The sequence below is a fragment of the Columba livia genome, chromosome 2, assembly GCF_036013475.1.
Source record: "Columba livia isolate bColLiv1 breed racing homer chromosome 2, bColLiv1.pat.W.v2, whole genome shotgun sequence".
Taxonomy (NCBI): Eukaryota; Metazoa; Chordata; class Aves; order Columbiformes; family Columbidae; genus Columba; species Columba livia.
In genome coordinates, this window is record NC_088603.1 from 112,376,333 (window position 1) to 112,427,451 (window position 51,119).

The 51,119-nt window shown below is 40.8% G+C and overlaps 2 protein-coding genes across 5 annotated transcripts; one reads left to right on the forward strand and one right to left on the reverse strand.

Moving 5' to 3' along the window:
• The first annotated feature begins 1,951 nt into the window (after positions 1-1,951).
• Positions 1,952-24,380, forward strand: THOC1 (THO complex subunit 1). 4 transcript variants are annotated; one of them, XM_065053279.1, is made up of 22 exons: positions 1,952-2,145; positions 3,093-3,166; positions 3,273-3,333; positions 4,061-4,127; positions 5,094-5,212; positions 6,478-6,526; positions 7,042-7,137; positions 7,425-7,507; positions 8,019-8,092; positions 8,691-8,799; positions 9,827-9,958; positions 11,307-11,407; positions 13,255-13,321; positions 13,507-13,557; positions 14,072-14,142; positions 14,988-15,011; positions 15,411-15,506; positions 16,405-16,470; positions 19,872-19,955; positions 20,181-20,328; positions 21,798-21,876; positions 23,932-24,380. In XM_065053279.1, exons 1-22 carry the CDS (start codon positions 2,047-2,049, stop codon positions 24,225-24,227), a joined length of 2,046 nt encoding a protein of 681 aa, XP_064909351.1. In that variant the 5' UTR covers positions 1,952-2,046; the 3' UTR covers positions 24,228-24,380. The 4 variants fall into 4 exon arrangements, with proteins under 4 accessions (XP_064909351.1, XP_064909354.1, XP_064909352.1 ...); XM_065053282.1 differs by lacking the exon at positions 21,798-21,876; XM_065053280.1 differs by lacking the exon at positions 14,988-15,011.
• A 2,639-nt stretch (positions 24,381-27,019) lies between these two features.
• USP14 (ubiquitin specific peptidase 14) lies at positions 27,020-48,804 on the reverse strand. Its single transcript, XM_065053284.1, has 16 exons — positions 48,550-48,804; positions 45,889-46,034; positions 45,231-45,263; positions 43,208-43,312; positions 39,972-40,075; positions 37,746-37,804; positions 35,711-35,841; positions 35,326-35,406; positions 34,423-34,502; positions 32,765-32,879; positions 31,409-31,474; positions 30,995-31,087; positions 29,941-30,069; positions 29,056-29,116; positions 27,859-27,966; positions 27,020-27,738 (listed from the first exon to the last, which is right to left on the reverse strand). The coding sequence occupies exons 1-16, from the start codon at positions 48,563-48,565 to the stop codon at positions 27,587-27,589; spliced, it is 1,479 nt and encodes a 492-aa protein (XP_064909356.1). The 5' UTR covers positions 48,566-48,804; the 3' UTR covers positions 27,020-27,586.
• Positions 48,805-51,119: the final 2,315 nt, after the last annotated feature.

Consider the following 51,119-nt stretch of genomic DNA (forward strand, 5'->3'; position numbering starts at 1 on the left):
AAAATTACCCTCAATTTTTAAAAAAAGAAGCAAAATAGAAATATTTCCAGCAAAATCACACTATTCATGGTGCTCCAGATTTTCTTACAGCAATTACGTATTTTGGCTTGCACTGTAGGAACTTCTTCAGGATAGAAATAATGGGGGATCTCAGTGGGGCCTTGTAACAATTCCACAGGGTGAGAGTCTGTGTCCTCAGGAGTCGTCTCCAGTGGAAGAGGACCTAAGGGCACTTCTCCCTTTGACGGTAAGAAACCAGTGGTCCAGGTGCTTGGGGAACTGCAGCCCAGAGCAATTAGAAACAGACAGGGGTGCTGAGAAAGAACGCCATGCATGGAGAGATGTTCCCCTCGCAGAGCTCACCGCGTTTCTGGCAGACCAGTGCTCCTTGCATGGTGAATTGCGACCAGCAGGTCTCTACATACGTGAGGATGAAGCCTTCCTTCATGAAAGTGAAACAAAGAAATAAACTTAACAGCAGAGTCAATTATACTGTTAAGCAGCATTCTTTATTTTATCAGCGCTGGGGAAACACTGGGGATCATCCTCCATAAGTGCTCCAAAGACTGGATGCTCTTGCATTGGTTATATTCACATAATTATTACATATGTATCACAATTTTTGAAAAAATTGATGTACATCTATACTAAAAAATAATTGATTATGTTAGGTATAATTGTTTAGTTTCTTACTTACAATACATCTATTAATGATTAGTTAAATATGAACTAAGCACTCTGCTTCTAAACCATGTATTACCTAATCTTCTGTCTCTTTCTTGTCATGCGGAAGGATCTAAAACTTGAAAAATACCCCCTTGTTTTGCAGGTGGTCAGAAAGCACTTATGTCAATTGGTTGAAGATGGGTACAACTTTTATTACTTATTCACGATATACATTAATTTGGCAGCTTCTCTTCAAATGAACATTGCTTTGTTTTCCAGTGGCCAAATAAATCCTCTCAATGCTGCAACACAGGTAGGGTGTGTTGAGGAATTTAGGTTTAAGGGCAGCCACACACCAGGGAACATGGTGGCAGTCTGGGCAGACTTCAACTGGCTTGTTCAATGCTGGTCACACATCTTGAGGGCCATTTATCACCAGGATGGGCTGGCGGGCTCAGCCAAGTAGCTGGTTTTTAATAACAGTGATTGCTTAAGGAGTTTCAGCACTGGTAAGAGAAAAGGTGGGGTGGGGTTTATTTGGTTTTGGGTGGGGTTTTTTTTCAGCAGAAAAGGAAGGCGAGCCAAATGTTTCTGCCTTGACAGCAAAATAGAAAAGCAGGATTGAGGAGCAGCAGAAGAAAGCAATAATTCCAGTCAGTTTTGAGGAGCCCTTGGAAGAGGCCAACAAGTAACACCTTTGTAAGGGTTTTACAGCTGGACACCACCCAGCAAGGGTTCCCCACTCAGTCACAAGCCTTGGGCATGGGAATGGAAGGCAAGGTATTACAAGCCTGGATATGGACTGTGAACAGGCAAGTCTGGGAACTGCCATTAGTTAGACATGTGGTCTTTAAAGGACAAAACTATAACATTTAAGTAAATTACAAACATTTTTGCAGGGCTGTTTCAGACATTTACCTATGAAACACTTGTTAAACAATTCCTCTTAAAAGTGACTCTGAAGACGGTGTCTGTAAGATATTGTTCAACCTGTGAGTCGTTAGTGCAGAGCTTTCTATTTACTGATGATATTAAAATCCCTCATTATTCCTCCTTTGATGATACTCCAGAGACGGTAGCAGACCGTGGCTCTGAGGTGGCTGTCACAAGAAACAACCGCATCCACCACTCCCTTTTAAACTCATGTTAACTTTTTAAAAGCCATTTTTCACTTTGACGACTCCTCACTCACAAACAGCTTCCCTCCTCCACCACCTCGCCCCAACGGCCACCTCCAGCTCTAACGGCCGCCGCGCGTGCGCCCAGCCGCGGGCGGGAGGCGCGAGAGAGACGCACCGGCCCCGCCCGCTGCGCGCCGCCTAAGGCAGGGCGGAGGGGGCGGGGCGTATCCAGGACGTGCGCGGCGCCGTTCAGAGGAGTATGGCGTCAGCGTCATCGTCGCGCGCCGCGGAGCGTCGTTCGGTGGGAGCGATGTCGCCGCCGCTCTTCAGCCTGCCCGAGGCGCGGCTGCGCTTCATGGTGAGCCTGGCCGGGCGCGGGGGCTTCCTCCTCCCTCGCTGCCGTTTAAGGAGGATGGACCGGGCGGGCGGGAGACCGCGTCGTGGCGCCGGTGCCGGGCTGTGCCCCAGCACGCCGTCCGCCTCCCTCCCCTCCCGCCTGAGCGGCCTGCGGTCCCTGCCGGGGCTCTGCTTTAACGGGTGCCCAGCGCAGCTGAGATAAATCCGTTTAAATTCGGGGACAAGGGCCGGTTCAGCCCGGACCGCCAAGGGGCGGGGGGGGGTGAGTCTGCTGCTTAGTTAACTAAAATTAGCCTAAAATAAAATGAGATTAAATTCTGGCGTTCCCTTCCCCCCTTCACTCCCGCAGCAAAACGTCCGTAGTTTGTTGTGCTTGTCTCTTTTGTGCCTTTGCCCAATGATGCTTTTTCTGCTGCCGGAGCAGGTAGGGCTGGATGTGCACACCGGCCTCTAGGTCTCACCATTTGCGGCCCAACTTGTTGTGCAACAGGGTGGTATTTGCGCAGAAGTGGTCGAGGCACGGACACTCGCTCCAATAGGTAGATTTAGTTACGTAATGTAGTAATTTTTAGACCACCTTGTTAACAGGAGTCATGTCTGGAACCGCCATAACCTGCCTGTGAGGCAGGTGAAGTTGTGCGTGTGGGGCTTGAGACCGCTGTAGATGCGGCATCTTGGTCGCAATAGTGTATTCCTCTGTGTTGCGTTTAGAAATACTGTTTTCGTTGCATTGTTAGCCAAGGTTTGGAATGTGGCACTCTACTATCTCACATGCCTGATTTGTGAGGCATTTGTTACTTGTCCTACTTGTTACAAAGTTCTGTTTGTAAAGTGATGTGTGGCAAAAAAATGCTTTAGTATTTCAGTCCACTGTCAGATAGAGGAAAGAGAAGATTCTCCTTGTTTTGTGTTGGGTTTGTAACTTTTCTTTCTTTACATTTTTGGTAGACATCTACCAGAGAGGCTCTGAATCACAAAAGTATCAAGCCATTGTTGAACGCATTTAACCAGATCCCTGGGAGGTAAGTAAGTGCTGCTTGATTTTAAAAGGTGCCTATTCAGGTATTGTATTAGTAATCTTCTCCCTAATAGTTGTTATTAACTGATATGGAATGTTTGCATTTGCAGTGAAAATGAAAAGAAATGTACCTTGGATCAAGCTTTTAGAGTTATTGTAGAAGAAGAAATAGTAAGTACTTTAAACTGCTACATCTTTTATCTTGATAAAGCTCAAATTTCTGTTTGCAAGTTAATGTATTAATTTAACAACCACTCACTTTAGTATAGGGAAATACTGCTTATTAAAAATATGCATTATGTAAAAGTTATCCAATTAAGTTTGAATATAGATGATTAAAGGAGATTGGTAGGTAGGACAGAATGGCAGTATTTTACAGGTAGCACACTATGGTGAGAGGTGTTGACTTGGCCTTTTCCAGCAGTACTTTGTAATGCTTATGAAAATCTGCAGTGTCTTAAAATTCTAGTTCATAAATATGCATTATTCTATAACTATGCTTTAAGAGTGGGATGGAGTGGGATATTTGTTACTAGCATGTAACAAAGCTGCCTGTCAGCTTAAAAGAATGATGAAAGGAATCAAAGAATGGTTTTGTTGGTATTACTTGAATGAAGGGTGAATGTAGCGTATTAATTTTCGGGGGTAAATAACTCTCTCTACACAGTAGGCATTGTAGGGTCTTTAATGGCTAGCAGTGGTCAGGAAATGTTGCTCACTGAATAAAAACTTTATTATATAGTTAATTGACAGGTCTGATTTAATAGATTGTTTGACACTTTGGGAAGTTGAATGTCAGCGTTTGTTTTAAATATGCATACTTGGGAACAAGAATTTTAGTTTTGTTAAATGTATTTAGGTCATAATAGAGAACTTTAATACTGTTCTTTTTGTTTAGATAAATAAAGCTCCATGTGAGAATCTCCTGGCAATTATTTCTCTTGCTATTAGTGGAGTCACAGAAGGTGAGCATCTTTCTCTCAGATCTGTTGGCAGTTTTAGGGGCCATTTAGAGGAATTTTTAAGTCTTGATTTTTGAAAGTCATCAGCATCAGTTAGGTTTGATAATATGTGGTCCTTACGATAGTGGTTATTAACTATGTTTCATGAAAGAAATGATGTATAATATTCAGTTACGTGCAACATTTGTGTTGAATATATATATATTTTTTAATACGGAAAGATATGTGGGTTTGGTTGCAACATAGCTAACATTTTCTATCCTTGTCCACCACTGCGAAGTGCTTAGGAGTCTCCCATCATAATTTCAGAGATGAGACCACTGAGGCAGAGAAGGTTAAATGACTTCTAGGTTTCTCTGTCAGTTGCTGGTAGAGCCAGAAATAACTTCTGAATATGTTTGCTCTTCTCCCAGTACTGGCCTGTCAGTACACAACTGTTTTTTAGATACTTAAATCTGTTACTATAACTGTCTTTTGTGTCAGAAATCATTGTGCTAATCTCCTGAAGATGCTCCCATGCTCTTCCCTTCGTTTATTTGTTCATATGATGCATCAAATACTTGTGTGTTTTAGTAAGTGTAGCTGAACTACACTCGTGTTTTATGAACAATAGGCTAATGAGACCTGTGGTCACGAGGATTGCAGACACTACCAAACTACAGAGCATAGGTACACAGACTTGGAGCACTGCTTTAGTAGACTTCAAGTTTTTTAGAAGTTATTCTTTATTATATTTTTATTATTTGTTTTACATTAGTGCAAAGGTCTTACAAAGCTCATCTGCATGTATGTACATATAGAAATAGCTTTCACTGAAGTTCACACTTTAGGCCAAGCTTTTTGTTAGGATTTGTAGGAGCTCAGGAGAACTTGTTTCTTCTTTTTTGGCATAATGTCCCTCAACTACCATGTACCTTTACCAGATTTGACTTCAAATTTGCTGAATAAGATACTCACTGTTCCTCACAGGCATCTGCACTGCATCAACCCCTTTTGTGCTTCTGGGAGATGTTCTAGATTGCCTGCCTTTGGATCAATGTGACAAAATTTTCACTTTTGTAGAGAAAAATGTTGCTACATGGAAATCGGTAGGTATTTTTCCAAAATGTGAAATAGTCGTACCAAAGCTTCTGTCTGTCTGAACCGTTTTTACAAACAGATTTTAACTGTCCTTCTGTCCGTGTTAAAATAGTAGCACTGAGCACATTTTCTTCTGAGGCTTAATAATGTCTGGGCAGCAGAGGTCAGAAAATTAATAGTAAAATAAATAATTATTTTGATCTATTTCTAACTCCTTTTTCTACAGTATGCACTAATTGTTGCATTTAGAAACCAGAAATTTAACTTGTGGTGCGCAATTTGTATGAATAGCATCTCTCTTGACCTGTTGTTCAGCTTCTCCCTCAGAGCTGCAGTTTCCTCCATCACCAGTTTGCAGGGAAAGAAGTCTTCTTGGTCACTTCCTTAGTGAGCTTTCTATTACAGGACTATAGTGATAGTGAATATGTTGCCCTAAAATGTTTCTGCTCTTGAGGAGCAACTGGTGTTTTGAGGCCTGTGTGAGCATTTTATGCTCTTGCTATGTCACAGTGCTGTAACAGGAGAAGAGCTGCTGCGACAGGCTCCTGAGCTTCCTGCACTGCGGGCACTGTTAATTAGAGGGACTTGAGGGTCGCAGGCAGAAGTCCCAACCTGCCTATATTTTATTCCAAGATCATAAGAAATCCTGTATCTCAGTATCCTTGTTTTGCTCTTTGGCAGTGCTGCTGGGACCACAAGTGTCAGCAGCTCTGTAGTTAACACCTGAACAGCATTCCAGTTTCTCTGTATTTCCCTAACTTGGATTTCCTAACCAGGACTGCCTCCCATAGGCATTCATTCAGGTTGCTCTGTTTCAGATAAGTCCCCCCGATATATTAATAAACTGTTCTTTATCGTTAATTCAAGTACCTATAGATTTCTTTCTCCTGCTGCCAAATTACTAGTACTGTGAATGCTCTAAAATATTTTGTGTATTGCTCTTTGTGTATGTGTATAAATAATGCATGGAATAATAAAGGCAATGAGTGTAAAAATGAGTGTATTCCAGAAAAAAAAAAGTGGATGCTGATCTTACAGTGTGTAGTCACATATGTTTTTTCTGTATGGAGGCTGGATTTAAACGTTGTGGCTTGTGCTTTCTTGGAATTTGTGGGACTGGTTTTTTTAGTTGCCTTTTTGTGAAACCTGCTTCTTATTTAAGGGAAAACTCAAATATAGACATAGCAGTAGGAAAGGCTTGGGATTAAATTAAATTGTACTCAAGAAGGTTTAGAGTTCTCCTAGTGATCTAAATACCTTTACTCCATTTCAGAATACATTTTACTCCGCAGGGAAAAATTACTTGCTACGAATGTGCAATGGTGAGTTGTAGTTTGTTGGGGGGGTGGTGAGGAATTAAGAACTCTATATCTCTGCAAATGAAAGTGGGTTTAATAATGTGGTTTACATTCAGATGTGTTCAATAAGTAATAAAGTTAAAAGGCTCATCACTCAGTAGATTTACATTAATCAGCAAGAGTCATGAATAAGTCATTTTGACCTTAGGGAAATCTCTTCCCCAGTGGAGGCCGTCATAACAGAACATCTGAGAAACATTTATTCCTCAGCAATGGCAAGGCCTATATCAGAAGCTGTATTTGAGTAGGATTCATTTGAACTTATTTTTTTATTGCTGTTGAATGTCTTAGCGGAATTGGTAGAACGCATTTGGAAAAAATATGGCTGATCTGAGGAAGTTACAGGCATTTAAATTTACAAATCTTAGCTTCCTGTAATTAACTATGTAGGTCATGTAATTAGCAAGTCTTAAATTCTACTGTGAGAGGAATTGAAAGTGAGATAAATACTAATATTCTGTACTTTTTACAATATTTAGACCTCCTAAGAAGATTATCTAAGTCACAAAACACAGTCTTCTGTGGAAGAATTCAGCTGTTCTTGGCTAGGTTGTTTCCACTTTCAGAAAAGTCAGGTGAGATTTTTTGAATTACACCACACTTAACATCTGATAAAGACTAAATATGCTGAATCTTTGAAGTTCATAAGGGTTGCAGACCAAGTTTGGTTGGAGAAAATAACTTTGCGTTTGTATCTTGGTTCTGATCCTTACCCTTGATATTGTGATTTTTATTTGTTGTAATTTCAAACACAAGATTTGAATGCTGTTTCTGAGAACATAATATCGGCATCTCTTAACTAATTGAACGAACAGAGTTACAAACTTCACAGCTTCTAATACTGACCCTTTATTTTTCACAGGACTTAACTTGCAGAGTCAGTTTAACCTGGAAAATGTCACTGTTTTCAATACCAATGAACATGAGAGCACTCTAGGACAGAAGGTGAAAATCCCTGTGTTGCTTTTCACTCATTCTGCGGGACACATGCAAGAGTTTTGGCACAGAAATGCACTACTGTGCATAATGTTTAGAATCATATGTTTATAATTTGGTTGTCCCTCTTCCAGATCAAGCTGCTGATTCTGGAAATAAGCACATTAACTGGTATATTAAACGGTGTGGACTTTGAGGGGGTAAAAAGAAAATGATTTTGCAAGGGATGAGTGCTGCCACTTAACTGTACAAAGTTTTCCCCACAGTGTATGTAGTATAGTGCTGTTCCTTCAGCTTTTTTTTCAAGACAAGTCAGGCTACCATTGCAAAGTGTAGTAAGGTGTTAAAACAGGAATAATTTGCACATATTACTGTGAATAGGACTTCAGAGATCTTTTAAATTACCAGCTTAAGCTTTCTGATCTAAAGCGTGATAAAATGTTTAAAATACAGAACATCGTGAAAACCATGTAAATTGTAGTGGCATTTGTATAAGTTTTTTATTATTTCTTCCTATTAGCACGCTGAGGAGAGAGAAGAAGGAATGGATGTAGAGGAAGGTGAAATGGGAGATGATGAAGCACCAACAAGTTGGTGAGCTCATAGCAATGCTAAAAGTTGAAACAGAATTTTGCAAAGTCAACATAAAGAGCTGTTTTGGAAATACCCTTTAGTGATGTACTCAGAATTCTGCTTACCTCCTGTCCTCTCAAGATTAGATGCAACCTGGCAGCGTTTCAGTGGAGATGCCTGGAGAGGGAAAAAGTCTCCTGACTATTTGAAAAAGTTGCTTATCCTGGCTGAGAACCACTGTTACTTTTCTTCAAAATTTTCACAATTTTCCCAACTATCTTGACAAAACTTGTTCCAATAAGATGTATTCAAGGATTCTGAGTACATGCTTTATATACTTTTACGAGATAAAGCTGTGTTTCCCCAGGATGTAAGAAAAAAGGATCTTGAGTTTTACATTATTGTTGCTTTTATGGTGAGAAAGTAATGGTAGATGGGATGGAAAACACTTTTAAGGACAAATTGTGAATTACAAATTTCTCTGGAAGGGCTTGTTATTGATTTATTATTTCACTTACAAAATTAATTTCTGGGATTGCACATTCCTGAGTAGACTTGAATTTAATAAATCACTTTCAATATGGATTTTCATAACTATTTATTCTTTTTTTCCCCCCAGTTCCATTCCAATAGATTATAACCTGTATAGAAAATTCTGGTCACTTCAGGATTATTTTAGAAATCCTGTGCAGTGCTATGAGAAGGTCTCATGGAAAACTTTTCTGAAGGTAATCTGAGTTCATGCTTTCAACCATTCAGCCTAAATAAAAATAGCCATTTTACAAGTAGAAAAGTGACTGCATATGAATAGAACAGTTCAATCGCTAATGCCATCAAAAAATAATAGTACATGAGAAAATGAATTTTGCTGTTTTCTGAAGTGAGTTGGACAGTAAACAGTTGAAGATGTGCAGTAAATCCCGTAACAAATCTTGTGTAAGTCACTAGCAGAAAGATTTCATGTGCTGAAACAATGTCAGCTGCACAAAAGCAGAACTTGTGTTTTGTTCTGTTTTGGTTTTTTTCCCCCCAAGAAGAAAAATAGTTTTACCTAGTCTTAGATCTTACTTTTGAATGGTCATATGGATCCTGGTGGGATCCTAAAGATGCTAGGTTTACAAAGAAACAAATGTCTTTATAGAAGCAATTACTTGGATGTCACCTTCAGCCAGCTGTTTCAATTTTGCTTAGTGTGAATGTTGAAGATTATTTTTTTGCTAAGCTACTGTTTCTTCTCCATTAGTATTTATTTAATAGCAAGAAGAGTGCTGTTTGTGTGGTTCAGAGAAGCTGAATAGGGCCAGTTTTAAGTCTTTTAGATTAAATTTTTTCTTCTTTGCAGCTTTAAGGCTCAACTGGTTTTTAAGAACAGCACTGCAAATTTAACTTTCACTTATGTACCTTTCTTGGTATATATTCTGAACAACTTATTTTAAGTTTGAATGTAGCACTCTAATCACTTATTTCATAACATTTGAAAAACAAAGCAGTTGAGCACTGTTTACAACCATTGTTTTTCTTAGCATATCTTAAATGCTCCAAATGATTAGGTGTTCTTAAATGATAAGTAACACTTCCACTGTCATTTGTGTTGTTTAGAGAGCCTTTATGTATTGGTGGCAAATAGGTCTTGTTTTGACTGGCTGATAGCAAGTTTACAAACCATTTTACTTGAGACTGAGTCTAGTGTAGTTCTGTAATTAACTACAGAGTTTTTGTAGTATTTTCATGTGGTGAATAACTCTTTTTTTATAGTACTCAGAAGAAGTTTTGGCTGTTTTCAAAAGTTATAAATTGGATGATACTCAGGCTTCCCGAAAAAAGCTGGAAGAATTGAAAACAGGAGGAGAACATGTGTATTTTGCAAAGTTCCTAACTAGTGAAAAGGTATGTGATTTCTTTTCTCAGAATCGCAGACTAGTTGAGGTTGGAAGGAGCCCTGCATAGCGCAACCTCTCTGCTCAAAGCTCTCAGCCGGTGCAGGTTGTCAGCACTGTGTCCACTTGGGTTTTGAATGGCTCCACAGATAGAGCCTCCTCAGCTTCTCTGGGTATCCCATTAAATTGTTTGGTCCCTTAATTAAGTGATAAAGATATATTTATTCTATTCTTTTTTTATTTCTTTCTTTGTGGATTCCCTATGTTAGTTGATGACTCAGGGATTTCTGTTTCTGGAATGAGAGTGTGCAATACAGCTGACGTTAATTTATTTCATTTGATTTGTATTGTTACATTTAGAAAGGGAAGGTAAAAGAGTAAATATTTAAAGATCTGTTGCTTTTTTATTGCCTTTAGAATTACATATTCAAAACTCAGTTGATTATATGCTAGCTGTATTTTCTGCCTCATAATGGTCATGTTTAAAATTACTTTGAAAAATATCTTAAGAGTTTTTAATCCTGTTAATATGAAGTCAAAAATACAACACTCTATTGAATTTAATCCTAAAATTGTTGTTTTCATTTTGGAATAATATATAACTTTAATTTTTAAATGCAGGCATTAGTATATGACAGAAAGCAAGTCTAAGCGCAGCGTGAGTTTTCTCTTTCTGGGATAGAAGAGTAGATAAATTCCTCACAAGCCTTTGACCTGTGTATTGACAATTCTAAAATAATGTAGTATAGAAGATATAGAACTGGTTGCTTAATTAACAAACAGTAGCCAAAGGCTGTTTTCTTTAAAGAATCTTCAGATCTTCCCTTTTAATGATCTACTATGCTGCGCAGTACATAGGGTAGAAACTGTGTAAGTGTTGATGAGAGCGGACGTTTCTGTGGTAGCTGAATCCTTAAGTTATGGCCAGTAGTTCATAAGAAAAGGGAGCAAGCTGTCCTTCAGTTACTGAAATATCTCAATATTTGTTTTTCCAAATTTGTGTTCACTTCCAAGTGAATGTTGTTAAATCCAGCAGTATAAAACTAGCTAAACAGAAATCTAGGGATACTTCTGCAAGCGGTTCCTTGTGCTCTTAATAAATTAATTTCATTAGAATTTTTGATAGTCTTTTCTAAATTGTGCTAGATGACGGTTTACCAGTCTTTGTATCTTATAAAGCCCTGTTTTGCAAGTATAGGTGATATTGAATAGAGGTTCTGTAATGACTTACCATCATCTTGCAAAAACAGTCTCCATGGAGTTTATCTGAAAACATTTCTTGGATTTTTTAATTTTTTTTTACTCACGCATGTGTAGTGTCTTTATATGTGTAATTCTTTTCTGTTGTTTTTGTTTAGCTGATGGATTTACAGCTGAGTGACAGTAACTTTCGCCGTCACATCTTGTTGCAGTACCTAATACTATTTCAGTATCTGAAGGGACAGGTGAAATTTAAAAGGTAATGGGGAAATGTTTTGTGTTTGTGGATGGGCAGCTAAGAACTTGGGGATGAACCAAAATATTTTAAAAGAGCTTATGTCTGCTTTTTCTGAGGTTCTTGTGAAACTTGCAGAGCCTTGGATTGGTAAATACAAGATGTTGCTGAAGTAATTTTATGGCAGGGAAGGGGAGGTCTCGTTCTTGCCTTTCTCTGTTTCTCTCTACGTGATTCTCTGCCCTCCCTTACAGTGGCTCTAGTGTTCATTAGACTTACTCAAACTTGTGCAGTTTACTAAACCAGCAAAAAACCAACCTACTCATCTCTGCAAAGTTGGTTTTCTGCCCAGCTGGTCAGTTGAGTGCCGTCTCAGAAGCAGAGGCCACTAAAGCTGCTTAAGGTGCATGCCAGTGAGGAAAGGAGTCTCTGCAGCAGCAAGTGGTCAGACCAATGCAAGCTACTTGTATGCAGCATCATTTTGAATCTGCATTGACTCCGCAGTGTGGCATTGGTTGCTGATTTGTTTTTTTTCCTGGTGTGCTACAGCATTATGTCCAAAATAGTAAGAAATTATAATAGTGATTATTGCTTTTGTAAATCCATGAGACAGAACAAACACCTGTGTTTTCCTACTCTGTATTCTATAATGTTATGCTGAAAGAAAAACCTGCCTCTCTTCCTCTGCCCTTTACCACATGTGCACATAATGCTTAACATTTAAAGCAGCTGTCTTTCATCTGCAGTATGCTGCTTTTTATAAACAGATCTTGGAAGAACTTTGCAGACTAAATAAGGATCATTATCCTCATTCTGTAGATTATTTATAAGGCAGGTGGCAGAGAAGGAATAGAATTCATGTCTTCTGAATTGCAGTTCATTCCTATAGAGGTGATTCAATCGCAATTCATTATAGTGTTCATTAAAAGCATTAAGTCATCAAGGATTGTTTGATATGTAAATGGTATAGTCTAAAACTTGGTGCAGTTGTTTTAAAATAATACTAATTATTTACTTCCTTAAAAATGAGCTTTTTAATAGCCTATTAACTAAGGGAAGCTCGTTCTGAAAGTCTTTCTCACATTATTGACTTAGCCATAGTCATGTTTATATTTGCTGTTTAAGATACCTAGTGCTTCGTAAAAAGCTGGTTTGTGTTGTATTGCTTTTGAATGCTGAAAATGGAATGTTATGATTATGCTTCAAATGGATTGTTTTTGAATCGGTGAAAAACAAAAATTAGACTCTCATCTGATTTATTTTTTTTTAACTGTGTTTTAAAAAAGTTCTGTTCTTTGCTGGGAAATGAAGTGAGCCATGTTGTATTTAATTCTGTGTCCTTTTCACTTCTACTTACTGATTGCATTCTAATTCTAGGTGTACCAAGCAACTTGTTTAGTGACTTGAGGTTATGTTGTATATAATGTTTTGAGGTATTCAAGTTCTGTGTTCTGTATACCGCTGGTAGACTGTTGCTTTTACTGTGGTTTGTCTAAAGTAGTGCTTGAGCTGGGGTTAGGAGAGTTGGGGTTTTTTTTAAGTAAATCTTTTCATTGTGCCCACTCACTGTGCTTTGGGTCCGACATCAAGGTGTGATGTTGAATCACGCAAATGGATTTCCTCTTGAAGGAAGATAAATCTGGAAGTGTGTTCCACAAGCACATCTAATTAACTCCACAAACTAGTAAGTGACAAGTCCATGGGACCAGACCAGAGTACTTTCTTCAGGTGCCTTCTAACACCCTTCAGAGAGAATGTAGTGTAAATGATATATCTTCAGCACTATTTTGACGTGTAGTAAACTGTTCAAATTAAAAAAAAATGAGCTTATTTAATGATACTTTGTTGTTGTTTTGTTTTTTCAATTCCAGTTCAAACTACGTTCTAACAGATGAACAGTCCCTTTGGATTGAAGATACTACAAAAGCAGTTTATCAGGTTGGTACAGTAGATGCTTCTATAAAAATTGCATGGAAGAATACTCATTGTGTAATATTGTATCAACAACCTTTGAAGCAGTGACCACCATTTTCTTTGTTGTTTTCTTTTTTCCCTATGTATTCTGGTAGAAATATAATGCAAAAGATTAACCTGTTTTTTTTTCCTCTCTCTCCCAATCTTAGCTTCTTTCAGAAAATCCTCCAGATGGGGAAAGATTCTCAAAAATGGTAGAGGTAAGTACTTTGGTGCCTGTCCAAAAGAAGTCTGTATAGGGCATAGAAAAAGCAGCATCAATTATCTCATACTGACTTTTAGTTGGTAGTCACGTTTTTCCTGTGTTTTCATTAACGTGCTTTTCTTACTTTGCTTTGGGTGAAATGGAAATGCGCATGTATGTTCAGGTATACATACAGGAGACATTGGTTATTGAAAACAAAGAAAGGAGTTCTGTGTCCAAAGACACGGGGATAAGACACAAGCGGATGCTTTACTTTTTTCCTTTACTTTGGCCACATCTGTCTTCCTGTTTAGAGAAGTAGAATTAAAGCCTTTCCCACAGTTATTGGAGATACATTATTTTTGAATAAACTAAACCAGCTGCCGAAGATTATACTGATGACCTTCAAAATGGTGTCAAGAAATACACAGAGTAACACAGGTTTAATTGTAGTAGCTCAACTAAAAACTTTGGGGTCAACTCTGAAAGGTATTATGACCCTAATAATGTACAATATTATGTTTCTGCAGCATATATTAAATACTGAAGAAAACTGGAACTCATGGAAAAATGAGGGGTGCCCAAGCTTTGTGAAAGAAAGGTAACTTAGGAACCAGAAACTTTTTGCTGCTTGTTTGAAATGATGGTTCAACTTTAGAATATGTACCCACAGTGTATATGAACAATAATGATTCACACAACTTTGAGATCTGTATAGTTGGATGTTCCTTCCATGTATGCAGAAAACTTTTAGATTTCTGCCAGAAGTCTTCAAGGCTTTGTTATGTCAGTGAAGAGGTGGTTATGAATGTGCAGCGTCTCAGGAGGGTGTTCCTCACTCTCATGGCAATGTTTTGTTCTCTTAATGCTAAGGATCCAGTGACTGAGGCAACTGGAGCAGACCCTAGCTTGAAGATATTAGTGCTCGACTTTTCCATATGCTGCTTTGGATTGCCTCTAATGAAGCCTTAGGTGTTGTGACTTCAGTGGGGCAGGTTACCTGGAGTGTTGTGTACCAGTTCCCCTCTTACATACCTTATTGGGTTTACCACTTAGTGGTGACCGTTTACCTGAAAGGAAAATATGATTAGGTTGCTTTTGCCATTGAAAGGTTTCCCTTGTAATTAGTTACTACCTAATGACAAAACTTAAGCTTTGACTCCATGTGTCTACTTGACTGTCTTGAGGTGTTGACTAAACGTTGTCCTACCACCCTTATTCATTCTACATACCAACTGGAGCTTATTAATGGGAAGGCACATCTGAGTCATTGTCTCTTTGCAGATCTCCTTTTGTGGAGAGATCAGGTGGAGCCACCTCTTCATGACTTGAGCAGTTTGCAGAAAAGGGAGGGGGCTGTGAGAAGAGAGAAGTTACTGTTAGGGGAGGGGGAAGAAGTAAAATTACGAAATTTGACTTTTGTAAATGTTCTGTCTCCTCCTTTAGATCTCAGCCAGAGTTTCAGCTTGGGTAGGTCTTACCCTAAATTTGGTGGTCTGGGATCTCCATTCTCTGATCCCATGAAATCAGGCGCACCCGGGTAAAGAGAACTTGCAATCATAAAGCAGATGAACCCCCCAGCAGGGTGGATCATGCTTAGTATGTGCTGCTGACATAAATGTGATTTTCTTCTTTTTCTGTTTCTGGATTCTGATGCACCTTTACATTGCTGAATGAGCTAATTTTGGTGTGGGGCAGATCCCTTTCCTTGTATTTACTTTATCTTCTCTCTCTTCTTCCCTTCTCCCTCTTTCCAGTCCTCCTGAGTACTTCCACTGTGATTTAACTAGGCACCATCTTGGGTGAAATGGCTTGTTTTTTTTCTCTAAGTGTTACTGGTTTGATACTGAAGAGGTTCTTTTTCTTTAGACCTCCTGATTCCAAGCCAATGAGGCCCATGAGAAAGAGGCCAGCTCCAGAGGACTTCCTAGGAAAAGGACCAAACAAAAAAATCCTAATGGGGAAGTACGTTGGTTTGATTTCATTAAAGAGTTTCTGGTGTTTGGTTGGTTAGTTGGTTTGGGGGTTTTTGTGGGGTTTTTTTGGCAGCTATTTTTTCTAGTCAGTTATTTTGAAAATTCCTCACTTTGGAACTGCAAGGAAAGAACAGGCAAGAGATGTTTCAGTTCATTTAAAACTTGCAGTAGGCTTCCTTTCCTTATAGTTACCTGTCTTAGATCCCTTTTAAATAGTCTGTAAGTGACAGGCTGAAAATCAGTGGTTTGTACTTCTTGTGTCAGTTTTTATACTTTTGTCTTATTTATGTTTTTGCTTAAAATGTATCTATGCCACAGGTTTTAAAATAACATTCACTAGTATTTTATCCCTGGAACAAAGAATTCTTCTTGATATGACCTGTCCAAAAAAAGTGTCATGTTTTGCTGGATATGAAGTGCTGCATTTTTCCACTGCCTTTTTTTAGGAGAAATTACAGTCTTTTCATTGTAACAGCTCACCCAACCTAGGTGTGGAAATGTTTACCTTGTACTGAGTGTTAGTAAAATGTCCCTTTTGAAAAAGAAAGTGATAAATTATTTCATTTGTCAAAACAAAATGGCCTGACCTTAGCTGGTGTGGAAAGTGAGAGTTTGTTACTGTTTCTGACCACAGATCAGCAAGAGATTATAGTAGAAATTCAGTAGATAATTTTCCTAATTTGCAACATCAGATGAGATTTCTGTGATTTCTGGTAATTCCTACTCTTTATGTATCACAAAGTTGGTATGGGATGCTTTATTGTGAAGGCTCTGGGTGAGAATATCTGTAATATTGTCTTGTGTGTCTTTCTCTGGTGAGTGACAGAACATGGAAGGATAGAATGATGAATGTGGAGTTTGATATATGTTCATGCTTCTCTTTTCAGTGAGGAACTGACCCGCCTTTGGAATTTATGTCCTGATAACATGGAAGCTTGTAAATCTGAGAGCAGGTATGTAAAAATGGTACATAATTGTCTAAAGTTAACTCTCAGCACTGTAATTACACACAAAATTACAATTATTGCAGAACCGGCATAGGGAAGGTATATGTGATGATCTTGCGTGGTGTGCCATCTTACTGTGTGTCTTGAGAGAAGTGGGTGGTATGAATCTTTCTCTTGAAGTCTCTTACTGTTTTCTTCAGTGGTGTTTATGCTGTCAGTAGTTTTCATGGCTTAGTGAAGTAAAATCTAAGCTAAAACCCAGATGGAAACTCCAGTTTTGTAGAGTGTGACTGTATAATTAAGTACCTTATATAATAAAGGAAGATTGCCAGGTCTGGCTCTAATGAAGTTAGCGTGTTATTTGGCTATGATTTTCAAGCGGACATGTGCTTTGAACGATACTAGATAAGATGAGAATGGCTAGCAGGCATTGTTTCAGTGCATACCAGATCTACTAGTGGTGCAGTTGTTGAAAGATGCAGTTATTAGTTATCCCTTCTGCTTGCACAATTGTAGGAAATGCTGAAAATGTACTTTGCTACATAACTTTCTGTTTGTTAAAAACAGCGTGATCCCCTTTTTGTGCAGACATAGAAGTTAGTATGAAAACATGGAAAAGGAACGGGACAGTTCCCAAAGAGAACTTTGTGGCTCTAAAGGCTGAACGCCTGGCTGTGCAGGTGTCCTGAGTGGAGGAAATGCTGTTCCAGGGGTTGAGAGCTGTGCAGAGGAAGAGCCTTCCTTTTTGGGAGGCTGGGATATGCAGGAATGCTTTCGACAGGATACGTGCCTGTGCTAGGCCAAGGGCTAAAAGAGGAGTTGTGTTTGGAACCAAAGCTTTTGATTGCCTGTGCATGATTGTATTGTACTGCAACTTCTTTAAATTGAAAAAAAAATAAATTGAAAAAAAACCAAAGCACTTAAAGGGAGATAAAGCAAGGAAATGCATGCCATGGCAAACAGGCAAGAGAAGATCCCAAGGGATCTGGATTCAGTCCCAAGTTTTATTATTGACTTTGTGATTGAGCATGGTCAAATGACTAGCGTTTTGCTTTGGTTTCTCAAGTCTTCCTTCAAATGTGGTAATACTTCCTTACCTGTCTTCTTTTTAGGTGGCTGTTCTCGGGATAAAAATCTGCCTTTTAAGTTTGTGCATAGTGCCACATATAGCAGGATTCAAATCAAAAGGGTTTTCAAGATTTTGGCTTTGATTCCAGTAGGCAGTGATAATACTACACTTAAACATGCACTGAGCACTGCTTTCCTGGGCAAAGCATGTTTTCCAAAACAGAACTAAAGTGACCAGTGTGCTTCCCCCCAGCCCTGGTTGATCACTGGGTTCCCTTGTAGAAGCAGATGTGTCTCTGTCAAACATTTGATAGGAGAAATACAGATCATTATGAGCTTGCTTTGCACCGCTGATAATCTTGGCTCACAGTAACCTGCTGCTCTTAGGTAATCTGTGTGTCTTGCTTCTAGTCTTCAAAGCACCAAACTGTCCTAAACATTGTGAATATTATTTGTGTTGTTCTTTTAGGCCAAGTTTCCTATGTTCTGGTTTGAATATCTCTCAGAAGCAACCGCTAGCTGTTCTAAGCACAGAAACATCAATTGCATTTTTAATATGTCCCCTATGAGTCACAAATATTGTCTTGAAAATCACAGAACAGCTGAGATTGGAAGGGACCAACTAGAGACCACTTAGTCCACCCCTTGCTCAAAGCAGGGTCAGCTAGAGCAAGTTGCCTATGGCCTTCTCCGGTGGGTTTTGGAAGTCTCTTCAAGAGCAGAAGCTCTGCAGCCTTCCTGGTCAACCTGTTCCAGTGTTTGATCACCCTCACAGAAAAGTTTTGGGCTTGCTTTTTGTTTGGGCTTTTTTTGTGTGTGTTTTTGTGGTTTTTTTCCTGTTTGTTTTTTTTCTGGTGCTTAAGCTGAATTTCCTGTATTTCCATTTGTGCAAGCTTCTGCTTGTACTTTCACTGAGTAGGACTGAGTCTGACTCTTTCTTCCTTACTGCCCCATCAGGTATTTACTGCCCTCTTCCCCCGGGGTAAACAGTCCCAGCAGCTTTGGCCACTCATTGGGTGGTAGATGTCCCTGTCCATGCGCAGCCTTTTGCATGGACCTGTCTCTCTTGTGCTGGGGAGCCCAGAACTGGAACCCAGCACTCCTGATGTATCTCTCCAGTGCTGAGCAGAAGAAGGAAAGGATCATCTCCCTTGACCTGTTGGCCTGTTCAAATGCAGCCCAGGATGCTGCTGGCCACCTTTGCCAGAAGGGTGTGTTGCTGGCCCATGGGCATGGTATTGCTCACCAAGACATTTTCTGCAAAGCTGCTCTCCAACTAGTGAGTCCCCAGCATGTGGTGGTGCCTGGGGCTGTTCTTCCCCAGGGGCAGGACTTGGCATTTCCTTTTGTTGAACTTCATGAGGTCCCTTGGGATGGCAGCACAACTCTGCTCTGTCAACCAGTCCTCACAGTTGTGCTATGTCTGTAGGCGTCGTGAGGGTGCACTCTGTCCCATCATCAGTAGGCTGGTAATGAAGGTGCTGAGCAGTACTAGGCCCAGTCCTGAGCCCTGGCATACCCTAGTGACAGGTCTCCAGCTGGACTTTGTGCAGCTGATCACATCTCTTTGAGCTGGGGGGCTCAGATGCTTTCTAGTCCACTTCAAATAAATCAATTCCTCCTGATGCCGGTAGACCTCCAGCAGAAGATACAGGGATCACTATGGGGGGGTGAAATGAAACATGTTTGAGCAAGTCAGGGAGCCACTAAGATGGGATCATTAAGTACAGCATTAAGCTGCCTAGTATTTCCCCCCTCTCTAAAATTAGTGATCATAAATCATTGAAATTGGGGAGTAATAGTAGTCTGACTGGTAGCAGATGAAACTGAAATGGGCTAATGGAGGGGTAAAGAGGCTGGGTTTTACTTGTCCTCTCCAGTTGCACAAAACTAACAACCAGTTTAGGCTCCTGAGCTCTTACGAGCTGTGTGAGTGGCAGCGTGTTTCTAAGGCAGCCAGTCGGTTATTACAGGTACTTTTACGGAAATCTCATTTCCTCATAGCCAGAATTCTTGCCTGGCATCCCACAGTCCTTTTTCACCAAAGGCTACTGACAGGTGTTGATGTTACTTTTTGGTATAGCAGAATGTTTAAATACATATAATAGGCAGTGCTAGCAACTACTGTTACGTTTCAGTGGTTATGCAGTGAGTAATTTTATAGCAACGTGTATCAAACAGATTCTTTGCTTATTTGCAGTTAAATTTGAGTAGGTTCTTTGTTTGGTTTGGTTTTTTTCTTCAGTGAATAAGCTTTGAGATGTGTATGAACAAATGGAAAACCAGTGATATTAGCATAGACTGTGAGGAGTATTAAGCTCCTTATTTTATTTTTTTAGGGAATATATGCCAACGTTGGAGGAATTTTTTGAAGAAGCTATTGAACAAGCAGACCCTGAAAACATGGTTGAAAATAAGTATAAGTATGTCAATCTTTGTGTCTCACTTTATTTTTATCTCTTTTATGTTTGGCTCATTAAAGAAAACAGACTGTTCTCTGCATTACTACTATCTGTGCAGGACTCCAGTAATGTACAAAAGTAGTATAAGTTTGGACGGGATTATATTAATTAGTAAATGCTGCGGGTCTTTTTCTGTGCTTTTATAGATGCCAGACTGTTGCCAACCAAGCTTGTATTTTATTATAGGGCCGTGAACAATTCTAACTATGGCTGGAGAGCACTGAGACTTCTAGCACGCAGAAGTCCCCACTTCTTCCAGCCAACAAACCAACAATTCAAGAGTTTACCTGAATATCTAGAAAACATGGTAATCAAATTAGCCAAGGAGCTACCTGTAAGTAATGTTATCCTATAATAATAAATGCTGAATTCATTTGAGTTCCCGCTTGTCTCTCTACCGTCCATTTGGTATGGGCCGGGGGGCGGGCGGGGGAAGTAGGGGCAAAAAAAAACACAGGGAAGAAGCTTGTGAAGTAAAAATTGGACGTAAAATGGGTCTGATCAATGACTGAACTGTGAATAGCATAGAATAACCAAGTAACTGCCTTGTATTCTGTGAACAAACATCTGTGGCAATCCCAGGTTTTCCTGCTGGGTTGGTAAGCAGAAACAGATTTGCACCCAGCTACTTGGGTTTGGTGGTGTTAGTGCAAACTGCTTTTATTGAAGGTGTGAGCCAGTGTCAGGGCTTGCGAATGTCAGTAGCTCTGGCTGCTGGGGTGGCAATAAACGGGGCAGAATGTGCAGCTGAAGATACTGCACTGTCACCAGAACTTTACAGCAAGATTTACCAGAGCTCTTCTATCAGCCCCCTGGCTTTTAAAATATGTGAAGAAAAATAGACCTTGTGGAGGTGTAAATTTAAGGCATTAATCCTTTGTACGTTCAACAGTAGAAATTTGAGGCCAAGCAGGGGGCTTTCAGATAACTTTATACACAAGGATAAGAGAGACTAACAGGTGGAGGAGGGAGTTTTTTCTAAACCTCTTGAGTTCACGCACAACCCAGCAATTTCTTACAGGTGTGACCCTGTGCATCTGTATTCGAGACCTTCCTTGTCTGTAATGGGAAACTACTGAGGGGTAAAGGTTGGATTGTAATATGTAGCTTTTTTGTTTATCCAGCCATTGGAGTTAACTAGGTGCTAATAGCAATTTTAGGAAAGATACTGGGAGGTGAGAAGCAGTTTAATATATTAAGGTATCGCTTTATGCAATATTCATGGTGGTACTGCTGTCAAGTACCAAATATTATGAGAAGGCAGAAATACATTAGACAAGGCTTGTGACTGAAAGGCCGGAGAAGAAGCAGCGTTTTGTTCCTCTTGGCTGATCAGTAACTGAATCAGAAAGTGAAAAGTTTGTATATTTCTGCCATCTTTAAGAAGTCTGAAAGTACAGGAAACTTTGAGGAATTCCTGAGTGAGGAATAAGTGAAGAAGAAGAATTTTAAAAGTACAGTCAGCAGTAGTGGTCTCATAGAAAGTTGTTTGTGTGGTGTTTGTTTTCTTTGAAGTAAGTAATAAAGTTAGGTATGGAATCCTTAGTTGTAGTTACCGTGAAAATGAAAGAATCCTGTGAAGTCGATGGATACTTTCATTAGGTTAATTAGTTAGAACTGTGTTTTATTAGAACACTTGTTACTGGTGGTTTGGATACAGGAGGCTGTGGGGGATTTTTAAGTCTCTTATGGGATCGTGTCAGGTTTTCCATTCTAGTACACATTCCAGGGACCATCACAGAGATGTAAAATTTCTCTTTAAACACAAAATTCATCCAGTGATGTTTAGTTCTCTCATTGTAGCCTCCTTCTGAAGAAATAAAAACAGGTGAAGATGAAGATGAGGAAGATAATGATGCTTTGTTAAAGGAAAACAATGAAAGTAAGATTTGCATATTCTCAGTCTTTTCAGTTTCTCTTTTGATGTGTATTGTAGAAGCTGCGTTTTAATGTAGTTTCTACTGAGGTCACCAGTCCTTGGGTTACCCTCGTGTTTCTGACTTGAACCCCATTTGTACCAAAAAGCACAGCATTTTCAGGACACAGGACACTGGTGGCAACCTGTCCATCTCGTGGCCTGCGCTGCCGAAAGTGTGCAGCCTGTTGAACTTGGGTTAGCACTTGGGTTAATCATAGAATCATAGAATGTCCTGAGCTGGAAGGGACCCACAAGGATCATTGAGTCCACCTTGTGTCCCTGCATAGAACAACCCCAAAATTTACATCATGTGTCTGAGGGCATTGTCCCATTGCTTCTTCTGCCTTTTCTGCTACGTGATGTATGTTTACAGTGTTAGTAGGCATTTAGAGCTAAAATGCCATCATTGCTGTGTAAGAACCTATGAGAGTTCCTCACCCACTTTCCTGTTCTTTCTGCCCTTTAATTGCCACAGGCAAGGTGTCTCTCTCGAGTTCCTGCTGGGGTGGGTAGTTAATGGACTTTCAGAAATGGATATGTTCCAACCCTGAGATCTTTCATCCTCTTCATTTAAAATGTATTCAGGGCAAAAGCTTCTCTGCGAGAAAAGCAACCTTCCTGGCAAATGTCATCTCTGGTTCCTCTCCATAAACCAGTCCTTCCATTTTTGTCTCTTGCCTGTAACCCTGGTATGTTGTGTTCCTGAGTGTCCTTCCCCATCTGCTGTGTCTGTGAATCTGCCTCCTTCCATCCTCCTTCGTCTCACACGTATCTCTGTGCGCTGGCTCTTGGATCCAGCATGGGCAGATGGGATGTGCAGGGTGTGGAGTTCACACACCAGACACCATGGGCAGTGTTCTTGGAAGATTTCTCTGTTAGTGCAAAGCCTTCCGTGGGCCTCTGTGAATCTCTTCTGTTGCCCTTTTCCGTTCCACACCTGACCTTTTCCACAGTCTCCCCGTAGTGATGTCTTTCTTCAGCTTAACGCTGCCTGGAACAGCCTTTGTGGTTTCACTGTGTTGAATTTACATCTTTCTTTAAATCTTGTTTATAAGCAAAGCTGGGAGAGCTGTGGTCCACTCTGCACTGTTGTGCTTAGAAGTAATGGAAGTGATCTGATGCTTCTGATTTGTCGTGCGTGATCTTCCGTTCTTTCCCCTCAATGTAGTGGGTTTAGTTCAGATGAGCACTGGAGAGAGTTTAAACTTCTGCTCCCTGCCACCTGGCTCTTCAGGTGGCATGAAGGTGAAATACTTGTTAAAAGTTAAGAACCTTGATATTTTTTATGCATAAGTAATTCAGTCTTTAGGGTTTATTTCTTTAAAATGGTGTGAAATATACCCAGGCGGTAAGCCGTGAGTTGTAGACCGTTATGAGCTGTAAATGTGCAAACCCACCTGTGTATTCACTGCAGCACTTGGTGTCTCAGCAGAGCAGAGTATTCTGTGGTTTTTATCTTTATGCCAGAATGGCAGAAAACTCCTTGAAGTACTGACTGTGTGTGGAAGTTGCTATCCTGCTCGTGCTCCTGCTGCTCATAGGAATGTGAGGCTTCAGTAACTCAGTAAAAGGGAAGCAAACTATTTTTTACCTGGATTAACTCTGTGTACAGTGACTAAAAGAAGTCTAAAAGACAAATGCTGAATATCACTCTGTATTTTAATATTGTAGTTGAATCATGTATTGAAAATTTCAGGCTACCTCTCAAAATTTTTGTTTTCATTTGGAGGAGGCAGTTCTCATGTGCTTTAGGCTTTAGCAATTCTCTCCCAGTTGAGCAGGAAATGCATAAAACCCAAGTTTTTTTTATCATGGTCAGTAAGAGACATTCCTCTTGCAACCCAAGTAATACATCTGTAAAAATTCATCTGTTCTCAGAGCTCTTGAGTAGGTTCTAGCCACTAAAGGAAAGGTGTCAATCTGTCTGTTAGTAAATAAGTAGGAGGGTTAAGATGGGGTGGATCAGGGAAGATCTGGAGACACTCCCTGAGTTTCACAGTGACTTTTTTTTCCCCTTAGGTCCAGAGGCACAACGGGACAAAGCCATGACGGGTGAACAAATCGAGTCCTTTGCTAGCAGGCTTGGGGAGCAGTGGAAGGCCTTGGCCCCCTACTTGGAAATGAAGGATTCTGACATACGGCAGATCGAGTCTGACAGTGAGGACATGAAGATGAGAGCGAAGCAGCTGCTGGTTGCCTGGCAGGATCAGGAGGGGGCACACGCTACCCCTGACAACCTGATTGCTGCGCTGAGCAAAGCCGGGTTAAGTGACCTCGCAGAAAGCCTGGCCAACGACACTGAAGGCAGCAGCTAGCTTGCTTCAGGTGCTGACTTGTCATGTGGTGGTGGTAGTTGTTGTCATTGTTAATTGTGTCTGTTTTGTTTGGGTTTGTTGTTAATTGTTACTAGGTAACAAATTTTTGATAGGTGTTTTATGTTCAATAAATGCTAAAGCTTTTTAATAATATTACTCAGTTGTCCAGTTTTCTGAGAAAAGGATTTGTCATCCTAATTCAGAAATAGGAAGCTTTACTTTGGATGTTGGAAACATAAAAGGGAGGATGGAGTCGAGGCAGCTTTCTGTGCAGACTGTAGTTTGGTATCTGCTGCAGGGCTTGGGTTGCTCCTGTTGGACAGGGCGGTCAGTAGTCTCTGTGTGTTCTTTTCAGAGCACGGGCAGGTGTGAAGGACATTAAATCATCAGTTGGGGTGGCAGGGAGCTGTGGACCATTAAAATGTACCTTTTTATGAGAAAATATGGCTGGGATGGAGGTGCAAGTCACAGCATTTGCTTTCAGTGAGGTGCCCTGGGAGGGGTGCTGTGCTCAGGCTGCTCTTCTGCTGAAGAAACAGTTCTCTGGACCTTGACAGTCAATAGTGGGGAGGGAGTTTCCATGCTCATTTTTGGTTATTAACCTTAGTCTCTGCACATGTTTGTCTACGTAGGAACTCCCCTGAGTCAACGAGGTAAAGGGTTTCTGTCCCAGTTCACTGTGAAGTGACAATTGGTTTCATTTTAAGGCAGGTAGGTGTTACATGAGGCTGGATATGTTTGCCCTCAAAAAAATGAGATTTTTGTGGTGGTGGTGTAGCTGGCTACAACTTACGTGGTCACTTATTGTAGAATTTGTGTCACACAGTGACACCTCTCTAATTGCTGTTTGGAAAACTGCGTATCACAGGACTTTTCTCTGCAGAGTATTGTTTCAGTTCTCACCTGTGAATTTCCAGGGTGGTTTGCTGCCAGCTGGGAGGTGAGTTGTGCATGCAGAGCTGCTGCTGAGAGCTTTGTGCCTGCTCCCTGCTTCGGATTTAGCTGTATTAGGAAGTTAATCATTGGGCACTTCAGCAAAAGTCGGTGTGGGCTGATACATGGGGCAGCTGTTGGAAATAAACCAGCCTGCGTCTCACCTCCTGCTGTGGGTACGATTTGATAGAAGGTACAAAATGTAACTATTTCAGTTGATTAAGGGACTTTAAGCATATTGTGAGCTAAGGTGTGTGGAGATGACCAAGAGCATCTCTGAGGAGAGGAGCCGTTGCTGCTCCTGGAAATGCGGCATCCTGGGGAGGAGTTTGAGCACTCACAGCATGAGATTAGCGTTTGCAGTTTCTGTCTGGAACACGGGGAAAGCACAACCCCGTTCCGCAGCTGAAGTAAAATGAACATGGCCTACCTGGTTGGTTATTGACAGCTGGATGCTGGGAAAGCTGGGATGGCCAAGGGAAGGAGACTGAAGGAAGCCATCTCCAGAGAGGTGCGTTCTTGGTGCTTTAGGTATCACCCACCATCTCAGTGCTTGTGTTCAAGGCTGTTGCCCTGGTTTAGCTTTGCTCCTTTCTGACCTGGTCACAGCAGTGTATGAAGGAGTGCAGATTTCTCCTGCGTCATCTGCCAAGTATGACTTCATCAAAATGGGACAGCACTGCTCTGGCCCTCAAACAGGCCTGAAATTAGACTCACCTGGGGAGGGATCCTGATCCCTACCCCTGATCCAAGCCCCCAGCCCTATGGCATAACTAAGGGTGTGACAGACCTGGAACAGCTCCACTGGAAATGGGGAACTGCTGCTTCTCTGAGGTTTTCAGTGAACCAGCTCTTAATAAGTGTATCTTGTCTCAGTAAGACACAGATGTGATAAATGCACACATCAAAATGAGTAAAAAGCTAAAGCAACAGAAAAATGGGGCACACCGCTTTCTGGGAAGGAAAAACAAGTTAATTTTTTTTTTTGTTTTAATAACTCTCAGGCTGTGACCAGTAATAAAAGATAATTTCCTAAGTGTAGAGTCATAATATCGTTCAGAGCAGAAGGCTCTTTTCAGCTACCAGCAGAGAAGAAACACTGATCATAAGGCCATACCTGAGGTGACAGTTCCACAAAACAGCAGCCAGGCACAGGTAATGTCTCTTTTTTTCCTCCTTAACCTATAAAAAGCCTTTAAAACCAGGAGCCTGTACTCCTTCTATGAGGTACAGGGCAACAGACCCAGTACTGCACTGGGGCTTCCTTCATAAGTGGAACTTGCCTTTAAGCATCATCCAGCTTTTATTAAAATACAGCCTTAGTCCTCTGGCTGCTCCCTGGGGGAGCTGTGTGGCACAGAAACCACCTGGGAAGGTCGTAGCTGACACCAGAGTCCCCAGTGGGGCTCACAGAGGGCTCCCTTCTGACTGTCAGAGCACAGTTAAATTCACCACATGGTCACCGTTAATGAAGACACAACTGAAGGTATTTCCTATCAGTATGGACAATATCAGTACAGCTCTCCCAGGAGGGACAGGGACACTTCAAGACTCAAATCCTCTACACAGAGGCTGAGCTCTGTGGATGGCCTAGGGCTTTTCTGGCTGTGACTGACACCGAAACAGTGTTACTGCAGCTGCTGCATTCCTGTGGGGAATGAACAGAAGCCAGAGGGTGAGTGAAGCCCAGTTTTGCAGCCACCACACTAGACCTACTTACTGCACAAAGAGTAACAAGACAGGAGATAAAGCCCTACAGCTTAAAAAAAAAAAAAAAGTGGCTTTATTATGTGACTGCTTCAAGACATTCAGCAGTGGCGGCCCAAGAAGTGGAAACAAACACATACTAACTACGCTACTGAGACATGAACTTTTTTTTAATGGAGACACATTGTTGATCACAATTTATTTTGAAGTCATGAGATGCCAGCAACAGAACAGACAGCAGGTCAGGCTGGACAAATACTTGATCGTAGCCAGGGTTGTTGGCTATGGGCAGCAGCACTGAGTTACGCAACAAGGCAACAGTTTCCCTTCTGCCTTCCCAACAAAACTGCCAGGTAAGGCAAAGGATGGACAGCTACTGAACTGTGGTATAAACCATGCAAGAGTAACAAATGTGAGAATAGGTGTGTAATAAATACTTGATGACATTGGGGATGGGGAAGGTTGGGAAGAGGCTCATTTTAAAAAAATTTATCTTCTGCAAGACTTTAAAGCTTTTTAAAATATTGTCACCACCACAGTGGGTAGTCCAGTCCTGTAGTGACTAATTGGACATGGATCAGTTTTGAAACAATATCCCTCTTCACATGAAAAGGTTTGAACAAATTATTTATCATCCATTTGCTAAAGCTCTGGGGTTAAAGAAGTGATCAGTAATCAACATTTATTTCACACCTAGGCAGAATGGCTAAAACTGAAGACTATTGTTCGGCTTCATCTTCAATTACTTCAATTCGGCGAGGCCCGTAGAGTAGAACATAAGCTATATGCCAGTCTCCACCCCCAGATAACCTCAGAATGTCTTCAGGTGTAACAATGCTGACTTTGTCATCATCAAATTTAATCCATTCATCTGCAAGAAAAAACAAGAGGATAATTTGTAATTTAAGTACGTAAAATTAAGTATGCATAACACCCCTTAAATGAAAGAAACGGTGAGAGGCAGTGCTGGAATTTGTTTAGGTTTTTTTACCTTGTTTCCTTTTAACCCAAGACACATAATGCCCAGAGGAACTTGATCTGCCTTGATGTGTTAGCACTGCCTGCAGGTCATAATAGCCGCAATTATTAGAACCAATATCTGAAGGAAGAAGAGGGAAGAGAAAGTTATGTGAGTCTTACATGAACAGGTGGTTTTTTTTAACAGGATGAACCAAACATGCACTGCTGCAGCTGTGTAAAACCTCAGTTAGAGCACGGTTCTAAATCATTGTGAAGTAAAAGCAGCAGCTTTCAGCCAGGGTAATCCCTCAGGAAATGGAGACTTTTCACGTCCATTTGCATGACATAAATAATGTATCCTGGGTGTAACACAAAGGCAGTAAAACTTAAAGCATTCAAATGATGGTGTGTGGTCAGTAAACCTTTGGGACAGGTTTGGCCAATGCTTCCTTCAAGCACAGACTGCTGTCTGAATTCAGGGTGAGCTGTGAAACTGCAAGGACAGGTGTGCTGAGCAGGAGCTGCAGTGACACTGCTGAGACCACTCGAGCACGGCAGCTCTGCAATTAGTTCAATTACACTGTTCATTTTTCAATGGAAAAAGCTGGCTGATTCCAAGTGTAGCGAGAAGGGTGTTGCAGTCCCCAGCACATCTTAACTGTGCTTCTCAGCACTCTAGAACATCCTCTTTCCCCTGTGCTCATGAGCTGCTCAACGCCCCCCAAAATTTCTTGTGTTGTGTATCACACAGAAACCTCAGGAAGCACCAAATGGTAACAATTCAGTTAAAAAGACCTCCAAAGTAATAACTGCACAGTGTCTTCAACATGAGGGTGAATGCTTAGCACATTCAAGGTCCAGGCCCCCCACAATTTAGGCAACACCAGCACCACAACTGCAGTTTTGAAAGTCCAGTTTAAGTTTTTGTTTCAGTTTCAGCTTCCTACCACCCACTGACAAGGAAGCGCACAGGACACCTGCACATTACATGCAACTGTCTTCTGCTGTGCACGTCTTCTATGTATTAACTCAAGGGATGACAATTATGTCTTTGGCAGCATTTTGACTTGTGTAATCTTTCAGTTTCTTAAATGTCTGTCAGTTTCTGAAACTTCATCTTTAAAGGCATTAAAAATAACCAGGGTTCTCAAAATATTCCTACCATCAGGTTGACTCCAACATGAGTAAACAAAGTTATTTTAAAATAGATTTATTTTGCTGTACTCACCATCAGGGAAAGAAAATGGTTCATATTTAACTTCTTTCTGTGCACCATCACTTTTACTAGACTAAAGAACAGAATACGCGGAATTAATGTGGAATGGTCTGAAAGAGCTTTAGCACAATCCTATCAAATACTAATTCTCCGTTCATTTAAAGGCATCTCTAAGCTTAAACATTTTTTGTTCAACTTGAAACAAATTCCATTACTGTATTTCTAGCTGGACATCCAAAAGCCTGATCTAAACAAGACTACTTTTTAAAAACTAATATATAACCGTTCTAGCACATATTGCTTAGACTGTTTACCCATCAAGATTTACAGGTTTAGAGCAAGAAAACAATTCTGCAATTGAAGACTTTATTCCTTGCCAGGGACTTTCAGCAGAAGTGGCAACAAGAAAACACCAAAGACAGACTCCAAGAGCCAATATGCTCTGTTTTAAAATGGCACCTTTTCCTTGCACCCAACTTTTGAAAAAGAGATGCAAGCCTTATTGAAATGTTTACATGAAACTGCCAATAATAAGGCCAGGAAGACTAGCATAAAAAATGGCTGAACCACTACAGGTTTAGCGAGGAGAAAGAAAGTCACAGAAAACCTTTCTGCATACTTTTTAATACATTTTGAAAGAAAAATGTAAGCAACACGTTTGTCTACAGCATTGAACATTTCTCATTAAGCAGTCACACCGAAGCAGATACTGTATTTTCAGGAAAATACATACACACAAAAAGATCTAAAGCTCAATATCAAGGACTTGGAATACTAAGTAAGAAAAAAGTATATTTAAGGAAGTCAAGTTTTGTCTAGTCCTTGCTGGTACCCAAATTTCAGATAAACGTTTAACTTATTTAATCAAACCAGCAATGAAATTGCCAGAAGACTTACGTTCTTTGGCTGCTGATTTACTTTTTTGTCTTCTAGATCTTTGAATTTTGACCGATAAGAAACCATTTTTTCCTGAAGGTCTGGCGTACACAGCTCATACACATCCAACATAAGAGGAAATTTAACATCCTAGGAAGGAAAAACCATAAAGATTATTAACAGAAATTGGTACTCCCCATTAAACTGTTCTCCCAGGGGAAGACAACACTAAGTCACATTAAATGCAACTCTCATGACATTTGTGACGACGTGATCTACTGAAACGTTGCTGCCACTACTTATCCAAAGGGCTACAATACTGTCACAGAAGAATGTCTGATTCCGTATAAACAAACCATCATAAATTAATACAGTCAGCATAAATATTTAGGCTATTATTAACTGTCATACTTTTCTACTACAGAAATACCTATGCAGACCTTAAGAAAAAGATCATGTAAAATGACTGTACACTAGCAAAATGTCAATATGTGTAATCCAAATAGTCTTCTAAAATAGTTCACATGTGCCTTCAATCTTTATTCCCTCGCTTGTCTTGTAACAGGGATCATCTATCGTGATGCCTCCTGGGCAGCCCAGGAGCTCTATCAGCCACAGAAACCGAAGCTGGACCATGGAGCTGTCTGCAGCTGGTTCTTGCGTTTGTCGATCAGGAAGCCAGACAATTAGAATAGCTAATACAGGAAGCGTTTGGTAGCGTAAACATTTCTCCTCAACTTCAGAACACTGACAGAACACTGTTTAGCTAAGGAGAGGGCCATGCTTCCATTCTCCTCTGAACCACTAGTGAAAAGAGAGCGAAAAAAATCCCAACATTACTGGAGCAACTTCACTTCTGTCCCTTCCTTCCCCCCCCGACTATTTTGGTAGCACAGTTTGCTGCACCCCATCACAACTGGGAACAAAGGTACTTTGTGCTTAAAGCAAAGAAACTGCAATTTAAAAGCAAACAATTTAGTAAGTAGCCTTCAAATACTAGTTGTGTGCCTATAATAAAAACTCAATGAAAAGCTTGAAGAGGAATTAAACTTCAATATGCAGAAAAATTACTCACCTTAAGAACTTTGGCATTCACAGATTCTTTTTCTTTGTAAAAAAATCTGACCATCTGAATAGTCAGGTATGCCGGCAAGCGACTAATTTTAGACTATAACAAGAATTAGAAAAAGCTGTTACTTCAGATATTCACAGATACCTTAAACACTGCTCATCCTAAATTACTGGCTATTCTGGGAACCTATTTGTACACAAACACATAAGAGTATAACAAGGCCTCCAATTTTGAAGCTCCGTATAATAGCGTACTCAAAGAAATCATTTTCAACTGGTCTTAAATTTATTGGTAGTGGATATGCAGATGCTTTATAAACATAAATCACATGCTGTTCCAGCAATAACTTCGTGTTTCGGGACAGAAAATTGACAACAGTTAAAAGAATCATAAAGAGAGCAACAAAGTACTACTCACAGATTTGATATAGAGTGCATTTCTCTGCAGCGTTGGGGAGAGTTTGGTGATTTCCTCTTGAAGACGCTGTTAAAAAAAAGTAGTAACACATACATTCATCATAAAACACAGCCTAAAGAAAAGCACAGCATGAATCAACAAACCATAAACTAAACCTTGTTTTGCCAGTCCCTTCTGTTGCTCTCTGCCATTACAACACACGGAATTTTGAAATTCCTTGGCAGAAGGACCGTGCCCATTCATTTGTTCAGCTCCGGCCTCCGTCTTGAGCCCTGACAACTGAGTTCCCCTCTGCAGAAAATTTTATTCCACAGGAGTAGAACTTGCAGCTTAAGCATCTGGATCTGGTTATGAATGTGTCATTTCACGCTTGGAACACAACTAAAGAAAATCTGAAGTTTCTTGCGACAGGCACATTTGTACGTTTCTCAGTTCTCAGCCAGAAGCAGACAGAGCTGCACACAGGGAGACAGGTGGGGACACTCTGCTGCCAGGGGCCTTCCTGAACTCAGGGAAAGACTGGCCTGGTTGTCAGTGTTGTGACTCTTGCTACAGGCAATCCAGCCTAAGAATTCCAGAAGGCCTTTCTTGGCCTGAAAGTGAAGGTTCTTTTTTCATAATATTTTTAATTTGTGAACATTAACTGTTTTATCTTACTTTTCCTACTAAATTCTGACCAAAAAAAGAAGGCAGATACAAAGATTATCTGAGAACCATACAACGTGGTCCAGTCCTGTACAAAGCAGACCGCTGCTTCCATCCCCGCTCTTATACTCTGCAAGAGCAGTTACTACAAAGATTTTGTAGTAGCTCTTCTCCTTCTTCAGATTCTCCAAAAAACCCTGAAAACTTAGAAATATGTATATATAAAAAGCACAGGCTACTTTAAAAAGTCCTACTTAAATAAACAGTTTAAAGATGAGGTAGTGTCATGGAAAATAACACCCCCTTCAACATTTGCAAAGTTAAGTTTAATTGATCCATCATGGGTTTTTTGATTAGCAACCAAAATGCCACCCTATTTTTAAATTGACTTTTGGATGTTTTGGGAATAATTTACAGCATGCTTAAATCATGACAGTGCTCAGTCTGAAGTGAAGCCACCTGAACAGTTTCTAACTGCAAGGAGCAAACTGGCTTGTACTTGGTTACCTGCCATGGGTCAAGAAAAGGCCCTGTTGAAGTCTGCTGTACATTAACATGCAATTCATTTTCACTGCCATCTTCCCATTGAACACATACACAAAAAAAATCTCAGAACTTTGCGAAGACTGGACAGCAGATGTCAACTCCAGGCCATAGATTAACAACACAGGTCATTTAGAAATTCAATTAAATTAAAAAGAACTGGCTTACCAATTTTAGTCCTGTAAACAGATATTTCACTTCTTGATTGATAAAGCAGCTAAGCTGAAGCAGATTCTCCTTTCCTTTAGTTACTTCCTCTTCTTCAGCTTCTGTACATTTCATGCTTCACAAAATTAAGGAAAACCATCATGCACCCACCAAGATCTGAACTACTGCCCTAGTGAAAACTACCTGCTGAACAGCATGGTAATTTAAGGTAATCACATGCTTGTGCACCAATAGTACTTTTATTTCTTGCAGTATGAAAAGGGAGATTTGAAACAGCCCTTCCTTCTAACCAATCTGTTCTTTCATATCTAACAGCAAGTGGTGGCTGAAGCAGACAGTGTACCAAAAAAAGGACAATAACTTTTCAATCACCATTTGAGCTTGTAAGGCCTGCTTTGTTCTTTCTTCTCCCCACCACCACCCAACCCCCAGGACACAGATCATACTAACTGGCTGCCAATATCAAGCTTTGAAGCCTTCCTACAACATTATGCTCCATTGTTACTTCTAATTAATAAAGTTCTTCTATTTCTGCTGCTGGCCAGACTTCCCATTTCTTTCAACACACATGGCCTCCTTTCCCTGCCTTGTATGTGTCCTCTTCACTGAAATGGAATCCGTTTCTTCATTATTTTCTAAACATTTTTCTAATCTTTCTGTCCAACCTCTTGTTTTTCACACTCCTACCCCAATCCTTTTCTCTTGTTCACTTCCTCCTAACTAGATACATTTCTGACCTCTCTGAATGCACCTACTCTACAAATGCTGCCATAAGCACACTTGGAAGGTTTGCAACAAGCCTCTTCTACCAAGTCTCTTCCTCGTGCCATTGGCCTACACATCATTCCTCTGAGCTACTCACTCTGCTCCTCCCAACTATTTCAGTGATAACATCACAATACAGGGAGAGAGATACATGACACTGACCTTAAAAATGGCCTTTACTCTTCCTTACTACCAAGCTATGAGATACAGCACCTCAGCTAAGGGGATGTTTCCTTATTTCAGAAGAGCAAAATGCACAATATAATTCTTTCCAATGGTGGTGAGTTTAATGACAGCCAGGATTTCGGGGTGGAGAAGTGGGAAAAAAAACTAACACTTGGCATGAGATGTATTGCCCGATATCATCATACACTTTCTGTTCTTGCTCTAAAAAAGCTACTAGAAAGTTGCAGGTTACATTAGTTTACCTCATCTAACAGTGTGCATCTATCTCATAAGAAATCAATCGAGCTACCTTTTGTCCATGTTTAGTATGCCAAGCATACTTGGCAACTCAGCAACACTTCCTTACAAGTCAAAAAAAGGCTATCTAGGATAAAAGGATAAATCCTTCATTTGGAAAAATGTCTCAGCATCCTTGAAGCAGATAACAGGCAATCTTCCCTGGGGAGGAAGTCTGGTATTCAAATTCTATTTTTTTTTTTCTGTAAGTTTCCATTACCATTCTCCTTCCCCGTATCACCCTCTCAAAGTATATCCAATCTTAACTTTAACTTCTGTGTCCTCCTGCAATACATCATTCCCTCTCTTCCCCAACACACACCTTTATTTTCTATACTATTCTGGATGATGCTGTTCATTCTCCCTGCACTCAACTGCTAAAGTGTGAAATCACTGTCATTCTTTATGTCTTGCCTTAGTCTTTAGGATACGCTGTTTCAAATTCAATGCTGAAGAACTGATCAATTAAACTCTTCTTTTTAGAAGCTCCTGCTGTAGCTCCGGAGTCTGTCTGTAAAACAAATTTTCTTATGATGTAACTTTGAATAGCATGTAAAGACAATCTTCTTTACAGACAAGATTACCCCATTTATTTAAACTCTTTGAAACCTATCCTTTCACCTTTCTATAGGTGCATTTTCTCATAGTCAGTCCATCTCCTTATACCGTATAAAAGTTTCAAGACATACGCATTTATAGCATGTTGTTAAAGCCACCTCAAAGCATATCAGCAAGCAAGATTTCCACCAAAAAGTTACATCTCCTTGCTCCCCAGATTAAATGTGTCTTAAATTTTAGAGGAGTATATCAGATTTTTGCCACTGCCAAGACTCCCCAGAAAACAGTTTACAGTCTGGTAAAATCCTGGGAAAAACTTTAAGTAATTTATTATCAGGTTGATTAAGTTAGCTGTCTGGTGGAAATAGCATTCATGGAGCCCAGAATGCTGTAGCACAAGGGTGATGGTTTGTTTTTTGTTCTTTTTATGGGGGTGGTTTGTTGGGGGTTTTTTTTAAGAAAAAAATAATTCTTAAATGCTAAATTCACAGGTTATCAGGGCCAACCACTGCATACCCACAGTCACCACCACCCTGGTCCAACTCAAGCTTTACAAAGCCCAGAGAGAAAGTATTTCTACAGTAAACTGCACAGCCTAGCTGACATGACAAAGTTACCATTACACTGATCAGACACCTCAGAAAGCAACTTCGCTTACTGGACTATGGACACATGTTAAAGAACTCACAAAACAGATAATGCTTAGCAAAAAAGTAAGTGAATCACAAGTACAATATTATAAATCCTAACTCTGGTTACAGGAAGATTACAATTACCTCCATAACTGTATCACCTTCTATGCCTTCCAGCTTCTGCTGTAGTACCCTCATCATCTGCACCCAACACTCATTGGCATCCTAGGAAGGGAACAGAACATTAAATCTAACTAGTGGTGTTACTATTTAGTAATATTAAACCCATCAATCTTTACACTATAAAACCAAAGTAAGGATTACTTAACTAAGAATTTCTCCCTATTCCACCATACATTTTCAGAACTAGCACTCAATACGACATTCAACTTTTCTACACAATGCAAAAGCAAACACTTTACTGGGATTAACTATTTTTGCTGGAGAAGGAACGTTTTAAAATATTCTTGATCTCAACTTCCAACATACTACAGAATTTTCAAACAATAAGCTAGTAATCAGTCATTACCTGTTGAAGGTACTGGCCTTGGTCGCCCTTTTCTGCAAACTGTGGGAAGGCCATATGTAAAAACTGCAGGAGAATGATAGGTGGGATACTGGAGGAAGTTTTATCCATGGAATCAAACAAGTCTCTAAGAGCTTGAAGAAAAAGCAAGTGAATGCTTTGAGAAGTGGAAAAACAATTCAAACATGGCAGGAACTTTAAAAATAATAGTAAAACAACAGCAACATTTAAAGACTGATCATTTAACAGTGTCCAATCTGATCTTTCCAAAGCAGGGCCAAATTTTCCAGGTGGCATAACAGGTGCACCTAAGAGGTCATTTGTGAACATGACTTTATAAGTGTAAACATGACAATTCTGAGCAGGGTTTGGCACATAGTGCCTTGTCTTTCCTGGCTGCTAACAGAACAAAAGAAAAAAAGTTGAGTAGTTAAGACTTCATTTGAAAAACATCTGAGGAAAATGTTTTCACAAGAAGGCTACACCACCTAGAGAAACTAGAAGGCATTCACAATCTATTCTCTAGAGCAGCTTAAGTTTCACCAGCTACTGGGAAAAGTTTCCATTTTTCGCAACTGAAATATCTAGAAAATATTCATGCTTAATTTAACATCCAGGAAAACAAGTATGTGTATGCATACGTGCAGACAAGTCATTAACTATATGCAATTCAATTAATGCTACTGATTGCATGACAATACACATGGCTTTCTTTTTTGCTCCAGACACGTGGCTACACGTCTTATCTACCCAGGTTACAGTGTTTTTAATCTACAAATCACTTCAGAGACACCTGTTAATCCTCACAAAAACCCTGTGAGGTAGGCAACAGTCTGCATATTCACTGATTTACAAGTGGAGAGACTAATGAATGACACTCTTGAATAAGTGAATATAGGCAAGATTACAAGGAACCGAGATCAGTTGCTTCCTCCTTTTAAGACCTCGCTTGGAGGGACAACTGATATGACACAGCCATTTAAAAAAATGCCATAAGTGTCATGCAGGGGTTCTTGACCAGCTCAGCATCCAAGAATTTACTAAGAATTACTCAGATCTTAAAACTATTCAGATTCCTAAAAAGCAGAGCTGTCACCTTAAAAAGAAAACAAGGGACACGAAGTAAAGGCAGTGAAAAGGGGAGGGGCAGGCATGGTTGTATAGAGTAACCATTGAACTTACCACCCCAAAATTCGATCAGCAGGCATACCCACAAACTGGACCTTTCCTTCCTTATATTGTTTTGTTTTTCCTTAAATGGACTGGTAGAAATCCCAGTGTCCTGGCCCAGCATCTTAGTGGGGCAATGAAATAGAGTAAAAAAAGAAAAAGCGGACAAGTAGTACCCTTGTTCAAGTGTAAGGGGTCTAACTAGAATTCTAGTTAGAACTTGGAGATACGGGGCCACCGTGAGCTCCCACATTGTGAGCACCCAGATCACAACAACAACAAAGAGTAACTTCCCTTTTGAAGACACTACTTTCTATTTCAGTTATGAAATCTGCATCTTTAGGGTAAAAGCTAAGATCACTGATAAAGCATCAGCTACCACCTTAACAATAATTTTTAATGTGATTTATTGGCTGAGCATTATCAATGAAATACATATTCTAGGAGCATGGTGTTAGCCTACCATTAAGTGAAACACAGAACTGTTTACTAAACTATTTCTACACAAAATGATTGAATTAACAGATGGATGGAGCCTGCTTTAGGAAGTTCCAATTACTTTGTGCCTATGTGCAGAACGGTCAGAGATACGAATGATTTCTATCGAAGTCTGGATCACACTTGAATAAATTTTTCCTAGTGTACAGCTAGATAACATGCAGAAATGCATCCTGTGCAGCCACACTGAGAATAACCTTTAAAGACATTAACGACAGAGCAAACTGAATCCTCCAGTGCCAGCGATCTTAAAGTCCTAAGGCACGTGCACTGATGAGAAACAGGCAGAGCTCCAACTGCAATTTTCATCTGCAGCTACCAGGAAATCACAGACTAGCCTAAAACACTGTGTTCTACTCTAAACACCAACCTGCAGTGATGTATTGAGCAGAGGCCATTTCTCCTGAAGCTCTTAAGGCACCACCATACCTAAAAGAGTAGAAAAATAATTTGTATGCAATTAAAAACAACCAAGAAATCAGGTTTTCAAATCTTAAAGCAGGCAGATAGATGTATTTAAAAGTATCAAAGAAATCAATCACCAAAACGAAAGCGACTGAAGGTAAGATTTACACTCATCTCAAATTCTCTGTTATTCTGCAAAGCACTGCATGGAAGCGAGGGAAAACTGGCATCCTTGATGCAATAAATAAATGCAGACTGAGAAGTCTGGATACATCACTGCTGCTTCCCTAATCCACTTGCCTCAAAGACACTGATGAAAAATGTCTGCATAGAAGCTACCCCATTTCTGGAAGATTTGCCGCAGCTTCTTCAGATGCATGGAAAAACATCTTCAAGGATAGTTGGCAGACAAAATGCACAGAGATGGAGGGCATGCCTGCTTCCTCCCTCCACAGCACAAGCAGAAAATGAGGGGCAAGTCATTTTTCTTGGGGAGCTGTGTCCTACACTGAAAAAGCATAGGTGTTCCCCTGTATTACTAGAACTTATCACCCTGAATGATTTCTTAATTTACCACCTGCACATGGAACAGATGGCCTCTTCAAACTACATAAGCCTCCAAACAAAAGGAGGGTCTCATGCAATTCTTTAATGCCAGACTGAACTTTAAAAATTCTGTCCATTGTTGGATGATGAGCAGGAAACTATACTCCTGTCAAGCTACAAAACAGGGAATATCCTTGCAGAGGTCAACAGAAAAGCTGGTGAGAAATTAAGTTGGAATAGTAAGCTTCCCACGTGAAGTCCTTTCACCTCTCTCCCACTGCCGTATATTCTTCCGTGCTGTCATCAAGCAGGGAAGATCAAATAAAGGCTCCATCTCAAGGGGAAAACAAAGAAGCTGCCTGTGAATCTGACTTGTAGAACCACAGAATTGTTTTGGTTGGAAAAGACTTTTAAGATCATCTAGTCAAAAAATTAACTTAACACTGCCAAGTCCACCACTAAGCCATGTCCCCAAGAACCTCATCTACATGCCTTTTGCTTCCCACAGACAATAAGGTCACATCTTGTATTGCAGTCTGCCACTTTCATAAGCTACATTTTGACATTTGGCATGTTAAATTTGTCAAATAATCTGATTCAGTGCAGTAACTCAGTCATTTACATGAAAATAAACAGACTTTCCTAAAAATGACAACACCAAAAAGCAAGAAAAAGCTTTAAAACAGAGTTTCTGTAACTCACAGATAGTTCTCAGTGCTAAATAATTAAGGTTCACCTGCTAACAGAATGAAGAAAAAATTGTAAGTACTGAAATAACCAGCATTTAGAGCAATCTAGATTATCCAGTTGGGTACCAAGGTCTTGAGAAAGCAATGTATTCTAAAGGAATTCAGTTAACCCTAAGATGGCAATCCTCTACCTCATTCTCACAGCTTTAAAATACTGATGGATTTCACACTATAATTCATCTGGAGGGCAAATTCAGGCTCACATTGCCATGTATTCTTTTTTCTTACAATCTTCATAATTTTCAAGTTTCTCGTAGATTCCTCACCAAAAAAATGGCCATTTCACATTTCAGTCCAGAATAACACACAACCAACCAACCAAATATCAAACAAATTCCATAAGGGCATGTGTTCTGTTTCCTACAGATCTATGTAGTTGCAGCTTTTTCCAGTTTGTCACCACAGTAACACCCATGGTTCTATCTCTGAGCTTCCTGCTGTACCTCCAAGTACCAAATGTCAATAACGCCAGTATTTCATAGCTGAAAACACACTATCCAATAAAGCCATTGCAAAAAGTAACAAAATGCCCATACAATTCTTTAATACAGAACACGATCATACAAAACAACACCAGCAAACCGGATTAGGAGTTCAGTAGCTCGTTTAAGCATTTTAAACAAGCCTTGATAGGAACTATTTTTAGTTAGGCAAAACATTCTCTCCACTAAAAGCCAGTTCCAACAAATACATAGTCTTCAGTTCTTTAAAAAGTACAAACTAACACAGCCATAGGATAAACTTTAATTGATCATTATCTTAATAATGAATAGATTTAAAGAATAAGAGATTGTTATGATAATCCATACCAGTATTAAGATGACCATACCACAAAATATCTATTTCATAAGCTAACGAAAACATTTTAGTTATGGTATTTTTGTACTGAATCCTACCTTTTAAGGGCCTCTTTCACTTCTGGCACTGAGCGGATACACTGAACCGTAGCATTCATGTAGCAAGTGTTGCCAAGGTTCGTCAATCCACATGGTAATTCCATCTACCAAAAAAATTGCAAGGGCGCTTGATGGTCTGAGAGAGATGTGCAACCATTTTTGTATAAATGTTATAATTTGATATCAACTTCTAAGAAAAGGAATGATCAGATGTGTAAAACCTGGAATATTCAGACAATCTTTACGAAGTTTTCCAGATCCGTTTTCTGATTACCTTAATCATTTCACCGTTCTGTGCTTTTAGAGCACATTCAGGAACGCTTTGGAGTTTTTTCTGTGCATGTTTAATTTAATGAGCATATTCTTCAAGCACGCAGTCATTCAGAAAGTTCAATTATAATCTCCTTCAAGTTTTGACCTTAAAACTCTATTTCCATGAAATTTCCACATGAATTCACGTACAAAACACTGATGCTTTAATTAAAATCAGTTTTCAGTAAAACTCTGAGTGTGATGAAGTTCATAGTTAGAAAGAAAAGCATTATTTAAACTCCCCTCCAGAAATTGGCAACAGATCATTAATTGGATCCTTTCTGACAACTTGTGAATTCTAAAGTTTTGAAAAATTCAAATGCCAACTAACAATTAAACTAACCAGTTTCAGAAACAACTATAAATCATAATGTAGAAACATTTTTCTCTTTTAATCCTGCATATTTGAGTAGTTGTCAGGGAAAAGCACGTAATTTAATGAAACTGAAGTAGTACTGCATACCAATACCACTTAATTACTTTAGGAAAAGAATTCATTTAGCTGTGTATTCTATTTTAATGAATACATGCACTACAGACAATTTAATTTTGATGTCTAACAAAATTTGAATGAGAGAAATGCAATGCAACCAACTTTAACAAAATGTTATCTGACACTGAATCTTCTCCTTGTTTGCTTCTCACTTATCTCAAAGGCTTTGTATAGGGTTAGTCTCAAAAATACAAAAATATCCTTCACTCGCTGGTGTCACGGAAAGCATTAAATACAGAAGTACAAACTATGGATCTATTTTCATACAGACATGCATAAAAGAATCCCGGTTCTACATGTGGAGTTGACTGTTTTAAGTATGAAGAAGAATTCCTAGTGCAAATGACTGATGAGAAAATTAAGCCTTTTAAATTAGAAAAAAAGGAAACAACTCAAACAGAACTTACTTCATTAAAAAATGAGATTCATTATGCTCTCCCAGACTTTTCTCCCACAAAGAAAAACACAAAATCTGTTCCACAAATGTCAAATGTATTTTCCTTTTTCAGAAAGGAAAGTTTACCCATAGACAAGAACAAACAAGCACCCAAACACATCCCTGTGATAGCTGCACTTGACCCCTTTGCAGTGCTTTGGTGCAGGCTCCAAAGGAGGCCAAGGCCTGAGCCACAGCCAGGCCAATCACAGAATCACAGAATCGACTGGGTTGGAAAAGACCTCAGAGATCATCGAGTCCAACCCTTGGTCCAACTCTAGTCCGTTTACTAGATCATGGCACTAAGTGCCATGTCCAATCTCAGTTTAAAAACCTCTAGGGACGGCGAGTCCACTACCTCCCTGGGCAGGCCATTCCAATGCCTGACCACTCTCTCTGTAAAGAATTTCTTTCTAATATCCAGCCTAAATTTCCCCTGGTAGAGTTTAAGCCCGTGCCCCCTTGTCCTATTGCTAATTGCCTGGGAGAAGAGACCAATCCCCACCTGGCTATAACTTCCCTTCAGGTAGTTATAGAGAGTGATGAGGTCACCTCTAAGCCTCCTCTTCTCTAGACTAAACAACCCCAGCTCCCTCAGCCTCTCCTCATCGGTCTTATGTTCAAGTCCCTTCACCAGTCGTGTTGCTCTTCTCTGGACCCGCTCCAGCACTTCAATGTCTTTCCTGAACTGAGGGGCCCAGAACTGAACACAATACTCCAGGTGTGGCCTTCCACCAAGACCTCCTCCAGCTCACCCACAAAGCACAGAGTGGTACTGCGAGCACCAATGCCCATAAGCTTGGAACACCCATCATGCAATAATGTCTGAACAGTGTTGGCTTCTCCCAGACTCATTTATCAAGGAACTAAGAACGTTGCGGGTACAAAGTGTCTCATCCATACCTTTCCCATTCCATATAATTTGATTACAAGCCAACTGCTTTAATCCATAAATATGACAGCCTAGGTGAGCCTTCTCTGAGCTTGCCCTGCTAGGCAGCTTGGCTGCATGGCAGTCATCTCCCTTTGAGCTGCGACACCTCTCAAGGTAGCTCCTCGAGGCAGAGAGACCTTTTACCAACAGCAGATCTTTGGTAAGTGACCAATACTGCACATAACCTCGCAGTATAGTAACTTGGATTTTGCCTTGGTAACTGTGACTGCATGCTGAATTGATACTTACGAAACATTACCAATCCACGTGGCCTTGTATGTTTACCCTTAGAAATAAACCATTGATCAAGGCTGAGGCTAAGTCTGGATCCAGCTGCACCTCAACTACTCTCTGAGGAGTTCAGAAAGCAAGGGGCTCCATTCTGAACCTCATAAATCCATGGGAGGGTTTTCCTTACCCTTTTGCACCTCCAGTTTACATGTAAATCATTCTAACTCGAGGCTAACTCAATTTTGCTCCGCATGTTTCCTCTATGCAGTAATTAATAAGGTGAACCTTGCCAAACTTGTTGAACCTTGTCAAACCACTGCTAACTTTCTTAAATTCCATTGAATTCACTGAACTCTACCAAAATATTATTTTACCTCAATGAAACATATTGATGCTTCTCTGAGTGAGTTGCATTCTGCTGATCTGCAAGAACCACACACCAAACCAGCCCTAGTTTCCTTTCACAGATATGAAGGAGGCAGGAAAGAGTTTTGTACCTCTAGAAGCCCTTATTCAGGCAAAGGCACTAATACAGCAAGAGCAATACAACTTTGTCTTTAAAAACTATCAGCAATGCTGTTTTTAGAAAATTTACTAAGCCACCTGCTCTAAAGAAAAACCAGGACTAGTCATATGACTTTTCAGTTAAATTCCAGACTTCCCATCACTGCTACCACTTGGGTCATCAAGGTCAATTCACATTTCCTTAAGAAGCTACAAATGCTAAAGAGACATTACAGTTTTAAAATCCACTTTTAAGCAACTGCAATTATTTAAAGCTTGCCATTTTTCAAAGGTTTAGAAGAACCCAAAGTTTGAAATATGCTTACAGCTGAAGCTAACTGCTCCTCTGTCATGTCTTCTACAAAGACGGGTCGAGCAATTGGTTCTTCTGGAAGTGCATCTGCAGAACCCATCATTAATAAGGTCATCCCCTTCAAACACAGTAAAAACAGTAATAAATATTTAAGGGAAGTTATTTCCACTTTAAAAAAAAAAAAAATCAAAACAAACCAAAAAACCACACAAACACACAAATAACAAAAATGAACACCGCACATCAAAACATTAAGCTCTTTGACACCTCTCAGCTACTTCTCAAAAAATAAACACACACTTTGTCTTAATTTACAAAACTCATATTGCCATGGTGTTTCTTAAGAGTATACTTTAAATTTCTCATTATCTAGAAAGCATTCTTTGAGAAGAACTCCACAGCATTATCCATGCTGGACATTTCCACTGAGCCTGGTGAGCCTGACAGCAGCTGACCAGGCAAGATCCCAATCAGGGCTAAATTTAACATTCATGAAATATCCCAATGTGAAGAGTTCTGAAAAACTCCATTTCTCATGGACTGCCAGGGATCAAGCACCTTCAACACCTCAGTGTAAGTATTCCTCTTCCCTTTAAGTCTTAGAAAATACCTTGGAACCAAGGATAACTGAGCAGCTAACTTCTGATTTGAAAGAAGCTGCAATGTTTGAGGTTCTCAGTCAACAGAGTCTCAAGTTCTCAAATTCAGAATTCTCTAAAAAACAACAAAAAACATCCCTCATCTTTAGCCTAGAATCTGGGGAAACAGACATATGTGGGTAATAGCAAGGACCACATCTTTGAGTTTTGAGTTGTTTTTTCCACCCGAAAAGCACACAGGAAAGAGAAGTGCCACCCTTTGGTCTGGCAAGTTCTGAGGACATTAGATTAATCAAAAAGTGAAAAATAACCAAAATCACCCTGTCAGTTTAGGGATAATCAGGAAAGTTACCAAGTTTGCTGGACTAGCACAAGGAAAAGGAGTTTTTCAGCATTCAACAGGAGCGCATCTACACAATAAGATCTATCAAAGGGCGAGAAAATGGCTAGCTGGAGCCTGGAAAAATACAACGCTAAGGAAAAGGATGGACAACAGAATGGAAAGAAACAGCTCTGACAGTATAAACGTAATCCCTAGAACTTGTATATAACATTATTTAAATTAATAAAGGCAGCTGTTAATACAAAAGTATGCAGAAAAGGACAACAATATTATGTACTGGGGTTTTTGCTGAATGATTTTGCTACAATAGTTGCAGCTACAGGCTGCTAACAGACACTTGCAAACAAATTACAAGGGTAATTACAAGAGTAATGCTACCTAATTCAATCTGCTCAGTGAAGAACAGGAATAAAACCTGAACGAAACAGACATTACAAGATACCTACAGAAAAGAAAATTATGAAAAACAAAACAAAAATATTTGAGATTCCCTGTTACAACATTATGTACATAAGAAATAGAAACACATTCACTTTTTGTTTTCTTTTTGAACTAGCCAAAGGTATAGACTATTACTAACGGCTTTGTTTTTAAACAGCAGCTGTTTAATAGAGGAGAACAAATTTCTGCAGGGTGATAAAAAAGGAAGTAGGCAGAGCTGTAACTTCAACATTTTTAATGCAACAATTTTCCATGCTGGGGACATACAAGCACAACATGGCACAGACAGTGCCCAGGTTCACACTCTCCCACAATAACATCACTTTTTACTATGGTCACCGACAGACAACATAGGAGGACCACCGGTCAGACCCAGAATATTTCTTGTAAGAAAGAAAAAAACAAATGCTCCCAAGTGCTTCAGGAAGATGGTGTCGTTTCCCTACTGATGCCAGAAAAGGTTTTTTGCAAATCAATGGCAAGAACTTTGTAAGAATGCGTAGGTACAGCGACTAGAAAGTTATTTTTCATCAAGGCCTTATTTTTAAGAAAGAGATACCCATTCAAACAGGAGCAGCAAGAACCTTAAATCTTTCTTTAAATGCCAAAATAAAAATCAAACTAGTAAAACGTAGTTATTCCTCAGAACTTACATTCTTTATTTTTAGGTTCCCCCAGTCATCATCCTGTATTTGAAATGAAATAAAAGACAAGTTAGTTATCTTGCAGCAAAAGACAAGCGAATATTTTCATTAATATTAATAACATATTTCTAAATATACAATTGCTTCATCCAAGATTCCACAATATTAACTGTTCATGCATCATCAAGTCTTGTCTAAATGAAAAAGCAGTCGTCTTTTCAATAAGGTTCTTCATCTGTTGTTCAACACTGCTTAGATGTAAACAACTTCTTGTAGGGAAGTTGCCTATATTGCTTTACACCGCTAAGTCTCCAGCAAAAAAGTGCCAGAGAAAATTTTCTTCAACAAGCTAAAAAGCAAAAAGCTGCATTCAGATTCTGAACATGAAAAAGGAACAGAAAATACACCAAGCAGAGTAGTGTTTGGCATAAAAGAGTGAAGAAATGTTTTAAAACAGCAGTGTATCTCTCAATCACTTAGGAATAAACTCTTGCCAGTATTTTCTAGTAGTAGGCAATGAATCATACAGAATCATTTTTGAAAAGTGTAGTGAGTTCAATACATACAATGAAAGATCTTCTGAAGGAACACATGGAAATATCGTCATTGCTCAGTACGTTATCATGTAATAGAGTTAGAAACAATACATAAAAACACAGATTCCTACCTTCAGAGTTCCTCCTTTAACCATAACCTTCTGTCTAGCCGGCTGAACTCCAGTCAGTGCAAACAACTGGGCTTTGAAGACCATTGGAGGTTCATCAGTGTTAAGCTCCACGCCATCGAATTTCTCTTTTCCCCATTTCACATTAACTGCAAACAAAATGTTTTGAAACTAGGTTACTTCCTAATACAAAAGAATGTAATTATCATGATTAACCCAGTATTTCTCATTCCAGACTTTATACCATCTCAAAACATTCAGTTTGTAAGTCTAAAACTTGTCAATAATCAAGCTAAAGGACACGTTTTCCACAAGGTGACTGAGCCATCAGAACATACTATTTCCAACAAGTTTTTAAAACAGCCTACAAAACAATTGTAAGCAACATATATACTGAGAAACTTTGCAAGCAATAAATGTGTATAACAGCATCAGAAATCCTTTGGGCAAAGCAGCTCGAAAGCAACTCTCCCAACCTGTTGGCACCATTCATTGCAAACAAATTTCTGAAGAAGTTCAGACATGATTCCAGTTCAGTTTTCCATGGCACTTCCATCCTTCTTCAACAGCAAGCAATACCATGTTCTTTAACAGCAAAGTGACTGACAGCCGTCGTTGTGGCTACCAGTATCATCCACATGGATTTAGACGAGGAGATAAGTGTGCGTCAAGACAAGACCCACAGAACAGCACACCTCCTGCTTCCTTGCAATGTAAGGTTAAGCTCACAGCACTGATTACAACACCATCACTGCTCTCCTCCTCAGTGCTGACAGCGTTCACACAAAAAACCCACCTGTGTGTGAATACGTACAACAGCCTAGCACAGAGTGCAGCTCCAGAAGCCCTGACCCCAGTAAAGGTGCAAGACTGGAATTAAGAAGTGAAGTGAAATTTGGTCACACAAAGTGTAACTCTTGACACTGGAAACGGGATGACCAGCAGGAACGTTAGGTAGAATGACACAAAAGCACGTTAAATTCACTTTCGTAAAGCTAGCCCTAACCAAGAGCAGACAAAAATGCCTGGAGTAAACAGTGTGGTTGCTAAAGAATGGTTATGTATCTTTGATCACTTCCAATCACTATCACAGGCACACAATACTACTTTAGCAAGATGTAGTTTTGCTGAAAATCTGCAAAATACAGCACACAGTAGCACCCTATGTGCACAGTAAATGGCTGAAATACCACACTTTAAGAAAGCCATATCCTTTCCTTCTACCCGTGCTTCAGTTTTAAGTAAATATACTACGGCAACTCCAGGGTTTTTTTCAACAGAAACCTCTTAAAAGTCGTGATTTTAAAAAACTTTCAAGGAAGGGTAAGGTTTCAGATGTACGCAGCACTTGTCATGGGTAATAAGGAAAAATAACCAAAACCTAGTCTAAATTAGCCTACAAAGCAACTCAAATGACTGTCTTTTCAGTATTTCTAGCAGAAAGTAACTTCTGATTTGCCCAGACTTCTGATTTTTTTAAAAAACACATTCGTTATTTTGCATATTTAAGACCTACCAAGCACAAGTCTTTTCCCGTTTCCTGGGAAGACAACCCACTCAGCCACTGAACGCGTCAGCTGCAGTCTTTTAAGTTTTGCAATTCTGAACAGTCATACATCCATCAATAAATATGCAGAAGAGTTAACAACTATTAATCTGTAATGTCACTGCTTTTGACAGATCATCACTTAGGAGGAAACTGAAAAGCATGAATTTCTCTTCAGAGACCGCAAGCGAAATTTCACCAAAAGTTTCCAAAATAGAAAATTGTTAATTTGAAAACAACGGAAACTATGAAAAAAGAAGGACATATTTCCCTCACTGAACAGAAAACACAAGCTAGACAGATGTGCTAGAGTTCAGGAAAAGTGCTGTTATACTGACATCAGGATCCCAGTTTGCCAACCACAATTAAAACAGTGGAGGAACAAGGACACAAACGTGTACTGAGGTTCTTCCACGGTCTCTTCCTCGAGTACTAAAAAGGCCCAGGAGATTAGACCTGTGAGACGTAAACAAGCCAATGACTGAACTGTCAGTGCCACTGAAGGTTTTGCTACTGCAGTCTTCACTAAAAATTCCGCTTCATGGGAAGGAGGTAGAGCGGGATACGATGCGATTTTAAAAACTCTTGACTTCTCTGGCTTTAATTAGGAAATATCAGGTTTAGAGGGGCAGAGGTGGATGCAGGATTACGGCTGGCTTGACAGAAAGCAAAGCTCGCCTTGGTACAAAAGGAAAATACAGCAAGGAGCGGCAATACGGAGGCGCGATGGCAGGCGACACACGTCTGACACCGGCTCGCAGGACCTGCGGTGCCGGCACGGTGCGCGCAGCGCCCGCCGCTCCCCACAGCCCGACCAGGCCAGCGCTTCCTCCCCCGGCGGCCGGGCCGCCTCCCGCACCGCACCGGGCCCGGCCGGCCCGCGCGTCCCGGGCCGCTCCCGGTGCCGCCCTCGGCTGGGCTCAGCGGACACGTGCCGGGCGCCAGCGACCGGACGGCGGGGCCGCCGGAGGAGCCTCCCGCTGCCCGTGGGAAGCACCGCCCGCCTCCCCCCGCCCGCCCGCGGTTCGGGCCTGGCCGGGGGCGGGGGGCGGCGGAGGAGGGCTGGTCGCTGAGGCAACGACACCGCGCCCTGCGGGCGAGCGGCGGGGCCGGCTCACCTGAGAAGAGCGGCATGGCGGAGGGGGCGGGCGGCGCGCCGTGTCCCAGCAGGGCGCGGTGCTGGTGGGGAAGCGAAAGGGCGGCGGTGGAGCGGCGTTAGGGAGGCGGGAGCAGGCGAGCGATGGCGGCAGCAGCGGCGGCTCCGGCGCGTCCCTCCCTCCCTCCCTCAGGGTCTCATTCAAACCGGCCCCTCAGGATGACGCTGCAAGCGGGACCCGCTCTCCGGAAGCGGGGCGGGCTGCGCGCGCACTGCCGGAAGGGTGGGGCGGGGCGGGGCTGCGGCCGCCGCGCGCACGGAGCGGTGGGTGGATGGGGGCGCTCGCGCGGCGCGGCCGGTAACGGCTGCCCGCGGCGGTGGCGCGTGGGGCCGGGCGGCTGGCGGAGGGAGGCGCTGCCCTCCAGACCGGGGGACAGAGGCCGCTCCAGCTGCGGGCCGTGCGCCGCCAACGGTCGTTAGTCGGGAGAGCACGGCGCGCGGGAAAGCGCGGCTGAATAACCGGGCTTTTCCCTGACCCGGGAGCGCACAACCGGCCTAAAGTTAGCAGCTGGTGGGGCGCAGGTGGGTCTAAACCTGCTGTGTGCGAACCGGGCGCGGAGCCAGCGCGTCTGGTGTCCGGGGTGGAGGCTGCAATGAGGCCGGTCGGCAGCACGGGCGGAACCCGGTGTCGGTGCCACAGGCAGGGAGTGCCCGGGTGGTGGGCTGGAGGACTGAGGTGGGTTTACAGACGTTCTGGTGGTTTGCACAGGAGCTGTGATTGCACAGAGGACAGAAAAAAGCAAAGGCTGTTGTGGATGAAATATGTTTGGGTTATAGGAGAACATGGAGTAAGGAATGAAGTTGTCAACAGCAGGACTTTATTAAGGAGAGAAGGATTGGCTGGTCTAAAGCAATTACACTTTTTAAGACTTGGTTATAGACAACAGATAAGGAGTGCTGAAGGATGAGTGCAATAGCAGTGTCCAGGAGCCTTCAGATCAATAAAAGCAGTTTTAAAGATACTAAAAGCAGCTGGGATGGAGAGATGAGTCTCATCTCAGAAGCTCTTGACATTAGGCTGTGATTAAAGAAATAAAAGCAGTGCCTAAACATATAAAAAGTAACAGAATACCAGAAGAAACATCCTTTCCACAGACCCCATCTATCCACCATCTCTAGAGTCCTGACACTGCCTTCACCAGCCCTGCTGGCAGCTGCAGCTTCTGCCACTGGTTGGTTGTCTGCATTTGCACTTGTGGCCCTGCTTCTGCTATAGAAGTGATACCCAAAACAAGAAGGATCTTTCCTTGGTAAACTTGCTGTTCACCAATTGTGATTTTCAGTTCCAAACAGTCACAGAAGGATATACAAAATGGCCATAAAAATAATGCAGGGCTTGAACATAAGCCTTAAGATGGAAGGCTTAGAAATTTCAGTCTTTTCACTTTGTCATGGAGAAGAACGAAAGATGAATTTATTGTCCAGCATAGGCTCCTAGATGTGAAAAGGAAGTTTCGGAGGACAGGGATTACATTTCACAGAGAAGCTCCAATGGATGGTGTGCTGAAATGAAGCTCCATCTGTGACTAAGATGGAGTTTCCAATTACAAAGGCAATTTAAGCGTTGTTAAAGTTTACCAGCAAGGGTGATGAATCTTCTATTACTTTGACTTGCTTAAAGGACCTTTCTAGAAAAGCTTTAATCCAGTTCTAGGGCAAGATCCTGTGGATCATCTATTCAAGTGAGAGCACATCCTAGCTGTCTCCAGTCTAGCCATTTGTCCTTAATAGTGACAGTGACCTCTAATGAGGCCATTTATTCGTGGCTCCTAGATTAAAACTGAATGCTCTACAGTCCAAAGCTGCACTGGATATATTTCTCACCCTTAGAGGACTGGGTCTTGTTTTGAAATTGACCGTTGATTTCCAGGATTTGGCAGAGGCACTAGAGGGGGCTGTGCTGAAAGAGAAGAACCGGGGTTTGTATCTGCAGGGAAACTTTCTGACCTCCGCAAGGTGAAGAACCGGACCTCCCGCTTCTTTCCATACCAACTTCTTAGGCCTCCTCCTGCTGTAATAACCTTTGTGCCTTTTGTCATAAGGAGGGGTTTCCTTGAATGTTGCACAAACCGATGTAAGGGGTATAGAGACAGAGTGCAACCTGATGTATAAATATGAAGTACAGATTGCCTTGACTACGTTAGAATTGATTGGTTGACCATTATTAAATGCATCTTTTTTCTCAGTGAAGATGAGCCCCGAGGGAACCCCACGCTGGGTCACGGGGGCACAGGGACAGTGAAACGGCCTGTGTCTCTGTGGCCTTTTGCCAGGCCGTTTGAGCACTGCCGCTTCCCATCCTGAGCTGACAGGATGCAAGCCATCTTGGGTCCAAAAGCTGGGGCTGTATCCTTAGCACAATACTGTGTGCAGGCCAACAGGCCTGGCAGGATTTATTAGTGCTGGAAGATGGGTCAGAGTAAGCCCAAATCTGTTTAGAAAAGGCTTTTTTTACACTATGAAATCTACCATGGTTCAGTTCTGCGGAGCACAAGTAGTCAGTGTACCCTCCCTCAGGTGGTACAAGGAGGT

Excerpts from the sequence above, each read along its gene's own strand:
- THOC1 (XM_065053279.1), top strand. The coding sequence starts at position 2,047 with ATGGCGTCAGCGTCATCGTCGCGCGCCGCGGAGCGTCGTTCGGTGGGA. Across the intron at positions 8,093-8,690 it reads GATGAAGCACCAACAAGTTG|TTCCATTCCAATAGATTATA; the intron begins GTGAGCTCATAG and ends TTTTCCCCCCAG. Across the intron at positions 16,471-19,871 it reads GCTTGTAAATCTGAGAGCAG|GGAATATATGCCAACGTTGG; the intron begins GTATGTAAAAAT and ends TTATTTTTTTAG.
- USP14 (XM_065053284.1), bottom strand. Across the intron at positions 31,475-32,764 it reads TGTTTACAGGACTAAAATTG|CGTCTTCAAGAGGAAATCAC; the intron begins GTAAGCCAGTTC and ends TTTTTTTAACAG. Across the intron at positions 29,117-29,940 it reads TAAATCAGCAGCCAAAGAAC|TCTAGTAAAAGTGATGGTGC; the intron begins GTAAGTCTTCTG and ends TCTGTTCTTTAG.